This window comes from Peromyscus maniculatus, chromosome 5 (assembly GCF_049852395.1).
Source record: "Peromyscus maniculatus bairdii isolate BWxNUB_F1_BW_parent chromosome 5, HU_Pman_BW_mat_3.1, whole genome shotgun sequence".
In the NCBI taxonomy this organism is placed as follows: Eukaryota; Metazoa; Chordata; class Mammalia; order Rodentia; family Cricetidae; genus Peromyscus; species Peromyscus maniculatus.
The window spans coordinates 135,634,111-135,703,725 of record NC_134856.1 but is presented as its reverse complement, the minus strand read 5'-3'; the positions used below and the strand labels follow the sequence as shown (position 1 = coordinate 135,703,725).

Here is a 69,615-nt window from a genome sequence, read left to right as displayed (position 1 = left end):
ACACGGTACATGCTCAGGAAGCCATAGCTGCTAGGCCTGGGGAGATGGCTCGGCAGTTATGAGCATTGCCTGCTCTTCCGGAGGACCTGGGTTCAGTTCCCAGCAGACACACGGTAGCTCACAGCTGTCTGTAATTCCAGTTCCAGGGAATCTGACACCCTCACACAGACATACATGCATTCGGAACAACAATGTAATAAAAAATAAATGAAATTTTAAAAAAGATAGCTACTCTTGACGCTACCATGATCAGTTACGTTGCTCAGTTGCAGAGTTCTGAGCCGACAGCTACTGAGTTCAGATTCTGCTCACATTAAAGGAAATGGGAAGATTCTGTTTGGAGCCCTCAGGTTCCCAGGAACTGCCGGTCTCTAAGAGAACACTAGGGACTGAAGGCTGGCGTGAAGTTCTCCATTGAGGCCACTCCGCCCTGCAGTCTGAGACAGCTACTCTTGGACTTCTGTCAGGGGAAGCAGGCTCGCTCTTGTCAAGACCACACCCACTGGGGGAGGGGTCTTTCCAGAAGGAAACAGAAGGAGGGATGAGGTGAGGATTCTGCAAAGTCCCCCACTCCCAGATCAAATGTCTTTTGTCTTACAGCTACGACAATAAGCAGTTAACACATTCGCTCAACACCTCAGTCTTTTCAGCTTTAAATTAAGGCCACGAGTGGCCGAGATTGAAGACTTCAGGCAATGATGTAAAGAAAGAAATATAAATATAAATATAAATCAAGCTAGTGCTCGACTATAAAATATATTTATTATCATCATCATCATCATCATCATTATTATTACTACTACACATGGCTGCTCTTTCAGTCCTCACACCCACCCCAGGGTATTATTGACCTTGCTCTCCAGATAGCGAAACTTACAGGGACTCATTGATTTAGCCAAGGACACAACAGGGTCACAGTTCCAGACACAGAGACTACTCCAAAGGTCATTGGCTTCCTCACAAGCCGGTCCCTTTATTAAGGTGTGGAGGGTAGTGAGGGGCCCTACTGTTGGGGGAACAGAAGAGAACAGGCTTGGGGGAAGGGTTTTGTAAAGAGAAAGATATGGGGACCTCCTCCATCTGAGATCCTCCATATGTTGAAGCAAGGTACTGTACACAGAGCGGGTCTCCTTGGGTGTGCAAAGTGTGTCTGCTCTCAGCACACGTGTACCTTGCTGCACTTTTTTTCTCTTCTTTATGAAAAACATCAACCGTTTTTTTTTTGTTTGTTTGTTTGTTTGTTTTTTAAGAATCCTGTTGAAACGCCTAGCCAGCTGTGCCTAGGGCCTAAGATAGGGTTGCGGGATCTGAGATCATGAGGGTTGGAAGGAGAAGGCCGGAGGGAACCAGACCTTGTGGTCCTATCCAGAGGGCACATCTGGGGAATGCCGGGGACCAGAGACACCCAGCACAGTCAGCTGACCAGAGGAGGCGGTGGGCCACACAGGGCCAGGGCGGCTCTCAGGGGACGTGACAACATTCAGACAGCACACAACTTCCCAGTTTCTCCTTTTCTTTTCTTTCTTCCTTTTTTCCCACTTAGGAAAAAGCTGTAATGAAACAAGCCCATGGAACAGCAAGATTGATTGTGTCACTGTGGCCTTTAAGGGAAGAAAGGGAGAAAATCAAATTATTGGACAGGGTCCTTTTAAGGAGTCGCTGCTTTAATTTATTTTCTTATATTTTGTCAATAGCCGTTGTTTTTTCTTAAGCAAGTGCTGCGCTTAATAAATGGATTTTGCTTGGGCAAAACCAACAGTCATTTCGTACACTTCTTTCTTAGCTTACTTGAAACATGCTGAGTGGCTGAGCTCGACCACAGGCCTGACCACCATGGTCATAAGTAACTGTAGAGAGCTGCATAGCCCCGGGGTGGGGGGTGGGGTGGGGGGCTGTGCTGGTGCAGATATGAGCTCCAAAATCCCCTAGGGAACATTTCTTCAGATGTCCAGCCCCCTTTGGAGTCTGGTTCTGGGAGCTGAACGGGGTCCCCAGGCTGGTAGGTGGTTGACTAGCAGCAGCAATCAGGATCCAACCCCGCCTCCTCAGCCCACCCTCCCAGTCACCAGGATGACTTCCAGCACCTCCCAGATGCTGGCCTCTGCTTCCTGGGCCTGCCTGGAGCTCAAGCTCCCTGCAGAAGCAAAGTTCAGTGGGCACTCATTACTACCATCCATTCATTCGGTGATTTGTTGGATGGGTATATATTCACACCTTTGGGTGCCAGGCGCTGGCCCGGCATTCAATAAGCAATGACCAAATGCACAGAGAAAAGGTGGAGAATCCCTCCCCGAAGAACAACTGACCCACAGACTTCACCACCGCTGTGGCACACAGAGCAAGGGTCTCAACCCCACAAATTCCCTAGGATCCAGCCCGCTTAGATGAAAGGGGAAGTAGACAAGGCTGTGGCTTGCATTTTTTAATGCCCAAGTTCGCCTTGTAGAATGCCATCGCATAGATAGGTAGCCTTCAAAAGCCAAAAAGTTCATGTGTCTCTATGACCCCTACGACCACCATCCCCACTGCCCAGCCCACCCCCCATCCCCAGCCACCGCCACCCCCCACCCCTGCCCCCATCCTACTCCCCACTCCCACCCCTACACACACACTTCTCTGTTCCTTTTTTTTAAAATATAATTTATTTATTTTTATGAGCATTGACTGGTGTTTTGCCTGCATGCATGCCTGTGTAAGGATGCTGGGTCCCCTGGAACTGGAGTTACAGAGAGTTGTGAGCTGCCATGTGGATGCTGGGAATTGAACCTGGGTCCTCTGGAAGAGCAGCCAATGTTCTTAACCGCTGACTCTGCTGTTTTTTAAAAAGCATCTCTGTCTTGCAATGTGCTTTAACTGCACCCTCCCAGGAGGCCACACCCATGCCCCTCCCAATCCCATCCTAATCCCCAACCTGGCACCCTCTGCTTCTGGAAAGTCTCAAGCCCTCCAAGAACAAGGAGCTGGAGTCACTCTTTTTTTTTTTATTTTTATTTTTTTTATTTTATTTTATTTTTTTTTTTTTGCCGAATGCTGTTTATTGAAGGAGGGAGGAGGTCTTAAATACAGGCTTACAGCACAATGAGAGAACCCCAGAGAGCAGAAGTTCGCTACTGATGTTTACAATCTTGCATCTAAACTCTTAAGGCCCATAATGCAGGATACACAGGCAAGAAACTTCCCTTAAGCATTCAGGAGGGTGGAACCTGGCAGGGAATTAGCATAGAGAGGATATCAAGGTCAAGGTCAGCAAGCCATACAACAGTTACCCAAAATGGGGGCCAGGACCCTACAGGTCCCCCTTTTACTAGAAAATGAGCTTCTGACTTAGGTTGCGTGGGACGTCAGCAGGTCACCTTACCCGTCATGGAGACGCCTGCCCAGGCCGCTCTTGACGGGAGATGCTGTGACCAGATGCCCTGTCCCTGGAGCCAGCTTGGCACAGCAATCTCCCTTGGACATCCCAGCCTGGGGCTCCAGAGCCAGCAGAATGCCTGAGGGTCCTGCAGGACCCGGTGAGCTGGCTCGTGCCTGTAGGGCTGCCAGAGGCCAAGGCAAACGGGCCTCCCAGGAATACTGTCTCTACCGACTTTAATAAATTGCTGGCGAGCTGGGAGGAAGCAGCGTAGAGCCGGGAAAGCGTGAGTGCCAAGCGTGAGTGCCGAGCAGCAGGTAAATTCACAGAGCTTCAGTGAAGCGAGGCGGCGGGGGCGGGGCGGGGCCAGGTCTGGAACCCAAGCACAAGCTGCCACGCTTGGAGTATGACAGCGACGCTGCCCCCAGGGGTCTAAACCAGGAATCTGTTGGTCCTGTACTTCCATCTTGGGGTAGGGAAGTGAGAGAGTCTCACTCTGGACCCAAGCTGCCCTGGAACCCACTGTTAGAGGCCAGACTAGCCTCCACCTCATGGTGACCTTCCTGGATACCTCAGTCTCCTGGATACCAGAATTACAGGTGTGAACCACTATGTCCAGCTCCTTCCTGACTCTTCTCACGTCGAGATGACGCCCCAAGGCCCCCCACTCTAAGACTCCCTAACATCTGTGCTGGCTGGGCCCTGAGACTGAGGCCCCAGAGTCAGCAGACTGGCCCTTCAACTGCGCTTGGACGTGGACGGAGGAGGAGAGAGAGGGAGACAGGTGACTCGGATGCTTAAAAGTTGTTTCAGATGGTGGTAAGGGCTGTGAAGAACAGCAGGACAGAGGAGCTGGGGGAAAACTCAGTGTTTCTAAGCCGGAGGACCTGAGTTCAACCACCAATGCTTCCCCAAAAATAAATAGGCATGGGGGCTGGAGAGGTGGCTCAGCTGTTAAGAGCACTGGCTGCCAGCACCCCATGGCAGCTCGCAAGGATCTAAAACTGCAGTTCTAGAGGGTCCGGACCCTCCTCTGACTTCATAGGCACCGGGCATGCACATGGCACTCATACATACACGAAATACACATAAACAAATGCATCTAATAAAAATTTTAAATTAATTAATTAATTTAAAGACTAAGTGTGGTGGTGGATCACTTGTAATTGGAGGGATGGCAGAGGCCTTCTGCATGAGCACTAGCACACACACACACAAACACACATACACACACACACATACACACATACACACACACATACACACACACAAACACACACACACATACACACACACACATACACACACACAAACACACACACATACACACACATACACAAACACACACAGACACACACACACACATACAAACACACAGAGGAGGAAGGGAGGGAAGGGAGGGAGGAAAGGAGGGAAAGAGAGAAATAACAGGCAAGAACCAGAGTTGAGATACGGATCTGTAATCCCAGCCATCCTGGACACTAAGGTGGGAGGTCTGACAGTTTTAGGCCTGCTTGAGTTACAGAGAAGTTCAAGGCCAGTCTAAGGCAAGATCCTGTCTCAAAATAAAAAGTGGGAAAAGGTCTGGGGAGTGTTGCTCAGTGAGCGAGCACTTGCTTAGCATGTTTGAGGCCCTGGGAACAACCCTAGAGAAAATAGAGAAAAAGTACCCTGCCGCTCAGGAGAGCATTTGGGATGCTTTGGAAGTGCCAGAAACACCCTCCATGGGGGACCCCTGGGCTGTCTCAAGTGTCTCAAGAAGCTCAGAGAAGAAAGCGTTCTAGAAGAGGGAGGCGTGGGTGAAAAGGGCCTGGGGTGGGCCTTGGTTTGGCTTTAGCAGCAAGGAGGAAGCCCGGAGGGTCCGGCTCACCGTACGGCCACTGCAATGCAGGGCCAGCGAGCTCTCTGGGCCAATGAATCCAACAAAAGAGCAAGAATCAGCTGTTGGCTGGGCCTCGTCACTACAACCAAAGCCCTGAGGTAACACATGTGTAAAGGCTGCGTAGTCCCGACTCTGGAGGTTCCAGCTCAAGACAGGACAACTCTAACCCTGGGAGTCTTGTGTGGTGAACTCAGCTGGACAGGGGTTTGTAGTGTCAAATCACACACGTCGTGAACTAGGAAGCAAAGAGAAGACCAGCTAAGGGCCCCACAGTCTCCTTGGGGGAACACCCCACTTCCCAGGAGGCACTTCCTCTCACAGATCGCTTCCTGAAAGGTTCGTCTTAGGGACCTTACCCTTAACATGGGGACCTTTGTGGACACTCACCTAAACCACAGCGCCAGGCCTGAATCTGGGAGGTAGAGCTGGCTCTTGGCTTTTCCCAGATGAGAACACCAAAGCGCACAGCGGATCCCACCTTGTCTGATGTGAGGATCAGAGGCCCAGGCATTTGACCTGGACCCCCAGAGCCGATTTCCCCTTGGGCCCGCTGTTGTGTGCCTAGTGCCTCCCTTCCCTAGGCTCCCCTCCGTCCTGACAACATGCTCAGCTAGCTTAGGTCCCAGCCTTCCTCGGGCTACTTTGTGACCATTGGGTCACTTGGCTCTCTCTCAGCTCATCAATACCTCCCCTTCCATATCCTCTGCCCCGCCACTCACCAAGTAGGGAAGGCCCAGGACACAGGAAGAGGACAGCTCTGCTCACCAACGAGCTTGCTCTCTATTTCACCAAGTCCTCCACCAGTATGCTGCCAGAGAGAAGGACCCTGAAGCTGGAGCACTGGGCAGGTGTGTCCAGCACTCATCACAGTGCCAGGAGGGGGAGGGGCAAAGAGCCGTGAGGGTGGGGGAGGGCTCCAATCCCCGTCAGGAGTCCAGCTGCGCACGTGGGACTGAGCCCACAGCAGCAGCCTTATCTTCTCTTCTTACCGCCTGCATGCCTGCTGCAGAGAGCAAGTTTAAAGGTCACCAGAACACTTCTGGTCTAGACTGGTTGATCAAGATCCTTTTATCCAATCTCTTTGCCCCTAGGTCCCCAGAGCATATAGGCGGAGTGGCAGATGGGTCAGTCAGTGTTGTCTCCCACTGGCTCCCCAAAGACATGCTCTAGGACAGCTGCCTCTGGACGCCATCTACCATCTCCCTTCTGCATTGGCAGCCAATGGGGAATCTGTGAACCCAGCTGGTTTCCGTAAGGGCCAAGGCAGTTTGGCTGTGGCCTCACCTCAGCAACAACCTAGAGACCCCTGAAGGCCCTCCCTGGGAACTGGGCTGCTCTCCCAAGGGCCTGAGGGGCTGGGAAGCTCACCAGGCTGCCCCCCCATGCCACCAGCTGTCACAGTATACCACAGGATCAGGTCACATGGACCCTCACCTACCCCTAAAGGGAGACTCCCTTCAACCAGATCCACAGCTGTACGTGAGGGGCTTACCCTCCCCAAGCCCAGTTCTGGAGCTCGGGCCTAAAGTGCACAGTGACCTCACACACACACCGTGTCCCTGTAACTTGGGAGAGCTCCAACTCGAGCGATTGGTCACCGGCATGCTTTCTCACTCCTGTCAGAGTTTTGGCCCTGTGTTTTAAGTCTCGGTGACAAGTTTAGAAATGACCAGATCGCACCCAGACCTGCCACCTGTGATGGAATCTGGGCACTGGATGTGGTGGTATTGGTGAACATGATGCTGTTGCTTTTTCTGCTTCTCCACTCAGTACCTCAAACCTCAGCTCTAGTTTCTGGGGGGTGGGGTGGGGAGGGGGCGCGGGGAGCCAGGACTGGCCACTGTGGTAGGGTAGAGTCTGAGTGTGACCCAGCCCCAGACTAAAGGGAGGGGCTGCAGAGGTGGGGGCCGCCTCTGGGGCAGGTCCCTGAAGATGGGTGAGTATGGAATCAGAAGGTCGGACCCCAGGGAACGAAGCGCTGAAGCAGCATCCAGGCTGTCAGTGAGAGCAGGAGTCCCTCACCTCGGAAGAAGGGCTGGCGGAAACCAAACCCTGGGCTCATTATGCCGTCCATCCGTCACCTGGCCCCTGGCAGGCTCCCGTGTCTAAAGCCTCGGGGGTAGCAGTGGCATTGGTCAACCATTGTTTCAGTTCCAAATGACCAAGGCCCCCACAACTGTCTTTTCTCGGAAGAAATATACTGACTCACAGCTGAAGGTCAAGGACCTTGGCCGTTCAGAGCTTTTCAGGAGGGACTAAGACCTAAGGTTATATCAGGAGGTGGCTGGAAGCTGCTGGAATAACCAGAGTCCATCAGAGATAAAGCCAACCCAGGTGAATGGAAAAGGCTGGCCCCTCCTGGGTAGTTCTCAAGGCCATGGAGTTCTGACAACGTTTTGGGGCTTCCTTTTGACCACCCATTTCCTGCTCACGAGGCCCCAGGCATGATGTTCCAGAACTGCTTCCACTGGCCAGTGGGAGATACTTTGATACGTGAGAGCAAGTAGAGCACACTCTGTCTCTCTCTCTCTCACATTCACACACACACACACACACACACACACACTCACACACACACAGACACTCACACACACAGACAGAGACACACTCACACAGATACAAGCACAGACACACACATACAGACATGCCCCCGCACACACACACACAGAGACATGCACACACTCACACACACAGACACTCACACACAGAGACACGCACACACTCACACACACAGACACACACTCACACATACACAGAGACACACACTCACACAGACACACACACACTCACCCACACACAAATCAGCAGGTCTACTACTCATCCCCTCTGGAGAAAATCCTGTCCTTGTATCTGGAAGGAGGACAAAGGATGTTCCTTGAATCACATCTGTAGTTGTGGTTGGAAACGACCCAAGTGTGCGTTGAGGGGACAGGATATCCAGACAGGAACCCTGCATGACAGTTCTGGGAAGAGCCTAGAACCATAGGCACCTACAAAGATCTTGGAAACTAGCCGGGCGGTGGTGGCGCACGCCTTTAATCCCAGCACTCGGGAGGCAGAGCCAGGCGGATCTCTGTGAGTTCGAGGCCAGCCTGGGCTACCAAGTGAGTTCCAGGAAAAGGCGCAAAGCTACACAGAGAAACCCTGTCTCGAAAAACCAAAAAAAAAAAAAAAAAAAAAAAAAAAGATCTTGGAAACATATTGAGTGGCACAGCATAAGAAAGGGGGGGGACCCACAAAACCAGGACTGCCACTTTTAAAGTGTCTGTGTGACTGTAAAATCAAGAGGAAACAGTTGTTGCCCATGGGCTGGGGCAGAGGGGCTGGCACTAGGACAAATGGGCACCGTGAGTTACACCTGTAATGTTGGAACTTTTTCCAAAGGAGCGTGCATCCTTGTATGACGTGTGATTCATCACAATCAAACAAAAGGCAGGATTCCAGCTGCTGACCCTCTCAAGGACCCCTGGCTGCCCCGCACTGCCCTCTCCATTCCCTCCCACCCCCCTCCAGCCCTCCCTCTGTCCTCTGCCTCTCTGCGGACCCAGCGCTGAAGGCTGTTAGGTCTTCCATTTAAAACCCCTCAAGCTTGCCGCACTGGGGAGTTTCTTATTCCCTTTCAGATGTAGCTGTCTGTCAGCAGTAATAGTCTCTTTCGATTTCATTTCCTTCAGCTCCTGCCAGCCACTGCCAGAGCTTCCTTCCCATCCCAGCCTCACCCCTCCCCAGCCCCCAAGTCAAGGGAAAAAAATACATTTTTGCCTTTACTATGATGTATGTGATCCCATAAAATAGTGAAACAGATATGAAAGGTTGAGAGAAGGTAGATAAATGGCTCCTATTATTCTACCAATCAAATGAAATACCGCTCCACATCCTCATTTGAATGATAATAAAACTCGGAGAGGCTGCGGTTCCCTGTTGTCACACTGCTAGCAGCTCCGGTGGCGAGCCACAGGCCAAGGTAACCTTGGGGTGTCCTCCGCAGAGGCCAGCATTCGGGTCCATCCCTCCAGTCTCCCCCCCCCCCACAAGGAATCCCCTCTTCCCACGCACCCCTCCCCTCCCTTTCCTGCCCTGAAACTGCGGCACTGGACTGCCACACACCTATCTGCTCAACCCCCAGCACCCTCCTAGGTCCACAGGGTCAAATCAAAAGCCAGAGTTCACAGAGAACACCCGTCTCTCTGTCACAGCCTGTCACTCAGGGTCTCAGCCATCCCAAAGGCCTCCTCAGAAAGTCCCTGGCTATCTGCCTGTCTAGGCCTATGACCCAACCTAGGCAGTGCCACAAGCCCTATCCATGATAGGGCATAGCCTGTGCTTATTCCGTGTGGGCTACTCAACTCTAAATTCCTGGCGGGCTGGTGCCACGCGGGCTGGTGCCATGCAGCGTGCCCATGCTGTTTCAGTCCGTCCATGTACATTTTTGAGAACAGACATGCAGCCCTCCTACCCACAGACGAACAGGGGCAAAGCTGTCCTCAGGAGGTCCTGGGGGAACGAGACCACCTCCCCTCTGAGCCTGACGTACCCAAGCCTTCCATTGCTTCTGCCTCAGAGGCTACAGCGCAGCTTCCCATTTGCTTCAGGTGCCTCCCGTGAGCTTGCCTGATGCCAACCACCGCCCTCAACCAATGAGGACACACGTAGGGCTTTTGTCTTCCATTAGCTCCCCCCACCTCATCAGGGAGTAACACCTCAGGACCCTTTCCTACCGCAGGCCACCTTGGCTCCATGTTAAACCTGCAGCCTCACCCTCCGCCCTGACGGTACTAACCCTGGCCAGGGAAGTAGGCTGAACCCTCTCTGCTCCTTCCGTCTTCAGCAGAATTTCCCATCCTTGTGGCAACACTCTGAAGAGACTGTCTTTTAACTTGTCACGGCAGATGGTCCTTTATTTCGAAGGTTTAGCTTACAATTTTTCAGTTTTACAATGGCGGAGAGCCTATCCAGACAACCATGCTGTTTCTCACTTTCAGCGCGATGTTCAATAAATTACCTGTGATGTTCAGCACTTTATTTTAAATAGGCTTGTGTTAATGATTTGCCCAATGATGCTAATGAACGCTTCTGAGGACAGCACCCTAGGCTGAGTGAGCCATGATGCTCTGTGGGGCTGGGGAGTTACTATGGGTCTAAGGCAAGTCCCAGACTTAGAGTCCCCATTCTGGCCTAACTTGTGCAGCTTTCTTCCAGGTACTTTGCTTAATTAAGGTGGCCAAATTCCTGGCCAGAGACTGACCGAGGTATGGACAGTACCCAAGCTGGCCCCAAGGCATCCCTTGTCAGCTGCTGAACTGAGACGCTCATTCACAGTCTCTCTCTCTTCTCTCCAGCACTGGGATACACAGCGGCCACTGAGACATGGCAGTGGCCCCCATCTTAGAGGTGAATAAGGTGAACCTCTGAGAGCTAATGGCAAATCAGAGGCCAGCTCCTTACCCTGGCTCCCCATACCTGGGGCTCATCCTGAGCATGGGTACCAGGCTCCCCGTTTCTTCTCCCAGAGTTTCCCGAGGCCAAGAAATAGACAGGAAGCAGAGGTCAGAGGGAATTCCCACGGGACAAGCTATCACTAAAGAAAGACTCCAGTCCATGAGGGAAGTGAATGTAAACTTCAGTGCAGAGGGTAACCGACTACAAGCCACAGAAACTGTTGGATGTGCTGGGAGAGTTAGCTAACTAAGTCACAGAGACTTCCAGATTTATTGACAGAATGTCTGAGAGCCTGCTGGGACTCCAGGCCCGGGAAGACAGCCGGTGTGTGTGGGGTGGGGGTGGGGCGTTCAGAGCCTGCTCCAGCCACTTTTCACTCTCTGTGAGCTCAGAACCCAAGGCTCCCCAGCAGAGATGTGTCAGTTAGCAGAACTGGCATGTGGTCCTTTAAGGGGCCTTGGGAAGCCTTGAGGGACAGTCCCACTACAGTGGATGATGGAGGAGGAGGGGCCCAAAGTAAGCATGAGCATTCATGCTGACCCCTGGCGGGGAGATGAATTGGAAGAGATTCTGCAGCCCGCTTCCAGAGGCTGTGGGTGCAACCTGCCCCTGCTGCTCAGGCGTGCAGCAGGCCTGGAATCACAGACCTGGACAGCTGACTGGTTCTTAAGAGGGACTGAAACGGCACAGTTTGCATCTGGGGAACTTAAAGACAATTGTCCTATCCGTCAGTGAATGCTGTAGACTAGGGGTTTCATAAAGAAGAGCGTTTAGTTCAGTTCTGAGAGCCGGAAGTGCTGGAGCACAGCTCGGGCATCTGGCAGGAGCCTTGTTCCCACATAACGTAGTGGAGGCATCACACAGCAGGACAGAGTTCACTCTGATTAAAACAGCCGCTCTGCGGAGACCCCACCAGTCTCCCACGTGCTGATCCACTCAGAAGGGCAGTCGCCATGTCCTAATCATCTCTCAAAGGCCCCATTTCTCAACACCATGGCGCTGGCAGCCAAGCTCCCAGCACAAGAACTTTTGACACATTCAAACCATAGTACCAGCCTAGGCACACTGACAGCCAAGGCTCTGTCGCTACAGGGCTGACTTAACAAGGACACTTGGGAACAGTTGTGAGCTGTGTGACATCCTGCATGTCCCCACAGCTCTGAGTTCCATCTTGTACATTGTATCAGGCTACTTCACCCGGTTATAAGGATTAAACCAATACCGTATTTACTCATATGAAAATACACAGACTAGAAGTGAAAACATATGTCCACATAACGATTTGTACACAAAGGTTAATAGCAGCTTTTGGTAATTGTTCAAACAACCCAAATGCCGCATCCACAGTGGATGAACAGGCAACCATGCAGCCACAGAGCCATTGCTAAAAGAGAAAACACCTCGGGGGCTCCGAGGAGCATGAGCCGACCTCCAAACATCACGAGAACACAAAAGCTCAAAGGTGGTGGACATGAACAGTCATGTCTCGCTTTTTGTAATAATGGCCTTTGAAGTCCCGGACACCTAAATCACAGGTACAACGGATCCATTGCTTCTACAGAAAATGGGGTTAGGCTCCTGCAGGCCTCTGGTTACATTTTTGTCAATTAATCAGCATGTAACTTGGTGATGTGTGTTTTCTATTGAAAGGTACAACACTTTCATGTTTGTGTATGTGTGTGTGTGTGTGTGTGTGTGTGTGTGTGTGTGTGTGTGAGAGAGAGAGAGAGAGAGAGAGAGAGAGAGAGAGAGAGAGAGAGAGAGAGAGAGAGAGAGAGAACTTGTGTCCCAAAGACCTGTGGTCACATCTGAATGAGGTTTATTTAACATGTATGCTTCTCTGTGAGATACAAAGCAACCTTCTTCTTGTGATTAGGATTTCCTACCAGCATTTCTGCCTTATATTTTGAGCTATTTAAAACAAGGAAAATGCCAAGAAAGAGCACCAAATGGCTACAAAGGTAGCGCTAAGTAAATTGTAAAAGAGCTGCCTTTAATCCCAGCACTCAGGAGTCAGAGCCAGGTGGATCTCTGTGAGTTCAAGGCCAGCCTGGGCTACAGAGCGAGATCCAGGACAGGCACCAAAACTACACAGAGAAATCCTGTCTTGAAAACCAAAACAAAACAAAATTTTTTTTTTAATTGTGAAAGAGCCACTTGTTTAGTGTGAGCATTGGTTTGAATTGTTTTACCATTCATGTTTCATTGGAAAGTCACCATTCACTTGCAAGTTACTCTTTGTTTTTTACAGATTTGTTTATATTTATGTGTCTAGGTCTGCTTGCATGAGTTTGTGTGTCCCACATGCAGTCAAGGTGCCTCAGGAAACCAGAGGCTGTTCTCCCCTGGAACGAGAGTTACAGAAGGTTGTGACCCATCTGATGTGGGTGTAGGGAACTGAACCCAGGTCTTTTGCAAGAACTTTAATTGCTGTTAACCATCTGGAGCCATCTCTCCAGCTCCTAGAGTTGTTTTTTAGGGGTGGAACATTGTGTGGTTCAACCACAGCTGGACACATGCACATGAGGGCAACTGATGTTGTCATCCACTAAGGTCCACAGAGGACCACAGAAGCATTGCAAACACTGATTTGGAGTTACAAATACCTTATTGCTGATAGGCAAATTTGAAAATATGGAACCCCCAAAATTCAGAGGATTAATTGTGCAGTTGACCTTCCACCACCAAGGCAGATTGGTTCCAACCCCTGCCCCACAACAGACACCAACATCGGAGGATGCTCTAGCATCCTATACAGTGGTCTGGATTTGCATAGAACTGACTCACATCCTCCCCTGTGCTTCAGGCACCTCTAGATGACTCACAGTCCCTGATACAATGTACATGTTATGTAAATAGTTGATGTACATGTTATGTAAATAGTTGGATCTTTCCGAGAATAATGGCAATGAAAAATGTGTGTACGTGTTCAAGATAGGTGTAATTTTTTAAACATCTTTGATGAGAAGTTGGATGAATCTGAGGTTGAGAAACTGGCAGATACAGAGAGTCAACTGTATATTAAATTCTAAAGAAAGCAAGATCAACCCACGGTGACAGAAAGCAGCCTGATGGCATGTGGCAAGTGTAGAAGGACAGGGGTTCTGCTGAGGCACCACAGGGCACCTTCTGGGTAACGGGAGCTTCTCTGTCCCGGATGATGGGAGGATCCTGATCCTGATTGCGGTGGTAGCTAACAGAGAGACAAATGCATTTATAAAATGCATCGAGATACACACTTAAAATTGGTACATTTTACCATTTGTGAGTCATGTCTCAAGCTTACTTTACAAAAATTAGCACTTAGTCCAAGCTTTGGCCATGCCTTTATTCCTCTGATATAGAGGAAGAGGCAGGGATTGCCAGCTTGGAATCCGTTTAGAAGCTCTGTTTACACCTGTCTCCATATGGGAGGAAAGGTTCAAGCCAGTCCTCAACATCTCCCATTTTCCTATTTCATCAGTCAAGACTCTTTTTTATTTTTATTACATTTATGTATGTATTTATTGGATGGGAGAGGGTTACTACAGTGTGTATATAAAAGTCGGAGGGTAATGTTCCAGCGTGGGCTAGCTCCTTCCAGCATGCAGATTCTGGGAATCAAACTCTGGTCTTCAGGCTTGGCTGCAAATGCCTTTACCCTCTGAGCCATCTTCTTGGCCCTTAATCAAAACTCCTGATTGCAGGTGGCAGAAAACAAAAACCAGAAAGGAGAACAAAAAGAGAGAGAGAGAAACAGCTCTGCCCTAGACATGGCTAGATCTAAGGCCTCAAGTATGGTCGCCACAGTTGGCTATGCTTTACTGACCTTGTGTTTCTCTATGTCATTCTTACAGAGGACCAGGGGCAGATGAGCAGTCATGGGTAGATCTGGAGCTTCAAGGAGGAGCTTATGTTTCTCAGCAAAGACCCTGGAGCAACAGCCACTTGCCTGCTCTCCATGGCCAGAAAACTGGAACATGCTGCTGCAAGCCTGGCTTCTGTGCATCCTCCCCTGAGAGAACATTGGTGGCATGGCCACAAAGGAACACCCAGATGATGAGGAAGAGGTGGGTACCAGGCAGAAACAGCAGATGCCTGACACTCAGTCGTCCATGAGCCACTGGTACTTTGCTGAGCATATCACAGATATCCTCAGAACCCAAGCCTGGCAGGAAATGGATAGAGACAGGAAACTGACTCTATTTTTGAGCCCTGTAGAAAACAGCCGACTATTCTGACTCCATATGACTCAGGAAAAGGAGTAAGAAGTCTCTTGAACCGAAGCCTCTAACTACTGCGGCTCCTCCTGGCTAGAGTACACCTTCTAGCATGTTCCCAGCTCTGTGCTCCCAGTCTGGAGCCCAGGTGTCATCTCTTCCCTCACAGAGATCACACTGATGGAAACATCTCTTCTGCCTTCTAGACCAACACCGATTCCCTTCTAGTCTTAAGAAAACTGTCACCCATCACTCTGGCAAACCCATTTGAACCTGTCAAATACATGAACTTTCTCAGGCTCTTGGTAGTAAAGGGTTCGTTTTGGGGCTGGAGAGATGGCTCAGTGGTTAAGAGCAGGCTGTTCTCCCAGAGGACCTGGGTTCAATTCCTAGCACCCACAGGGCAGGCAGCTCACAACCACAACTGTCTGTAATTCCAATTCCAGGGGATCCAACACCCTCACACAGAATATATACAGGCAAAACACCAGTGCATATTAAATAAGTAAATAAATAAATCTTTCTTTAAAAAGAATGTTCTTTATGGACTTGCTGAATTTTTACTCAATTTAATAAACGTTGAGTATCTGTTAAGTTGGAAATGAGAGGAAGGATGGTTCCTGCCATTGTCTCTTCCCTTCTAATCTTCATGCTTATTTATTTTCTTGTGTTATTCCATTGGCAATGAAGTACTAAAGTCAATATCCCCATCCCCATCCTCTACTAAAGAACCAATGTTAAGAATAAAGGTTAGCCAGGTGGAGTGGCCCACACCTTTAATCCCAGCACTGGGGAGGCAGAGGCAGGCGGATCTCTGTGAGTTTGAGGCTAGCCTGGCCTACATAGTGAGTTCTCAGACATCCAGAACTACATAGTGAGACCCTGTCTCAAAATAAATAAGTAAATAAAGTTTTGTTCTAGATGTCTATTAGTTGCCTTTTTTCTTAGTGCCAGATTTCTCTTCCACATGTGTCTTAGATGGCTTTCATCAGGTTAAAAGCATCCTTTTTATTTTTGATTACCAAGAAATTATGATTTCTAAAGATCATAACTTGACGAAACTTAACAAATGCTTTTCCTAGATCAAAATCTGCTAAGATCTGTAATCTGAAAGTGCCTCTTATCCCTGAGTGCCTCTAGGGAGTTGGTCCAGAACCTCCATCGTATGACTTTTCCCATCACTGTGACAAAAAAATATACCTTAAGGAGAAGAAGGATTTTTGATGTTGCTATTTTTTTTTTTGAAACGGGGTTTCATGTGGCTCAGGCTGGCCTTGCATTCCCTATGCAGCCAATTCTGGCCTCAAACTCCTGGTCCATCTGCCTCTACTTCCCAAGTGCTACCGTTAAAGGGTAGAAAAGATGTATTCTGGCTCATCATTCCAGCAAGCATCAGTCCACGATGGTTGGAAGGCTCGGCTACAGGAGTGGGTGACCGTGTGACAAGACCAGGAAGCAGGACGCTCGGGCCAGCACAGGAGGAAGATAGCACAGTCAAGGCCGCCCCAGCGACCTATGCCCGTCAGGTAGGTGCTCAAAACTTAATTCAATTCAGCATCACCAGCTGGGGGCCAAGCGTTCGCACACAGGAGCATGTGGGAGACATTTCACATCCCAACGACAACATCCAGAGATGTGTTTTAAATCATCTCCAGATTAGTTATTATACTTAACAAACACTATGTGGATAGTTATTACGCTATATTGTTTGGAGAATAATGACAGGAGGAAATCTGCCCATGCTCAGTGCAGACATAATTTTCAAAATGTTTGAGCCATGACTGGTAGAATTAAGAGCTGCAGAGCCCACCGATACAGAGGGCCAACTGGACTGTCATTTTCTCTAGATGAGAGTTTGGAGGATCCTAAAGGTCAGGAAGGGACAGGAGGGGACATTTGAGTGGGATGGTTACAATCTAGTTGTAAAATGTCCCCACAGGCACCCCCAGCTGGTGGCACTACTTAGAGCTGCTTGGACCAGGAGTGTGATGATCACATCAAAGGATTAACCCATTGGATGAAGGAGGTCACTAGGGGTGTGCCTTCGAAGAGTTTGTCTTGTCTCTGGACTCTTCCTCTCCTTCTCTACTTCCTGGATGCCATGAAGTGAACAGCTTCCTCGATCACTTGTGCCCACTGATCAAGATACTCTGTCTCATCTCAGGCCAGCAATGATGGAACCAGGAGACTTTATCCTGAAATCTCTGAAACCATGGGCCAAATTAGCTTTACTATGTAGTCATTGGCTTTTCTGTGCCCCACCCGGTTCTGAAGATGATTATAAAATAATCACTCGGAGGCTTAATATTACTCATAAATGGAATTACTTATAAATTTGGCCTAGTGTTCAGGCTGATTACTAACTAGCTCTTACAACTTAAATTAACCCATTTCTCTTCATCTATTTTTTTGCCAGTCTGCTGGCATCTTGCTCCTTGGGCAGCTAGATGGGCATCTGCCACGACTCCGTCAGGACTTCTTCTCCCTATATCTCTGCTTGGATCTCCTGCCTGGCTCCATCCTCCCCTGTCATAGGCCAAAGTAGCTTTATTTATTAACCAATGGGAGCAACACATATTTGCCGCATACAGAAAGACGTACCACATTATTTACCCCTCGAGGTCGATGCTCTGCTACAGCAGCAGAGCACTGCAAACACCAGGACCTTCAAGAGTAGGCTGGGCATGGTGACACACACCTGTAATTGTAGCAAGAGGATCACAAGTTCCAGGCCAGCCTGGGCTACATAGTAAGAGTGTCTCAGAGAGAAAACTAGAGGAAGAAAGGAAGCGCAGAAGAGAGGGAGAGAGGGGGGAAGGGAGGAAGGGAGGGAAGCCTGTGCTGTGCATGACTTCCACCTGCAGTGGCAGAGAGGACTCCTTTATACCTCTAAAGCTGTCTGAGGCTAGCCCAAATGACCCTGTGTGTCTCTTTTTCATCATTCTGGCACAGCGGCTATCGCCTAAGCCTGACTTCCCTGGACTTTTCAGGCACAGCAGACCCCACGACATCTTCTGCCTTTGTGATTTGCCAGTATCACATTATAAGTCTAGCTGTGGGCAGCACAGAGGACACAGCCTGGCTGGAGCTGGGTGACAGGACCCAGGAGAAAATGCTGGAAAGAAGGCACATCCTGACACCCCATCCCCCACCCCTGTGTGATTTTGCTCAGGCCCTTCCTCTGCCAATCCCCCTACAAAGAGGGACTGACCAGGTGTCCGTCATGCAGCCTTATGGGGTAAGGGTCAAACTAAGCAAGGATGTGTGGGTGTCAGCAAGTGAGAGTAGGGGAGAAGTCACTATGATCCTTTCACATGAGGCCTCCCCCTGGGTTTCCAACATTTGCTCACAACAGGTCTGCAAAACCTCTTAGCCCCACAAGAACCATGACAACAGCATCCAACTTGGGTATTCAACAGCAAAATCAGTACATATGGCAAAAATCAAGAGAACAGTCAACATTACCCTTGAAAATTGTTTAAATTGCCCATAAAAAGCATACGTGGGTTTAATGTCTGAGATCCTGAAAGAATTCTAGACCGCTCCTGCTTGCCTGCCAGGCTGACTGCACCCTGCTCCACTGTGAGCCTTCAGATGCCTCTCTAACACACATTTACAGCACTCTGGCTGTTGGAAGGATTGCCCGAGTCAGGCTTACACGTCGGCCAGAGGCTGGACAAGGCAGGAAGCCTGTGCTGTGCATGACTTACACCTGCAATGGCAGAGAGGATTCCTTTATACCTCTAAAGCTGTCTGAGGCTAGCCCAAATGACCCTGTGTGTCTTTTTCATCATTACTGGCACAGTGGCTATCGCCTAAGCCTGACTTCCCTGGGCTTTTCAGGCACAGCAGACCCCACGACATCTTCTGCCTTTGTGATTGGCCAGTATCACATCAGAAGGATGTGACTCCTTAGACCTGGCAACTGGGCTTTTGGCCTTGACCATGAATCTCCTTGCTTTATTTCAACCAACTTCTGCCCTTATTTCTTCCTCATGGGCCAAATCTCAGCTGCAGGGCCCCCTTCTGTTTCCTCAAATGTACCCCAGCCCATTACCACCTCAGGCCTGTTGTCTTTGCTCAGAATGTTTTCTTGGTCATCATTCAGGTCTCAGCATATGTACCTCTCAGATCCCTTCCCTTTTTTCTTTTCTTTTCTTTTTCTTTTTTTTTTTTTTTGTTGTTGTTGTTGCTTTTTTTTTTTTTTTTTTTTTTTTTTGGTTTTTCGAGACAGGGTTTCTCTGCGTAGTTTTGCGTCTTTCCTGGAGCTCACTTGGTAGCCCAGGCTGGCCTCGAACTCTAGAGATCTGCCTGGCTCTGCCTCCCGAATGCTGGGATTAAAGGCATGTGCCACCACCGCCCGGCCAGATCCCTTCTTAAATAGTACCCAGCACCAAACCTCATCTACATTCTTCTGAATGTTCCTTATTACCCCTCTCCCCAACCTCCTGTCTACCAGTGCCTGGCACAGTGCCTGGCTCACAGTAAGCACCTGATAAACACATGTTGGCTGACCATGAATCCTTGTTTCAGGTCTGCCTCCATAACTGCCCTATCCTGGAGGATCCCCACAGAGAGTAACTGGAGACATCACCTGCCTAACCTCGAGGCTGCAGCGCTCACCGCCTCCCCAGCGCTTTTCTACAACTGGAGTCTCACTTCCAGGACTGGCCTCCGTCCCTGGGGCCAGGGATTGCTGAATTCCAGGGCCACTCCGTCCACCTGTCAGCTTGTCCTGCTGCAGGGCCAGGGTGAGGGCAGGGTGGGCGGAGGCAGCCATGGACACCAGACTTTCAGACCAACAGCTCAGCATCTCCATCTCCTGCCTGCCTGCCTCTGCGCCCTGTGTGGGCCTCCAAGTGATCATCCCTCATCGCGCCTCCGCCCCATTCATCCCCATTAGCCGACGTCCACACTGGGCCAGAGGGAGATCAATTACCAGGCTGGCCACTGAACCGTGTTAATGAGGATGTACGCTCCTGGCTGGCGGAGCAGGGTGGGCGGGGCAGGAAGGTCAGGGGGGCGGGCAGCCTTCCTCACTGGAGGCTTTGGGGTAGGATCCCTCTACAAGATGCCTTCTCTGAGGTGTGGAGAGCACAGAGGACACAGCCTGGCTGGAGCTGGGTGACAGGGACCCAGGAGCAAATGGTGGAAAGAAGGCACATCCCGACACCCCATCCCCCACCCCTGTGTGCCTTTGCTCAGGCCCTTCCTCTGCCAGTAGTGCCCTCCCTGGTCTATCCCCTCCAACAAGGACCTCAGCACTCTTAAATCTTCCTCCAGGCAGGAACACTACAGCAGGATCGGCCTCCCCTGCCCTGGGGCCGCCCACCGCAGAATGTGTCTGTGCCACATTCCGCAGATCTGAATGAAAAAGACACTCAGCCACAGTCATGGGGGAAAGCTATGAGGAAGGTAGCTTTCTCCCATCACACTGGCAAAGATGGGAAGGACATAAGGCCAGCAGCGACAGGGCAAGTTGTCACCTTGCATTATCTGTGGGACTGTAAATGGCCATGACTTCTCACAGGGCAAGGCAGTGATGTCATGTAAACAAAACTACCCACGTCCTTTAACCCAGCAATTCACTTCCAAGCATTCATTCTATAGGCATATGAGTGTGCAAGGATCATGGCTGCCTGTACATGCAACCTGAAGGAACCCAGCAGGCAACCGGGTTCTGTGGAAGCCTGCATCACTGGGCCAACAGAATGATCTTCTTGAGTTCCGCCAAGTGCGCCAATTAACGTAAAGAAAATGCGGTGAGGAGCAGCCAAAGCACAGTGCAGGCAAGTTCTCTGTCATCGTTTGCTGTTGCTGAAGGGATCAGGAACATCTCCACGTACTGATGGGCAATTATCTCCCAGAGTTGCTGGGTAGTGCACAATCAGCAGTGGTGGTCTGGGTCTGTCTTGCTTCATTTCTTGAGTTTGCTTTTGAGTAAATATGCCATCCTGAGGGGTGGGGGGTGGGGTGGGGTGGGGACAAACAGAGCTGGTGACAGTAGCCCCACCCCCCACAGGAAGATTAGGAGACAGAAGGGAGAGGGGTGCTTTCCATGCAGTTTTGGGGTTTTGGTGACCTGAACGCCATTCGTTTGAACATGTAAACCATAAATCACTTCTAAAGACTGACGATGAGTCTGTGTCCCACCTGACTGTGAGCCCCAAGGTGGGGAGAACCACACCTGAATTCCAGCACATTTCCCTGGGAGGAAGATGGGTGTGTTGACATGGGCTGGGAAGGGCTGGGCTCACTGTCAGATGCCTTCTCCAGACAGCAAGTCAACCAGGGCAGCTAATCCCCACACAGCACAACCCAGCACATCTGTATGCCAGCAAGACCCAGGCATACAGATGTGCCCAAGCCTCCAGAACCTAAGGAGGCCACCAGTGACACTGGGCCACAGCACAGGTCCCTCTGCACACAGGGTAGGGATGTCCCCATCTCTGCATATCTACAAAGGAGACAGGAGACATGTTGTGGCAATGGCCTTTGGGTTAACTGTATGGCTTATGTACATTCTTCAGGATGCAGATCTAGCAATGTGGGGCAGATGTCAGAGAGAAGCAGAAATGAGACCATAGCTGGTCTTCGCCGGAATCACCTCTGCCATCAGCAAAGACTTGGGGCCACCTCTGTCCTCTGTCCCTCATTCTCCTACCCAGTGAGGCAGTACTGCTCCAGGCGTGGGCCCCAGATGAGAATGTTGGCCACACCTCCCTCCAGACTAACCTGTGGAAAGAGCCCAGGCTGGAAGAGGCCAGTGCTGCCATTTGCTGAGAGGCAAAGCCTGCAGAGAAGTCACCGACGACAGCCTGCCACACACCATGTGGTGAGGGCTTGGGACAGAAAGCAGGTGGCAGTGAGTTGGGGACAGTGTCCTGGCGTTCATAACACATGGGGAGTGATATTACACATTCTCTATGGATGCATAAAATGAATGGAAAATTTAAAGTGTGTGGAAGGTCCGGCAAGAGCATCAGCTAGCCCGGTGCGCCTGTACCCTTAGGTTCTGCATTCAAGGATTCAGCCAACCAAGGTGAAAATGCTGAAGGGTGATTACTACCCTGCTGCCAATACATGCTCCAAAATCAGGCCTGTGGTGGCTGGGTCTACCCTAAAGTCACTTTTTCCTCTTTTTAGAGATGTTCATTTATTTGGTGTGGGAGGGGGGAGGGGGCTGTATGCACGTGTGTGGAGGTCAGAGTACAATCTGCAGGAGTCCATTTGCTCCTCTCACCAGTGAGCTCCAGGAACTGAACTCGGGTCATCGGGCTTGATGGCAAGCACCCTTTCTACTGAGCCATTTTGCAGACTTTTTTTCTTCTTTCGATTCCCCAAGCAAAGCAACCATCTGCGTAGCATCTGCATCTATTTTATATCATAAGTAATGTAGAGATGATGGTTTAAAATGTAAGAGAGGAACTGGAGAGATGGCTCAGCTGTTAAGAGCACTTGCTGCTCTTGCAGAGGACCTAGGTTCAATTCCCAGCACCCACAGGGTAATTCCAGTTCCAGGGAATCTGATGCCCTCTTCTGGCCTCTATGGGCACTGCATGCCCACGGTGCACATACATACATACATACATACATACATACATACATACATACATACATACAGGCAAAGCACCAATACATATTTTTAAAAGTAAACTGTTTAAAAGAATGAAATTTAGCCGGGCGGTGGTGGCGCACGCCTTTAAACCCAGCACTCGGGAGGCAGAGCCAGGCGGATCTCTGTGAGTTCGAGGCCAGCCTGGGCTACCAAGTGAGCTCCAGGAAAGGCGCAAAGCTACGCAGAGAAACCCTGTCTCGAAAAACCAAAAAAAAAAAAAAAAAAAAATGAAATTTAGACTATTTACCAATCTAGCAGGGGAAAAGAGGATGAAACCATTTTATTTGCAGCAACATGGGTGTTAAGTGAAATACGTTAGAATCAGAAAGATAAGCACCACACCATCTCACTCCTATGTGAAAATTTGAAAAAGTTCATTTCCTGGGTGTTGAGAGTGGATAGGTGATTCCCAGAGCCTGGAAGAATCAGAAGTGGATGATGGGAAAAGCTGATCAATGGTGCTAAGTTACAGTTATATAGGAGCAGGGAGTTCTCCCCAGCAAGGTCATGAGGCTGATGATGATGTACATTTCAAAAGCCTTCATAGGAGCTGGAGAGACTGCTCAGTGGTTTAGAGTGGTTGCTGTTTATGCTGGTTAGATTTGTTTGTTTGTTTTAAAGATTTATTTATTTATTATGTACAGTGTTCCGGCATGTATGCCTACACGCCAAAAGAGGGCATCAAATCTCATCCTAGATGGTTGTGAGCCACCATGTGGTTGCTGGGTATTGAACTCAGGACCTCTGGAACAGCAGCCAGTGCTCTTAACCTCTGAGCCATCTCTCCAGCCCTACCAGTTAGTTTTTGTCATCTTGACACAACCTGAACATTCTTGGGAAGGAGGGAACCTCAACTGAGAAAATGCCGGTATTAGATTGGCCTATGGGCATATCTGTGGGGCATTTTCCTGATTACTGATTGATCCGGGAGGGCCCAGCTCACTGTGGGCCATGCCACCCCTGGACAGGTGGTCTTGGGCTGTATAAGAAAATAAGCTATTGCCAGCACTTAGGAGGCAGAGCTCAGTGAGTTCAAAGCCAGCCTGGTTTTCAGAGTGAGTTCTAGGACAGCCAGGGCTACACAGAGAAATCCTATCCCTAAAAAAAACCAGAAGTAGAAGAAGGGGGAGGAGGAGGAGGAGGAGGAGGAGGAGGAGGAGGAGGAGGGAGGAGGGGGGAGGAGGAAGAGAAGGAGGGGAAGGGGAGGAGAAGAAGAAAAGAGAAGAGAAGAGAGGAGAGGAGAGGAGAGGAGAGGAGAGGAGAGGAGAGGAGAGGAGAGGAGAAGAGAAGAGAAGAGAAGAGAAGAGAAGAGAAGAGAAGAGAAGAGAAGAGAAGAGAAGAGAAGAGAAGAGAAGAGAAGAGAAGAGAAAAGCTAAGCTTTCCCAGAACTCGGGAGGCAGAAGCCAGTCTGGTCTACAGAGCAAGTCCAGGACAGCCAGGGCTACAGAGAGAAACCCTGTCTTAAAAAAAAGAAAGAAGGAAAGAAAGGGAATAAAGGAAGGAGGGAGGGAAAGGAAAGAGAAGAAAACAGGCTGAGTAGTCCACAGCTATGAAGCCAGGAAGCAGCGCTCCTCCATGGCCTCTGCTTCAGTTCTGCCTCCAGGTTCCTGCCAGGTTCCTGCCCTGACTTCCCTCAGAGATGGACTGTAACCTGTAAGCCAAAGAAGCCTTTTCTTCCCCCAAGATGTTTTTTCATAGTTTCATGTCAACAACAAAAACCTCACTAGGACCTGAGTTCAGTTCCCCGTTTCTACTCTGGGTATAACTCCAACTCCACAGAATCTGCTACTCTCTTCTGGCCCTTGTGCGTACTCAGAGGCATGCGCGCGTGCACACACACATTAAAATAATAAATCTTTTTTTAAACTTAGAAAAAAGGATTTTGAAATTTTTCATCATAAAGAAATGGCAAATATTTGAAGAATAAGTATGCCAATCCTCAAACATTCAATGTAGTGTACACATGAATCAAAGCACTGTGGGCGCTGGGGAGATGGCTGGGTTAAGAGCACTTGCTGCTCTTGCAGAGGACCTGGGTTCGATTCATACACCCACATGATGGCTCACAACATCTGTAACTCCAGTTCCTGGGGATCAAACACTCTCTTCTGACTTCCACAGGCACCAAGCACACACATGGTGCACATACATACACACAGGCAAAATACTCACACATAAAACAAAATTATCAATCTAATAAAAAGTTGAAATATTACATAGTACTCCACTAATGTATGCAGTTTTATGCCTTTACCTGTTAGTTAGAATAAACTAAAAAAATAAACTGTGTTAGAGAGGTGGGTCAGCAGCTAAGAACAACGGGCTGCTCTTGTAGGATACCTGGGTTCAATTCCCAGCACTCATGTGGTGGCTCACAACCACCTGTAACTCCAGTCCCAGGGGAATCTGACACACTCTTCTGGCCTCTGCAGGCACCAGGAGCACACATGGGGCGTATACACACACACACACACACACACACACACACACACACACACACACACACATTTAAAAAGACGAGGAAGCACCAGAGGACACGTGTAGGTTCTGTGCAGATCCTGCCATATACAGGGCCTTGAGCACCGTGGATATCACGCAGACACTGAGGGGTGACTGCACAGCCTGGGGTGGGGGGAGCTGGAGAACAGAGGGGACCTAAAGAGACTTTAGTTCCATCTGTCTGCTTGCTGTAGCTAAAATGAGTCCCTGTTTTACCTGTGCTATCAAAAACACCTTAAAATTTGAAGTCTTTGCTACACCCTGCCTTCACAGCGAGGCCACTCGGACCACTCTGTTTCTTTATCAGTGCTGGGGAGGAAACCCAAGGCCTCATGCATGCTGCACAATTGCTTAATCACCAACCACACTCCCCCAACACCCCAGTCGACACTGAGGCTAGCCCCCACACTCCCCGACACCCCAGTCGACACTGAGGCTAGCCCCCACACTCCCCTGACACCCCAGTCGACACTGAGGCTAGCCCCCATACTCCCCTGACACCCCAGTCGACACTGAGGCTAGCCCCACACTCCCCCTGACACCCCAGTCGACACTGAGGCTAGCCCCCACACTCCTGACACCCCAGTCGACACTGAGGCTAGCCCCTACACTCCCCCTGACACCCCAGTCGACACTGAGGCTAGCCCCACACTCCCCCTGACACCCCAGTCGACACTGAGGCTAGCCCCCACACTCCTGACACTCCAGTCGACACTGAGGCTAGCCCCCACACTCCCCCTGACACCCCAGTCGACACTGAGGCTAGCCCCACACTCCCCCTGACACCCCAGTCGACACTGAGGCTAGCCCCTACACTCCCACCCACCAGTTGCATCTGTAACCCCCACAGTTTGGGTCTGGTGGTGATGCTTTGTCCTCGTCCTCAGACCAGGGGACAGAAAACTCCAGCCTGTGAGGCAAATCCATTCTGTAGCCTGTTTTAACCCAGCTCCAGAGCTAAAGATAAACTTTTCCATGTTTTAATGGCAGAGAAATCAAAAGGAAGCAAAGATTTATGACAGCTGAAAATTAGATCACATCCCAGCTTCTGCATCCGCAGATCATGTCCCTGGAACCCGGCCATGGATACTTGTTTACATCCTGTCTCGGGCTGCGTTCTGCCACAGAGGCAGAACTGAGTGGCTACGTGGCTGTCGCTCTGGCTCAGAATATTTGGTTCCTTGCAGACCAAGTCCGCTGACCCCCGAGGTCTGGACATCTCCATGGGAGTGTAGGGGATCGCTTCCCTTTTGTGTTCTAAGTACTGGGAACACTGGCAGCACACAGTAGGTGCTTAGCAAACCTGCCTGAATGAGTGGAGGTGCATGTGGAGCCTGTTGCTTCAGCCTCCTAAAGAATGTGAACAATGACCCCACCACCATCACATTCTCCAACTCTGTCTGGCATACGGCACTACACAGTCTCCTTGAGCACTAGGAGAGATATCCCTGGGGGTGTCACTTACTCAAAGTCCCTGGAGGAGATAATGAAGAGAGTGGCAAGACCTGAACTTGGCACCAGGAGGGTGGGCCTCTATGTCTCTGGGACAGTGGCCTAGCTGGCTGATTCAAAGGATCGCTGTCACCTGCTGTGGCCAGGGTTGATGGGCTATGCCGTGTGGGTTGCACTTTGCTGCTCTCTGGTGGCCATTTGGGGAGGCTGTCACCAAGAAACATGATTTAGTTTCCTGGGACACCTTCCTTCAAACCCATCTGACCGACTTACCAGAAATGCAGGAACTTGTCAGCCTAGGCTCTCCCTCCCCGCTCCCCACTCAATCCTCCCCTGGGGGAGTAGGGAGTCACAGCAAGTCCTCTGGCTAATCTGAGATCCCAGCTACCTCCCCTAGGGCTCTGGAGGACACCCGGCTTGGCACTACTAGTGTGCGCTCCATCCTGACGGAGTTGGAAGGTGGCCTTGCTCCCTACTGACCAGGGGCCCGTCTAGAGGGATGCACAAGGGGAGCCTTGTCTGTTCCTGTGTTTTCTGCATATCTGGAAAGGCCTCTCTGTGGGTGAGGACCTCTTGGTACAGAGAACTGCTCCATGAACTGGGAATGGGAAGTGGGTCTCTAATCAACCCCAAAGTGTGCTGAGAAGTGACTTATGCTTTGTATCTGAAATATCCTCCCAAAGGCTCATGCATTTGAAGGCTTGGTTCTTACACAGCAGTGTATAGAGGCAAGACCTCTGGGAATGACAGGCTCATGAGAGCTCTGGCTTCATTGATGGATTGACCCACTGATGGCTTCATAACTTGAGGAGAGGGGACAGGAGGGGCTAGCCGGAGGGAGGGGTCCTGGCCCACGTCCTTGGGAGTCATGCCTTGTCCCGGGCCCCTCCCCTTGTGCTTTCTGGCTGCCCTGGGTTGAGCAGCTCTGTTCTACCACGCCCTCCCTAGCACTGTGCTCCACCTCACCACAGGCCCATAGGATGGGACCAAGCCACGATGGACCAGATTCTCTGAACCTGTGAGCCAAAAGAAACCGTTCTTCCTTTGATTTTTCCAAGGCATCTTGTCAGAGCAAGAAGTTGACTCAGTGACAATCACATGCTTCTCAGCACATCCTCGCACCGCCAGCGACTGCTCCCTGCCTGCCTCTGCTGCAGAAGCCCTGGTCTCTGGCTAGGGCCTCCTGTGTGGGTGATGGTGTGTTCAGGATGAGCAGTGGAGGGTGCATGGAAGGATGGGTAGGCAGATGAGTGGAGAACTGGAGATCTTGTAACAGGGTGAGCTCTGGAGAACTCTGGTCTGGCCCAGGTCCCCACTGCTCTACCATCTCGTCGATTTGGTTCTGGATACCCTGGCACCTTCGTTTCCTGTGCCTGTGTCCCCGCTCTTCACCCAGCCCCACCTCCTACCATCCCAGCCCCCCCACACCAAGCCCGCCACGGCCTTACAGAAGCTGTCGCCAAAACCGAGATCACTGTTCCCCAGAGATGGCACCCTTCCCAACCTCCACCCAGGCTCCCCAGCTGTCACTCATCTTCATAGCACACATTACCAACAAAAACGCTGCCTCCTCACCGTCTGTCTCCCTTGAGGAGGCAGCACGGGGCAGGGACTTTGCCCCTCCCCCTCCTGTACCACTATTACCTAAGCAGACGCAGATGTCACCTTTGGGGATAAAGGTAACTTTACATCCTTCACTGGTTGCTAGTTCAGTATGCCAGTCTCACCAGACCCAGCAAGAAGACGCATGCAATGCCAAACTTCGGCACAAGGGGGCGGTAGGATCTGCGTGCCTTGTATGCTCTAGGCAGCCTCCCTCCCCTCTGAGTGTTTTCCTCATCAGAAAAAGAAACTGCAGTTCACAGGGGCGCTGCGAGCTTTGAGGGAGAAATGAAACCATGTGAAATGAGAAACAATGCTTTTTGAGCTGTATTTATTGCCGTGTACACACCACCACAGCCGGTGCCATCAAGAGCTCTGTGCAGCCCATGCCAGGGGACAAGGCAACCAGGGGCACACTGCCTGGTCAGCCTCCCTGGCTGCAGCTCCCAGCACCCTCACAGGGCTTAGTAGTCAGGGCCACTGTGTGCGATGCTGACACAGGAGCTGAGGCTGGGCTCTGGGCTCTGGGCTCTCCGTGACGCCTGCAGGTTTGAGTTAAAGTCTGGCTATCTTACAAGAGCCGCCGATTCCCAGCTTCTCTGAGATCTCTGCTGTCAGCCCTGCATCCCCACACCACAGCAATTTGCTACAACTGAACAGCAGTCAGCACCTGTGGGTGAGGACCTGTCTCGGCACAGTTCCCACTGTATTCCCCTGCACTCCCAAGCGGTCATTATCATCATCCAGACTGCACACAGATACCTCATCATCACAGAACCTCTGTCTCCCTCTGTCTGGTCTCCAGTGCTAATCAAGACCCAGGCAGATCAGGTCCCACTACTCTGTTACACTCATTGTAACTCACCGAGGGAAGAGAGGGCACCAGAGCTGCGTGCGACCTTTGACCCAGGACAGGGAAAGGGGAGAGAAGGGTCATTTCACACATACCAGCCCTCTGGGCAGCCAGATCGCCTAAGCCTGAGCTGGTTTGCTTCTTTACAAGTTTGCAAGCCACTCAGTGTCAGCAGGGTAGGTACTGAGGTGAGGGTGTGAGGAAAGCCAGATGCAGAGACTGTGGTGTTGATGTGCCCTCTGGTGGCCTCAAGGCACCACTGCAGGTCATGGAGAAGGTTTTTAATCCAACAGCTGGTGGACCCCAAAATAGACGCACTTCACCCTCATAGAGGCCAAGCCATGGGCTTCCGGGCACGCCCTTTGCACGATCTTCTTGCCCTCCTCCCACCACTCAGCCCTCTCCTGGACCTCCTGCCACCCACCTCAGTGCCCAGCACAACTAGGATCCACCAGGCGACCCCCTCTCAGGGGTGAACTCCAGGACCCCGCTCTTCAGATCCTTTTGCCTTTCTTGAGGCTGAAACACAGAAGCCCTGAGGTGTTTTCCAGGAGTAATCCACAGGGGTTGGAAAGGTCAACTCCCAGATGCTGGGGGTCAGGCACACAGAACAGGCCGGCTGAGGTGTCTCTATGTCCTGCTGTAGATGATGCTGACACCGAGAAGCTGGTGTGGCCACACAGTCATTCTGCAGGAGAAGCAGGAGCCATGTGGCCTTTAAGGCCATACACCCACGTAAAAGGCTATCTCAGGTGCATAAGTCACCCAGACCTGTGAGACCTCGCTAGGCGGTTGGGTGCAGGCCGGGGCCCTCCCTGGAGAGCTCTGAGGCGGCGCTGCCAACAGAGCCTTCGAAGATGGTGAGTATAAGCCACTGTTTTTCAAAGTGTCGTTTATTGAGTAGTTTGTAGCCATCACCATGGCTGATCCTGAGAGGCAAGGAGAGAGAAAATTCTTGGACTCATTTCAGAGGTTGTGACACTGAGACCAAGGGAGGCTTCCTGGCAGGCTAAGGGGAGGTTGGAAACAGCAGACTCATAAGCCCACCCCACAGTCGCACACAGATGCACCCCACGGTAGACCAGGGGACAGAGGTGCACCCCCTACCCGCCCAGCTACACCTTCCTGTAGAGCCCTGGAAGGGCCATTACCTCACAGCAGCAGGATGGCGACTCCAGGTGCACTTACGAGTATGCACACGCGCGTGTGTGTGTGCACACACACACATACACACACACCCCACACAGAGCTCTGTGGCAAACAGCCCCGTGGCTCCCCAGTGGGCAACGCGCACCCTATCACAAAGCCTCGGGCTCGGGTCATGGCAGATGCCCCACAGGCCTTGCCATTGTGAGCGAAGCAGAGTGTCCTAAGAGGCCCCCCAGAGGCCCTTTAGGCCGGATGTGTGGCCATCACCCCGGCAGCCTCACCAGTTGGCCTTCACTGCCTTGATGTCACTCACGAGGTTCTGGGCCAAGCAGATGCCGAATATCTGTAAGACAGAGAGTGGGTAAGGAAGAGCAGAAGGCTCTGGGCAGGAGGAGGGCAAGCAAGTCATGGCTGTACCTGGAGGAGGGCAATGCCCACCAAGACCCCGGCCACCACAATCAGGTTGTCTTGCAGCCACTTCTCAAACTGGCCCACACAGCCTTTGGTGTAGATGGAGCCCTGCTGTTCAAGCTCCTGAGGACACACAGGACCAAGACTCAGCCTGCCTGCTGCTGTGGGCCTCAGCTCAGATCTATACCTCTTCCCTCTTCCCAAGCCCATCCCCACTGCAGTGTCCTCCCCAACAAAGTGTTCCCTGGAATTCTCCCACAGGGCCTTTGCACAGATGGCCCCTTCTCCTAGGGTCTTAGCCTGGCTCTCTGCTCTGAAGAGGCTTTCCCTGAGCACACAGACCCTGCCTTATCAACCTCCCAAGTTCTCATGACTGTCCATATCAATGTGTCTACTCGTTTACTGTTTCCCCTTCTTTCCTTGAGTTCAGAGACAATCCATTAGCACTGGATCACCAAGACAATCCATTAGCACTGGATCACCAAGACAATCCATTAGCACTGGATCACCAAGACAATCCAATAGCACTGGATCACCAAGACAATCCATTAGCACTGGATCACCAAGACAATCCATTAGCACTGGATCACCAAGACAATCCATTAGCACTGGATCACCAAGACAATCCATTAGCACTGGATCACCAAGACAATCCATTAGCACTGGATCACCAAGACAATCCATTAGCACTGGATCACCAAGACAATCCATTAGCACTGGCTGAGCAATGCCAACCACAGCAGGTGCACAGAGATGGGATGAGCAATCAAGACCTCAGACCCATCGGGGCCAGTTCCACCCCACAGAAGCCCTGAGATCTACCAAAGGAGCTTATGAGAGGCCCTCATGCCACCCCTGTATCCAAGGTACCCTCAACCCTGTCCCCGCCCCTCTTACCAGTTTGAGTCGGATGTCATAGCCACACTGGGTGTTGAGGACATCTTCCTGAGGGGGAGACAGACCATTAGCAATATGCTAAGGGAACACCCATGGTCTCACTGGATCCTAAACTAAAATGCTCTTCTTTCACAGAAAAGCAAATAGAAGCTTGGGTTTTGCCATGCCCACTCATCTGCAGCCAAACTCCAGACTTCTTAGCTCTCTCATGGACACCAGAGCACACCGGCATGCACCTCCTACTGCTTAGGGGTCCTGCCTCCTCCCAGGGCCCCACTTACCGCAGGGTCCCTAACACAGCAGGAAAAGGGCACCCCACAGCGCTCACGGCTCGGGTTCAAGTCAGTGCAGTTGAAGTAGATATTGAGGTTCCAGTCATTGGGCCCTCGGGCGCCACAGCAAGACCACTAGGGAGAGAGGAGAGCCTGGGTTTAGGGGTCCACAGCTGGCAACTGGGCCTAACCCTAGAGCCTCACCCTCCCTGTTTGGGGCAAACCCAAAGGAGAGGGCGGGTTGGCTGGAAGGGGCAACTCCAATCCCCCCAGCAGACGAGCCTGAGCCCCTAGGAATCCGAGTGGTGAAACGCTGCTTGAAGGCTGTGGCCTCCTCGTGGACCTGAGGGGCAGGAGCAAGACCGAACCCTGAGGGGACAGAGGCACCACACATCCTCATATCCGCACTGGGTCTGCACACTTGCCCAGATTTGCAAATCCTTCACCGCAGGGACAGGAGAGGAGCCCAGCCAGCTCTCCCATCCCAATCCACTCCGCAAACGCCTGCTGGCATGATCTGAAGTCACAGCGCCCCTCCCCAGAATAACCCTGCGAACCTTCCCAGATGTCGCCATGGCAAGCCCAAGTCTGCAGTGCAGGGGCCTAACAGTGCAGAGCCCTGGGGGGACTGTCCCAGCCACGGCAAAGATGGCTGTGAGGGCTGGGGAAGCTCCAGGGTGAGCATGAGACGGCTCCGGTGTCAGGCGCAGGCCCTGTGGCAGAGCCAGGGGCAGGACGCCTGGCCGTGCGCTGTGTGCAGGTCTCCGACACCACTGAGCCAGCGTCTGCCCCGTCACCTGCTAAGAGCCTGCTGTCCCTTCTGGGGACAGTCCTGTTCTTCACACCGCCCACTGTTCCTTCCCCTCCTCAGGGAGGCGTCAAGGTCACTGTCCAGGGGCTCCCCCTCACTACGCTCTCCATTTCAGCCCTTGCCACGGTGTGCTCTCTTCTCCCCACTCCCCACCCCCCAATAGCCCCGTTTTGTATGTGCATCACCATCCCCCAGGACACTGCCATCACGAAGAGAACAGGCTGCACATTTTAAAAACACTGAATCTCCCCGCACCTGGCTCAGGGCCTGTCCCAGTTCCATACTGAATAGAGAAAGCAAGCACAGGGAACTTCAGGCTACATGACTGCTTCTGCCCTGGGCAGCTCCAAGGCACTGCAGAGTCCCAGCTCCCAGCGCCAAATCTTGATAAGGTGACTGGGTGTGACAGGGTGTGGCCCTAAGGAATTGTGAGGATTGGAATGCACAGGTGGGAATAGTTTCATGGCTGTAAGTGCAGAGCTTTTAATTACAGACAGTGCACAAGACTTGATGAAAATAAGCAACTATGCTCCAGCTGGAGAGGCAGATCAGTGGTTAAGAACACTGGCTGCTTTTTTTGAGGACCCAGGTTCAATTCCCAGCACCAATATGGTGGCTCACAACTACCTGTAACTCCAGATCCAAGGATCCAATGCCCTCTCCTGGCCTCTTCAGGTACCAGACACACATATGGTGTGCAGGCAAAACACCCGTACACATAAAATAAATAAAATTGAAAAAAGAAACTAAGCAACTATGTTGCTAGATTTTGCTCTGATGTCTGCACAAGGACAAAATCATCCAGCAATACATTTCTCAAAGAGTGTCTGTCACCAAACCTAAGTGGCTGAGCTGGACAAAATTTGAGGCACAGTACTGGGGCATCAGCAACATAGCACACACACACACACCCCAGACACTCTGGGCCCAGACTGAGGAGAAAGAGAAACTTGCACTGTACATGCCATTTCCTCCTCTGGCCACAGCTTCACACACCTGTGTCCCTAAGAAGCCAGGCAGGAGGAAGCCTGGGGAATAGGCAGGAGCTGGCTTCTCCTGGCACAGGGGCTCTCTCTTCCCTGGCATCTGCTGGCCTGGGTGAGTGAGGAAGTGATGCACACACACAGAAAATTTGCTGTTTCTCTCAAGTGCCCATCAGGGATTGCCTGCATGGGGCCCACGATGGCTATCACACTCACGTATTCCTGAGCAAAGTCGATAAGGTTCTGAAGGTCAATGTCATCCCGGTAGGCTTTGACATTGCTGTTGATGAAGAGATTGAGTTGGTCTCGAATCCAGTCCTTGAAGACAAAGGCCAGGATCCCTGTCGCCAGCTCCAGGAAGAAGATGAGGCCGAGGAACACGGAGAACTGGGTTGGGGGCACACAGACGGTAGGCATTGGAGAGGCAGGGATCTGGGGGCTCCACAGGCAGGAGCTTCCCACACCTCTGCCAAGACCCAAGGGGGCGTCAGTCTCCAGTCTCTACCCACTATTATTTGAGTGCTGCCCCCTCCTCCCAGCCCTGCAGTACGGACCCCAGAGCCCTGTGTGTGCTAGGCAAGCGCTCTACCACTGAGCTGGCTCCCTGCTCTTTAAGGCTGTCTTGTGTTGACAAAAGACAGCGTGGTTTTACCTGTTCCCTGTCTGGTCACCAGGCCTAGGCAAAGAACTGAACAGAAAGAGGACAGGGGTCTCCAGTGTATCTGGGGTAGAGACACTTACAAACTTGAGCAGGAAGGTGTTTTCCCGGAGGGCACCAATGCAGCCAGCGAAGCCCAGCACCGACATGACACCACCAACCACCACAAACAGCCACACAGGGTCTAGACCTCCTAGATCTGTCAGCGCCGAGATGTTGGAGAGAACACCCTGCAACAGGGGAGTGGACAGCATGAGGGAGTGATTGTGCTCCCACCCCACCCCTGGGCGCCACTCTCTTACCTTCTCGCCCCAAGCCCAGAAGCCGATGGCCAGGAACAGGGCTCCCAGCACCTGCGAAAGCGGCAAGAGTTTCGAGCTGGACACCAGCACAAGGACTTCCTCACACCCCTTCCTGAAGGCCTTTGGGAAGCTGAGGGAAAGGGCCCAGGCTGTGAATGGGACCTGGTGGAGCACCTGCCTAGGATACCTTTCAGGGAGTCTTTCCCATAGGCTAGCTAGAGGAACTGAGGCCACCTCATGCCTCAGACTGGACATCAGCCCCTTCCTGGACTCTCCAAATAGAGCAGAATCCTGCTGAAAGCCTCCTCCCCGCCCCCCACTCAGAAAGCATCTGGCCTCAGGTATACTTGTGCCTTTGGGGTTTTTTTGTTTGTTTGTTTGTTAAGACAGGGTCTCAATGTAGCCAAGGCTGGCTAGCCTCTAACTCATGATGTAGCTGAAGATGACCATGGGATCTTAGCCTTTTCTGGGTGTTCTACCCAGAACTCTTCTTTCCCTCTCATGCCTCCTTGCCACTCAAAGCCCAGCTGAAGCCACCATCCTCTCCAGCCATCTGGGTATCTGTTCATTTGCTCAGTATTTCCTCTGCGTATGGATAAGCAATATGGGGCCAAGAGCAGGTCTGGCCTGTTCTCTGGTGTGCCTGGGACACTGAGGTGTCTGAAACAGGAGAGGAGATGTGAGGGTCTGGAGCCAGGGAGATGACAGTGTCCCAACAAGCTGAAAATGACTGTGGAAAGAAAGGAGGCCAGGAGGTTAAGGCTGGAACCCAGGATGAAGGGCCAAGATGGGGCAGAGGGGTCCGAGGAGGAGGCTGGGAAAGAGAGGAGAGGAGGAGGAGGAGGAGGAGGAGGAGGAGGAGGAGGAGGAGGAGAGGAGGAGGAGGGGGAGGAGGGGAGGAGGAGGAGGAGAGGAGGAGGAGGAGGAGGAGGAGGAGGGGAGGAGGAGGAGGGGAGGAGGAGGAGAGGAGGAGAGGAGGAGGAGGAGAGGAGGAGGAGGAGAGGAGGAGGAGGAGGGATGGGGTTGGGTTGAACAAGGAGAGGTTTGGGAAAAATAAAACATTAGCCGGTCTCTTGTCCAAAGATGAGATAGATCAGATGGGATGGGGCTGGAGAAGTGATGTTTGGTTGCACGCCCCATCCCCAGCACGGGGAAGGCATTTCCAGGGAGAACCCAGGACCAGGGCAGGAAAGGGTAGGTAGAGGTAAAAGGTGGATGGTGTCTCTCTACTCCAATGGTGTGTCCCTCAAAGACTGCACGTCTAGGGAGCTGCCCGGGGTCAGGAATGAGAGGGTGGTTGGCCTTGACAATCATGGCTCTCCAAGCAAGGAACTGAGGTAAGATAATGAGAAAGATTGAGGTGATTTAGGGAACACAGGCTGCCCAGATGAGGAGTCTGTAGCTGGTGTCCAGATGGCATGGGCAGAGCCAGGAGGAGTGTCACAGACCTATAGTCCCCACACTTGGGGGTGGAACATCAGGAGTTCAAGGTCCCAGACCCCTCCCCACTTCCAGATCCTCGGTCACCCTTCCATATACCTGCAGCCAGCTAGAGCTGACCTAGTTCTGCTCTGAAGCCCTGACTGCTCCATGCTGCCCAAGCTCGGGACCTCAATGTTCCGCCCACCTTCACTCCTCTGCCCAGACCCTGGAACAAAGCCAGGACGACCAGATCTGCCTCCCCTGACCCACCCCCCACACACACACTCAGAATTACTTCAGCTTGCTCCTCTGCCTTACCTCCTGATAAGCATCTGTCACTCTCAGCAAATGACTTAATCTCTTGGTGTCTATTCATTCAGTCCCCTATCTGTAAACTATAGATAATAATAAGGTAGTTGGGGAAATGTGCTTCATTAGAACTCTCCTTTAACAGGAAACGCGGTGTGATGGCTCACACCTGTAATCCCAGCACTCAGGACGCTCAGACAGCAGCTTCCAGCCAGGGGGGGCTACAGAGTAGCCCTGCCTCCACAACAAGAACCATTATTTAATCCAATACCCAGGAAGGACAAACTCTAATACCCCCCACTCCTAGGCTGGAAAGCTGAGGCCCAGAGAGCAAAGGTGGCTGGCCCAACAGCCTCCGGACAAGGCCTGCTACACTCAGGCCCTCTGACTTCCAGGGCAGGGCTCCCTGCAGCTGCCCATACCCTCCAGAGCAGAAGGCTGCGGAGATCCAAGGGCACCCACCACAAGGCAAACCCGGCAGCACGTGGGTGGAGAACAGAGTCCTTGAATCCTGCTGAAAACAAGTTGGAAAGGCCTGGCATGAAAGGGAGCATGCAGAGCCCGCTTCGGCGATAGGATGGGGGAGGAAGAAAAGCAAGATGACTTGGCAGGGCCAGGACACAGACGCCACCCTGGGAGGGAAGCCTCTCTTCTGTCAGCTATGGAATGCTGAATTCTGTCCCGAGGGACAGCTCCCTGCTCTCCACAGCTCTTTCTCCCGCGGCCACAGAGGCCTGGGCTTTTGTCACTTCCTGCCCTCCTGGCTCACAAGCTTCTTGTCGGTGGGGTAGACTAGGGCTAGGACCCAACCGCAAGAACCTCACGCACCATGCCGGGAGCTGGCGTGGCCAGGAGGTGGGGCGGGGCTCATCCCGCAACTACCGCGCCCCTGCAGTCTTCCGACAAACGCCGCCCCCTTTTTCGCCCAAACTTGGGGCTGCAAGGCAAGACTCCCAAACCTACCCTGCTGGGACTGGGTCCCGCCCCCCCCCCCCCCCCCCAGTAATCCCAGTAGCTCCCTCTGAGTAGTTCTTAAGGACTGGGAATCGGGGTGGAAGGAGTCAGGAACAGTCCCCGGTCGCAAGTTCCTGGGGAGGGGCTCGCCCCCGCCAGAAACACAGGCTGCCTCGCCCCACTCCCCAGCGCAGGGCACGGAGCGGACCCCGCGCTCACCCAGAAGACAATGTTGAAGCCAAACAGGAAATATTTCCCGCAGCAGCCGACTTCGGGGTCCTGGAAATGCTGGTGCTTGCCTGGCATGGTGAGTGGGCACCCGCCGCCCCGGGAACCGGAGCCGGGGACCGGCCCAGCCCTCTGCGGGCCGCCCAGGCCTGGAGCCGCCCCGGGCCTAGCCCGGCGGCTGCGGCTTCATGGCCAAGGCCACACAGCGCGCCGGCCGCCCCGCCCGCCGTGGCGCCGCCCCCGGCGCTCGGACCGCCACACCCGGAGTGCGGTGCCCTCACCCGACCCCGCCTCCCCACCGCGTTCCGGGCCCGCCCACGGAGTCCGCCCACGGCCCGCCCCAGCAGGGCTCGGTCCTCCCGGAGCTCCGCCCACGCCCCGCCCCAGCAGGGCTCGGTCCTCCCGGAGCTCCGCCCACGCCCCGCCCCAGCAGGGCTCGGTCCTCCTGGAGCCCCGCCCACGCCCCGCCCCAGCAGGGCTCGGTCCTCCCGGAGCTCCGCCCACGCCCCGCCCCAGCAGGGCTCGGTCTTCACGGAGCTCCGCCCACGCCCCGCCCCAGCCAGGGTCTGTCCTCCCGGAGCCCCGCCCATGCCCCGCCCAAGACTGCCCCTAGCCAGCCGCTGCTCTCCCTGAGCCCCGCCTCTAAACCGGGTCCCGCCTCTGATCCGCCCAGACTCCGCCCCCAATCGACCTCCGTCCTTCTGGAGCTCCACCCTAGTCAGCCTCAGTTCTGAGCCACGCTCCTCCTCCTCCTTAGAGCCACGCCCCAGACTTCGTCCCCTCCCCGCCCCCCTCACTCCTCCCCAAGACCGTTCCTAGGCCATGCTCTGGCTACACCTTCAGCCAGACCAACCCCACCTCTGAGGAGCCCCCACTCTTCATCTCCCTCCCGCCTGCCATTGCAGCCAAACGCCTCCATGCCTCCAGAGGCTCCAGATGAGCCAGCCATCAGCGCTGGTGAGCCCAGTGTGAAGACCCTGGACCTCCAGTCTGAGGCTCAGAACAGTGGAGTCCATCCCCAGGGATGAGCGGCTGGGGATGGTGGGACCAATGGACACTGCCAAGCATCTAAAACTGTGGAGTTGAATATGATCACATCAAGACCTGGGGCTGGAATGCCATGCCTGTTCCATTTTGCCTATTTCTATCATAGTCCCTTCCCATAGCAAGTAGGGCTTTCCCCGGTTTCCTCGGTACCTGGGACTCACTGGAGTCCTTTTGAAGCAGGACAGGACAGATCTAGATTTAGGGAAGCCTAGATCTTAAATATTTAGACTCCACGTTTATTCCAAAGTATTTATGTAGAACAGATACAAAAAGGGCCTAAGCATCATTAGCCTCAAGTAGACCCCTTCTAACAAAACCATGGTGAGATGCAACCATCATCAGTAATTTCTTCACGGTGCTATGGTGTATCCACTGATGTACTTCAGCCCGCCCTAAGGCAGGAGACACAGAACCCACGGGACCCTCATCCTGTCTTGATAGGACTGTGCAGGCTTTCTCGGTCCCCAGAGCTCACCCGTCTTTACAAATCTCCATGTTTTCCCTCTAACCTACTCCAGGACTTGGGGTATGGTGGGTAGGGAGGGCGGTCGATCCTAGGACCAAGTCACAGCTGGTCTAGGGAAGGGACAGGGTTTAGGATGGGCACCCAAACTACAGATCTGGTGAGGGGTAACCCATAAGTTTTTGTGCTTACAAAGAACTGAACTACTCTTAACATCTCCCAAGCAGAAGAGCGTGCCTCGAGCCACCCGGTCCTCTTCCCAGGCAGGCACAGAGAAGTGTTGGCCACGGGATTCTCCTGTCCTCATTTGGCGGGGTTGAGCCAGGACTTGGCTACACCCTGCCTTTGCCAAATGGCCACACACAGAGCTAGGGATCGAGTGTGGTTTATAAGTATTGGCCAGCTGCCACAAGGACTGGGCCAACAAATGTTGAAGAAAACTATCATGAATCCAGACACAATGGTGAGCTCCTGTAATCCCAGTTATTTAGTCTGGAGCAGGAGGATGTCTTAAGGCAAAAAAAAAAAAAATACGAAGTTAACCTGGGCAACATAGTGAGACCTTATCTAAGGGGTGAGGGTGCTTATGTGTGTTCCAAGACAGGTAAAGAGCCAAGCTGTCGGCCCCAGGACCCACAGTTTAGTCTTCCCTGTGCACCAAACAGCAGTAAGAGGGCGTCCCGTGAGTGGTGGCTGAAGTCTACCTCACACCACAAACTTGTTCTTGGCTAAGGAATTGCTCTTAGCAGCAGTGTCTGTGTGGGCCTGGTACCCAATGATAGTCTTCGTAGAGAGGCCCAGACGCTCCTTGTACACGTGCCTGGAGTAGGAGACGGGGAAAGATGGCAGATGTAATCTAGACCCAGCTCTGTCATTCAGGTGCCACAGTCTCCCCTGTTTTACCTGGCTTACTCACAGCCAAGACCAGCACCCACAGAACCCTTCCGTGAAAATGAAAGCTTCTTTAGTTAAAGTGGTTTGAATCTCCATTCCAACTCCTTTGATCCAAGTGGGTAAGGATTAAGGGAGAGCCAGCGCGGAGGGTTCCAGAGGTCTCCCTTGCAGGCCAGGCCACCACCCACCCAGCCCCCAAAACCCATGCAGAGGGGACGCACCCGATGTGCATCACTCCCGCCTGGTTCTCCGCCTCACTCGTCCACACGGCGATCTTGTCTCCCTTGGCGCGGATGTTGACCACAGCCCCACACACCTCCTTGCTGTGCTCTTCAAAACTCTCCCCAAGCAGACACAGCAACTGGACCCAGAAGGGGAACGGCAGGTGTTCCAGCCTGGATGCAGGGTCCACCCCACCAGCTTTGAGGCCACCCCCCTCCTGACGGCCCACACCTGCACCCTTCCCGCCGCCGCCGCCACTCACCGTCTCCAGCCACAGACGGTCCAGTTCAATGTGGCGCTGTTGTTTGGCGAGACTGAGCAGCCAGCGGCCACCCCGCTTGTTCCTGTTGTCCTCCCACATGGGCTGGATGCCATCCTGTGAGGAGTGGCAGGTCGACGGCCTCCCTTGGTTTAAAAGGAAGTGGGCGCCAAGCCCCCTCTGCCCAGCGCCTTGTCTGCTCTGTACCCAGGCCTTAACTGGGCCTGCTTCTTACCTACATGCCCTCTGACAAGCAGAGCCTGCCTCCAGTCTCTCAGCCTCCAACACGGGCCCCTTCCAAAACACCACAAGCCACTGAGCCTCACATTGCCACCTTTTGCAAACTTGTCTGTGGGCTCGTCACCTTTACTGAACAGGGTGCCTCTGGGTCAGAATTTCTGTGGGCTAGGGTAGACATCCCAGGCTTGGCTGTGTGGTCCCCAAACCTTACTGGGCAGAAGACACCCAGAGAAACCTCTAAATGCTGATGGTAGTGCCTCCAAGATGAGACTGGACATGACAAGGAGTGCTCCCAAACCCCGGGACACACAACTTTGATGCTCACGCTAGTTTAGAAGGCAGGCCCAAAGAGCCTTGAGACCCTCTTCCCTCCAGACTCAAGCATCCATAGCTGCCCACAAACCAGCCATCCGTGAGGGGAAAGCCCTGGAATCAGTCCCTTGAGCAGAGCCTACCTTGAACAGAGCGTAGTCACAGCCAGAGGAGAGCTTACTGGCCAACTTGATGTGGCTGTACGTCCTGGAAAGACCCCACCCAGAGTTCAAGGCTTTGCAGCCCTTGGTTCACCTGACCCTGATTTGCCAAATCCTCACCACACCTGCCTTCCCACCACCTGCTTCCTTTCAGGGCCTCCCCACCCCCTCCACGCTCCACCTGGGCCCTGCTGCCTGGAATCCCTTCTCTAGGAACCTGACCCAACTAAGAAAGCCTGATCAAGTCCACTCCAGTAGGGCATTCCAGCTGGGCCTCCTTCTTGGGTTTGTGTGGCCTTTCTTGGCTCTCTTCTCTAGCACATAAATGCTAAAGCAGCAGCCTAATCCTTACTGTGGCTGAGCCAGCTTTCCAGAGAGAAAGGAACCCGGTCAGGGTCACAAAGGTACAGAGTAGTGGGGTTCACTCCTGCCTCTCCCTGGCCTGAGGAGCTTTGCGGGAGAGGGAGGGTTGGGAGGGTGTGGCCAGAAACTACCAACCCCCAGCTCCAGCAAATGTTGACAAACCCCTGAGAAGGTGGCAGGCTATGATGCCTTTGACCCACAGCTCCGAGCCCCTGAGGGCAGACACTCACGCCCAGAAGTCCTCCACAGTGTTCAACTTGGTGACTAGCTGCAGGTTGTCCTGCCAGGCCCGGCTTCGGTCATTCCTGAAGAACCACAGACCCCACCTGGGAATGAGGCGAGAGGAGGGTCAAGACCCACATGACAGACACCTCTGCACACCTGGTTAACATGCTTGTGAAGTAGGAGGTGAGATCTGAGACATAGCCCCCAAAGCATGGAAGCTAGTTATCCCTGCAGGCTGGGTGAGAGGGTATTGAAGTCCAGCGAGAGCTGGAGAGGCGGCTCAGTGGTTAAGAGCACTGGCTGCCCTTCCAGAGGTCCTGAGCTCGAGTCCCAGCACCCACAAGGAGGCTCACAACCATCTGTAATGGGATCTGATGCCCTCTTCTGTCATGCAGACCTACAGGAAGATAGAGCACTCATATACATACATACATACATACATACATACATACATACATACATACATACATACGTTTTTTAAAAGTCCACTGAGTAGGAGGCAGGACCCAAGGGTCTCGGGCAGCTCAAGGGGCACAGACCCTGGCCTTACACAGGGCCGTGTCCCTGTGGCCTCCCTACCTGTACTGCAGGGGATGCTGTTCTCTCAGGACCTCGAGTGGACATTCTCTGTCAGCCTTCCTCCTCAGGGTCTGAAGGGCTCCAGGGAGGTCTCTGGCTTCTCCTCCCGACAGGACCGCCACAGCCGCTTCTGGTGAGTTTTCTTCCTCCACCTCCTTCCTCCTGTACTCTCCACCCTCAGCTTTGACTATCTGACCAGAGAAAAGAATAGGGAGTGAGCCAGAGCTGGGGCGGTGGTGGCGCACCCCTTCAATCCCAGCACTCGGGAGGCAGAGACAGGTGGATCTCGGTGAGTTCCAGGACAGCCAGGGCTACATGGAGAAACCCTGCCTGGAAAATTAAAAAACAAAAACAAAAAACAAACTGTGATCTGTAAGGCTGGTTCTAGCTGACCCCTGTCCCTATTTTCTTCACCCCAGCTAGTCAATGGCTCTGGGATAGGCAGGTAGGTAGACTCACAGCGTCCGCAGTGGCCATGACAAGGCTCCACCAACAACTAAGAGGAGAGGCCCACAGGGCCTTGCTTTTAGCCCACCAGAGAACCCAGTCCCACCTGGGCCGACAGGTGGATGGAGGAGTTTGTGGGGTGGGGGCGGGGTGGGTTGGGATAGGGATTTACCAGACTCCTTCAGTTAGAAGGTAAGTGCTCATCACCCTGCACAGCTGTGACCAGAAAAGCCCACCCTCAGGCAGTGGGGATACTCGGAGAATTGAAAGTAAGAGTCAGCATTTGGGGTTTGCTCTTAGGGTATTTGAGACCTACTGAGGGAAACCTGACTTTGAAGCAGGTTGTTCTACGGATGACAGAGGAAGCAACATTCACACACACACACACACACACACACACACTTACACACACACACATACACACAGATACACACACTCACACAGATACACACACTCACACACGTACACACATACACGCACACACAGATACACACACACACATACACACACACATACACACACACACACACACACACACACACACACACACACACACACACGGTAGCGGGTATTCGCTCCAGTGTGGGTTCTTTTATAAACGTGGAGCTGACTCCATTGTGAAAAGGCTTTTCCACACTGATTACATTCGTTGGGTTTCTCTCCAGTATGGATTCTTTTATGAATGTAGAGATGACTCTGATGTGAAAAGGCTTTACCACATTGACTACATTCATAGGGTTTGCCTTCAGTATGACTTCTTTTATGCCTATAGTAGTAAGGCTACTGTAGGTCTCCAGCGTCACATCTTTGTAGAGACTCTTCTGGGTAGGACCCAGCAAAGCCCACTCTTCACACGTGAAGTTGATATGTACATCTTCATAGGTCACTGCATCCATGACAAGGCTGCTGAGCTTGCCCATGCTCTCTCTACAGTGGAACCCATGGCACCACACAGGGCCAACCACACACACACACACACACACACACACACACACACACACCCCTTCCATGTACACCTTCAGTTTCATCCAGTGTCATTTATCTGGCTCTAGAAGCAGCTGAGTTTTTAAAGCAGTCAGTCACTGAAGGAGGTAGCACATGCCCATAATCTTAGCACCTGGGTGGTAGAAGAGGGGGATCAGGAGATCAAGGCCAGTCTTTCAGGTACTGAGGGAGTTTGAGGCTGTCTGAGTTATAAGAGAGCCCACCTCAACAAAACAAAAGGGTAGCCATTTGCTAATGTTTAAAGACTGGTAGGCTTTTTATTAAAAGCCACACTCATGCCGGGCAATGGTGGCACATGCCTTTAATCCCAGCACTCGGGAGGCAGAGCCAGATGGATCTCTGTGAGTTCGAGGCCAGCCTGGGCTACAGAGTGAGATCCAGGAAAGGCGCAAAGCTACACAGAGACACCCTGTCTCAAAAAAACAAAAAACAAAAAACAAAACAAACAAAAAAAAAAGCCACACTCCTGATTTGTCATGAGAATTTGGAGGGCTTGGCACCTTGAGGCCCTCTACCTTGTCGGGCCCCCATCCACTATGGGGCTGCCCTCCTTGTCTCCTGCCAAGGACACTCATCTGAATGTTCTCCTGGACATCATTGGTAAGCACAGTGCCACAGTCACCCAGCATGTGTCTAAGGCCTTCCCTCCACCCATCCAAGTTACTGAACCCATGGGCCTCATTGCCCCCAGCTTGCAGATCAGGAGGTCAGCATACGACTCAGAACCTGCACGTGAGGTTCAGAGAATAAGGCCTGGCCCACTGCTCGATGGATGCCAGGTGAAAGCTCCGCCTGGGCCGTGGAGGGGAAGATACGAAGCTAAGCTTTGCAGCCTCCACGTTCTCAAAAGGTTGCTCAACCTCCTCTCTCAGAAGGGGCAGGGTGGAATGATCAACCAGAGGCTGACAAGCCACCCTTCTCAACCCACATCTCTAGCCACCCCACAGTACTTGGGGCACAAGGCTTGGCAGTGGCGTGCAATGATGGCACCAAATGGGTGGGTGGAGCCGAACAGCCCTGGGCTCCAACCCCAGCACCATTTTTCTGTTAATGGTGCTGCACCCTCTGTGCCAGGATCTGGTGGGAACAAGACTCATCCGTGACCTTGCGCACAGACCCCAGTCTACACCAGCACAAGCTTCTGCCAGAAAGGAGCAAGGGCTGGGAGGAGAAAGTCCGGGATCTGTCCTGGGCCTTAGAGTGCTGTAGGTCTTGTTTGTATACACAGATCAGAATTGCCTGCTGGGGGCTGACACCTTGGCTCAGCAGGTAAAGGCACTTGCCTCCAATCTCCTGAGGACTGACAGTCCCTGCAGCCTACAAGGTAGAAGGAAAAAAATCAGCCCCCTTAGGCTGTCTTGTGATCTCCACATGATGGACACACATGCACACCCACGTGCACACATACGCACTTTAAAAACTCTTTTATTTCAAGACTATTGGGCTCTGTCCTCAAGTTTCTGGTTGCTTAGGTCTGAGTTCAACCTGAAGATTTGCATTTCTGATCAGTTCATTCAGGCTCACAGGTCGCAGGTTCCGTCTTTGTGTCTGGGAAGGCATGGCCCACATTTTCATGGATCGGAAGCAGAGAACAGGGAACACAGGTTCTCAGCTGGCTCTCTTCTCCCTTTCTCCGGTCTGTGACCCTAGGCTAACCCACACAATGGTGCTACCCACAGTCAGTCAGCCTCTCCCCCTCTCAGCCAGGCCCCTCTGAAAATGACTTCACAGACACACCTGAAGGCATAACTAACTAATGTCCTAGGCCTAAATGCTTTAAATGCTTTTTAATCAAAATTAACCACCACAAAGCTGGGTGTGGTGGCGCATGCCTTTAGTCCCAGCACTGGACAGAGGAAGGAGGAGGTTCTCTGAGTTTGAGGCCCATCTGGACTACAGAGTGAGTTCCAGGACAGCCAGGGCTATACAGAGAGACCCTGCCTGGTGTGTGGGGTGAGGGGTGGGGAGGCATTAACCACCACAGCCAGGTTCTCAGACCACTGCCCGAGACTATAACCATAAAAATAATTGGGAGGACACCCACCAGGATGTTAAAGTGAGCCATTTGGTAGAGGCAGCAGAGAAGATGAAGAGGTGATATGTCTAGAAATATTGGAAGACCAGAGAAGGACAAAGGTCCGCATCCCTATTGCCTGTAACACAGCCGATCTTAGTGACCTGCAACAGTGAGAATCTTTACTATGCTTGCAGATGCTCGGGGTACCTGTGGGGTCAGCTCAACTCTGCTCCAAAGCAAGATAAGCTAGGCTGGCTCACAGCTTGGGGCTGAGGGCATCTGTCACTCCCATGAGGTGGCTAGTGCAGCTGTCAACAGGAACCTCAGCTCTGTGTGGCTTCTCTATGTGTGACTGCTCAGCCTTCACAGTGTGGTGGCTGGTTCCCACGGGTTCCCAGGGCAAACATCCCCAAAGACAGGAAGCAGACTCTGCCAGAGCCTTCAGGTTCAGGTCTGAAGCCTGGCCTGCTGTGTTCCCCTCAACTGCAAGGACGAAAATTCAAGGCAGGGATGAGCTCTTCAAGGGCACTGTGGAACTAGACCCAGGCAGTCCTGGAGGAGGCCCAGGCTGGGACAAGGCTGTGGATCTGTAACTGATGGACTGAAGGATCAGCTCTCTCCAGGGGTGGGCATGGTCTCAGCTGTCTCAGAGCCCTGACCCTTCCCTGGCACGGAGCGGCTTCCAAGCATGACAGCGCCTTCTACAGCTCCTGGAGTCCAGGGCTGTGGTGTCCAAGGCCCTAAAACAAATCCCTGGGCCTGCTGGGAGTCTGGCTCTTTGCCAAGGTCAGCCTGTCTTTAAGGAGCAGCTGAGTGGGGCTGACAACCTGGAGGTCTTGAATCTCAGCACTGCTCTGAAATTTTTCTTTTCTTTGTTTCTCTTTAAAACTTTTACTTTATTTGTATTTACACTTTTGGTCAGCCAGTACCAAACTATGGGGCTTTTTGTTTCTGCTTTTGTTTAGAAAGCTTGAGCCAGATGGGCTGGAAAGATGGCTCAGTGGTTAAGAGCACTGACTGTTCTTCCAGAGGTCCTGAGTTCAATTCCCAGCAACCACATGGTGGCTCACAACCATCTGTAATGAGGTCTGGTGCCCTCTCCTGGCCTGCAGGCATACATGCAGGCAGAGCACTGTATACATAATAAATACATCTTTTTTAAAAAAGAAAGCTTGAGCCATTTGGTAGTTAGTCCCTCTGTGATGGCAGTTCTCAACCTGTGTGGGTCACAACCCCTTTGGGGTTTATGTTAGATATTTACATTACATTCATAACAGCAGCAAAATTACAGTTGTGAAGTAGCAATTAAATAATTTTATGGCTGGAGTCCCCACAACATGAGAAACCATGTCAAAGGGTCACAGAATTAGAAAGGGTGAGGACCACTGCTCTATGGTAACCACCCTCTCTCTTAGAGTTCCTTATCATCTGTCAGTTTGCCTTTGTCATGGTTTGCAAATAAGGACCTTGCGGGGTGGGACAGCATGTCCTAGAATCAAGAGTCTGTATGGCAGTGCACAGGGGTGGGACAGCATGTCCTAGAATCAAGAGTCTGTATGGCAGTGCACAAGTCAGCAGGAAGAGGCAGGTAAAACCCGACCTGGACCAAGATGCAGTTCTGTGTGTCTGGATGGGTGACTGACCCCTCGTCACAAGGAGGGTCATGTACCTTGATGAGGTGAGAAAGGATTGTCTACAGGACTGAGAAGTGTGTCCGGGAGGTGGGCTAGGGGACCAGATCGATGGCTCAACAGTCAGAGCCCTGGCTGCGCTTGCGGAGGACCCAGGTTTGATTCTCAGCACCCACATTGCTAACAACCATCTGTAGCTCCAGTACCAAGGGATCCAGTGCCCTCCTCGGCCTCCACAGGCACCTCTGCATGCATGTGGTGCCCAGACAAACATGCAGACGAAACATTCATACACATAAGATACAAATAAATCTTTTTATGAAGACATGTCGAGTATGTTTCTAAACATGTTTAACTGCCTTTTTTTTTTTTTATTAAAAAATTACATTACACCGGGGTGGGGGGGGGGGACACATGCCTTTAATCCCAGCACTTGGGAGGCAGAGGCAGGCAGATCTCTATGAGTTTGAGGGCAGCCTGGTCTACAGAGGGAGTTCCAGAAAGCCAGGGCTACCCAGAGAAACCCTGTGGTGATATATTGTGTACCCTAATAAAATTTTCCTTAAGATCAGAGGACAGAACAAGCCACTAGATTAAACATAGAGGTCAGGCAGTGGTGGCACACACCTTTAATCCCAGTACCAGGAAGGAAGTGATATGGCTGGGTGGAGAAAGGTATATAAGGCATGAGGAGACAGGAACTAGAGCCTTTTCAGCTGAGGACTCAGAGACATTCAGTCAGAGAATTCATGGAGTTGGTGAGGTGAGACGTGGCAGCAGCTAGTTTCTTTGTCTTGCTGAACTTTTAGCATTTACCCCAATATCTGGCTCCGGGTTTTTTAGTAAAAGACCATTTAGCAATTCCTGTTACAAAACTCTGTCTCAAAAAACAATCAAACAAACAAAAACATTGCATTACACTTATTTAAATTCTTTTACCATTTATTGATTGGTCTTTGTCGTTATTGTTTTGTGTGTGTGTGTGTATGTTTTAGTTACTTTTAAATTGCTGTGAAGAGACACTATGACCAAGGCAAATTATGGAAGGAAGCATTTAATGGGAGCTTATCCTTTCAGAGGGTGAGTCCATGATAATCATGGCAGGGAGCAGGGCAGCAGGGCAGCATGGTTCTGGAGCAGTCGCTGGGAGCTTACACCTAATCCACAAGCATGAAGTGAGAGAGGGCACTGACTGGAATGGCCTGGACTTTTAAAACCTCAAAGGCCACCCTCAGTGACACACCTCCTCCCATAAAGCCACACCCACTCCAACAAGGCCACACCTCCTAATCCTGTCCAAACAATTTCACCAGTTCAAATATATACCCAAGCATTCAATATATGAGCTGATGGAGGCCATTCTCATTCAAACCACCACAGCGTGTGTGTGTGTGTGTGTGTGTGTGTGTGTGTGTGTGTGTGTGTGTGTGTACACATGTGCGTAGGTCAGTCACAGAACAACTTGGTGGAATCAGTTCTCTTTCTACCACGTGGATTGCAGAGACTGAATTCAAGTTGTCAGGCAAGCAGGCACCTTCATCCACTGAGCCATCTTACTGGCCCCACATTTTTATTAATTTATTTTCTTATGGTGGGGAGTAGTGTAAGTGGATGAGCACACCACACACATGTGGAGGTCGGAGGACAGCTTGCGGCCGCCAGCTCTCTTTCTACCATGTGGGTGCAAAGGATCAAACTCCAGTCATCAGGCTTGGCAGCAAGCACCTTCACCTGCTGAACCAATGGTCCCTTTTCAAGTTTTGAAGTATAAATAAGTTTTAAAATATCTGGTAAAGTCCACAAACTCCACAAAAATCAGCAAAGATGACTCTGAAGAACTCTCAAATACATTTTGACATCAAGGTCAGACTAGTCACTTGGAAGAGCTTTGCAATGAGCACGGACGGGATGTCTGTCGTGATGGCCGAGTTGCCTCTGCGCTATGGGACAATTTCACCCTCACACAGAGGAGGACCTGGAGCCTGGAAACTTAAGAAAATCACTAGAACTGTTAAGACAGAGGGAAGAGTTTGCAAGCCTCCCACAGTTCCAAAGATGTCTGTGCTCCTGACGATACTGAATGCAGTTTCCGCCTGGTTGCTCTTCAGATTCATCAGGAGGGGTTCCAAGGTGTCTCTGTTCCCAACACCAGGAGGCCAAGGAGGCCAGAAGGCCTTTTTTGGGTGTGGATACGTGCACCATGCTGAAGTAAGAAGGACTCCTCTTTGCTTCCTTCCTCGCACACCCTGCGGGGCGGTACTGCAGGAGCCCCAGCCCCCTTCTCCCAGTCCAGCTCACAGATTGTGTCCGCTTTGGTTGCTCCCTGAAGAGGCCAGTGCTCATCTTCACCCTAGCGTTCATGTGAGTGGTCTTCTCAGAAGGTAGCCGCTGTCTTGCAGCCAGATAGTTTTTCCCAGTGGACCATAGAAGTGACTTGCGGATCTTTCTCTGTGTTTTTTCCCCTGCAACTGATGCCAGTTCATTTTCTTCATCTTGTGCCTCATCCTCATCAGAAAAGGCTGAAGAAGTCTCTGCATCTGGGTTTCCATCACCACTTATTTTACACTTTTCTGTTTTTACTGCTATTCTAAACAAAAAGCATTCCAGTTCTGGAATATAGTCTTTCTGGAGATGGGTCGTCCACATTATTTTATTCATCCTGGTCTCACAGAGAGATGCTCTTCTGTGAATCCCACTTCCTGTTCTGAAGCTTTCCTGTCTGCTTCTCCCTCTCCTGCTTGCTGTCCCCACCAGCTCCGGCCTTGGTCACTGCCTGAGTTTTTCCAAACACTCTTCCTCACTTGCAATCCTGCCTCCTTACAGAACATTCTTTGTGTGTCTCAGAGAGGTCATCTGAAACTTTGACCTAATGGTTTAACTTCTTTGTTTAACGCCTTCCTGGACAACCAGAACATGATCCAAAGTTTAGCCTGGAGGCTGGCATGATCCACCTTTGTAGGGTGCACACTGCTCCTCCAGCAGGCCAAGGTCCCTCCTGCCTCAGCCTTTGAATTTGCAGTTACTAACCTCCTTCCCTCCCTTCCTGTCTCATAGCCCATGCTGGCCTCAGATTCAAACTTGATATGCAGCTGAGGCTATCCCAAATTCTGATCTTCCTGCTTCCACCTGAGTGCTGGGAAGTTGGGTGTGTACCCCTAGTTTATAAGGTGCTGGAGACAAACCCCGGGACCCCATGTATGCTAAGCCAGCCCTCTATCCACTGACTGACACCTCCAACTCCCAATCTCTTTAGATAATTGATTTTCTCTTTTTGTCCTTCAGAGCTGGGTTCAAATGTCACTTCCCACCCACCCTATCTAAAGAGGCTTGCTGTCCCCAGGTACTTTTAAACTCACCCCTCTTTTTATATCATTCTTAGTATTGAGAACCACTCATTGAACTCTTTTTTTTTTTTTTTTTTAAGATTTATTTATTATGTATACAGCATGTATAACTGCAGGCCAGAAGAGGGCACCAGATCTCATTACAGATGGTTGTGAGCCACCATGTGGTTGTTGGGAATTGAACTCAGGACCTCTGGAAGAGCAGCCAGTGCACTTAACCTCTGAGCCATCTCTCCAGCTCCCACTCATTGAACTCTTAATTCAACAAATAGAATACACACTTGTTCATCCAAATAGAGCCTGACAGACAGAGCACCCAGGACAGACCAGAAACAATTGCGCCCAGCCCAGCTCATGAACTAATGGTTTTATCAGGCTAGCTTAATAGGAGTGTGGGAGCCCCCAGACAGCTACATTACGGAAGAGTCCTACCCTAGCATGGGTGACGCCCCTCCCCTCCACCTTCCACCCACTGTCACCCTGGGACTCCAGAGACTACGAGACCACCTGCAGCAGGGAGGTGGCGGGAGAGTGACTGTGTCTGATGACCTGCCCACCTGCCCTTGTATCAGGAGATGTTAGCAGGCCCAGGCTGTGAGGGCCTTCTGAGCACTGCTCTGATTTTGAGATGGCAATGGCTGGGTCTTGCCAACAGAACTGAGCCCCACACCACAATGTGACAGTTCTTCTGTGCTAACTGCTGTGCAGACTCTCTGGAAAGCACAGCCTCAAACCTCTCTTTGCTCTGGAAGGTTCCTTAGGCAGGCATCCTTTCCATGCTGATCTCCATTTATCCCTTCACAGCCTCCCCCAGGCCTGGGCACCAGTGTCACACAAACGGTGACTTCTCTCACCCTGACCTAAAATCCATATCCAACCATCTGTAGGACGAAGTCTTGGGTGTCTGCTGGTGACTGAACCAGACCCAGCTGTCACCTATGCCCAAGAGCCATGTTCTCCCAATACAACAACAATTATAAGATGAACGCAAAGATGGACATAGCAGTACAGACCTGTGAGCCCAGAATTTGGAACAGATAGGAGGGAGGATTATTAGATTCAAGAAGGCACGGGCTATAGAAGATCCCATCTCAACAGGAGGAGGAGAAAAGGGGCTCCTGTCTCCTGTGTTCATCACAGTGGTCCCAGCACCTTTCTGGTCTCCCTCTTCTAGTCGGTTCTCTCTGGTGATGTGCCAGCCATGCTGGCCTGCAGCTGGGCTGCCCACAGTCTGCCAGTCTCTCTATTGCCCAGGCTTCTCCATCGCAGCCTCATCCCATTGCTTCCCGGGCTTGATCAGCCATGCCTCCCTGGGTGATGCAAACTCCTCAGCCACCACAGTGTCCTGTCTTTTTCTCTACACACACACACACACACACACACACACACACACACACACACACACACATTTGTACCCACAATACACTATCAATTTTGTTAATTTAATTTTCTTAGTGCCTGCAATCTTCCAGTGGAAGAGTGCTTGGTTTCTAGGAAAATCTCCGAGATGGGAGCAGTTGACAGGAGACTTGGCAAGGTGGCTGTCTTGATGTTGACAAGAACAATACAGTCACGGTCCCATGTGCAGCCCTGCTCACTTGCTGTGTTCTCTTCTAGCATGCTAGGATGGAGGGTCTCCACTGATCTTGTTCTCAGCTGAAGCTCCCATACCTAGCTGATGGACACCCAGGACACACTGGGTAAAGGAAGAGAAGCCAGCAACATCTTTGTGGGCAATATTATCAACTAATAGAGTCTGGAATGACCTAGGAGACAAACCTCCATGCGTGCCTGTGAGAAAGTTTCTAGATTTGGTTCATTGAGGTAGAAAGACATACCTTAAATGTAGGCAGCACCATTTGATGGGCTCATGTCCAGGACTGGATAAAAAAAAGAGAGCTGAGCACCAAGATTCATCTCCTTGCTGTGGACACAGTGTGACTGGCCGCCTCAAGCTCCCATCACCATGCCTTCCCACCATGATGGACTGTACCCTTAAACTAACTTAAAAAGTAGAATTTCAATCAGGCATGGTAGTGCATCCCTTTAATCCCAGCACTCATGAGGCAGAGGCAGGTGGATCTCTGCAAGTCTGATTTAGCCTAGCTATAAACAAAATCGTTCCACGTCTTCCTGTTTCCTGCAGTATAAGGTATAAACTGATCATCTGTCTCCCTTCTTCTTCCTCTCTTCTCCCTCTTGGCCCACCCTTTCTTACTCTTCATCTTACTGACATTCAGAATTCTGAGTGCAGGCCACAGAAATCCTGCAGCTCATCTGAGTAAGCATCTAAGGCACCTATGACCAAACACCGGGCAGCTCCATCACTGGGAAGGTGACCGTGCAGCCTGGAGTGATGCTGAGCCCATTACTGAGCAGACTATAAGGGCTTTCCAGACACCAGAGTTCTGGACAAAGTCTCCCAAGCTAGGGAAAATAATCAAACAGCACATACACACACACAACAAAAGCCCTTGTCCCTGAGCCTGCTCCCTTTGTACCCCCACCTCCCAGGGGCAATTCAGTTAGTGGTTTTGTGGCTGTCATCACAGAGTCCTATGTTTCTCTGGCTACAAATGTACACAAACAACCATTGGTATCAGAGATTGATTCCAGGGCCCACTACAGGCACCGAAGTCAGTGGATGCTCAAGACCTCATGTGCAATGGTGTGGTGCTGCATCCAGGCTTCATCTCACCTTCCGCAGGCTTATCATCCTGGAGGACTCCTAAGACCTGATATAGTGCAGTGCTAGGTAACTACTGCTTAAAAAATAATGGGAAGTGTAGCTGGAGAGCTTCTCTCCAGGTCCCGCTGAGCCCTGGCAGTCCGACAACCCACTTATAAAATAAACACACAGACGTTTATATTATTTACAAACTATATGGCCATGGCAGGCTTCTTGCTAACTGTTCTTATAGCTTAAATTAATCCATAAATCTATACCTTGCCATGTGGCTTGTGGCTTACCGGTGTCTTCACATGCTGCTTGTCATGGCGGCAGCTGGCAGTGTTTCCTCCCACCTTCCTGCTCTTTCTTTTCTCCTCTCTGTTAGTCCCGCCTATAATTCCTGCCTAGCCACTGGCCAATCAGTGTTTTATTTATTGACCAATCAGAGTAATTTGACACAGCACTTCCCCTTTTCTTTTTTCTTTTTTTTTTTTCAAGAGGAAGGTTTTAACTTTTACACATCTCCAAAGCCAGCTTGGTATATTTGGGAATTTGGGCGTAGCTTCTCTTACTACTTCCTGCTGGAGGGGGGTGCTGTATCTTATGGGGACACAAAGAAAATTTTAGGATTATGGAGTAGTCCGTGAGAGTGTATCGTCTGAGCCAGTTGCCTTGAAACGGTTCTGGATGTTGGATCATCTGTGCCATGGTGTCTTCGGAGACCTTTCAGGGGGTCTTGGCTGGTCAAACCTGATGTATCTTAATCTGGAACAAATCCATAGCCTCTGGCTTTCTGTGGAAACAAAAGCAGAGCCTCTTTCCAAAGCAACATATCCTTATATCCAAATTTTGAAGTCAAGGTACCTTTAAAATATACATTTTGGCTTAACTCAACAGCTTTTGCAATCAAATGTTTTTCTTCAGTTAAGAATATCAAAGAGAACATAATCCAGATTCTCTGTGTGGTAGCCATCTTTACATGGCTTATTTTTTATATTACCTTGCGCCTATTGCTTTTTTTTAATGTTATATACTTTCTTTTTTTAAATATTTATTTATTTATTTATTATGTATATAGCATGTATGACTGCAGGCCAGAAGAGGGCACCAGATCTCATTATAGATGGTTGTGAGCCACCATGTGGTTGCTGGGAATTGAACTCAGGACCTCTGGAAAAGCAGTCAGTGCTCTTAACCTCTGAGCCATCTCTCTAGCCTGAGCCTATTGCTTTAAACTGCAGCCTTCTAAGCCTGAAACAGTGTTGGTGCTGTGGCTGCTGGCTCCACCCACTTCAGCTTCCCAACATGGCAGTGGTACGTTTTCCGCCAGCTCTGGGAGCCATCAACTCTCAGAAATAGTGGGTCTATGCTTGTATCAAAGCAGCGTGTAGCCCAGAAACCTCTTTTTGTTTTGTACTAGCAAAGGCTAAATCCACCACGCAGCTTTATGTGCCACTTGCAGAGGACTCATTCCCGCCATATTGCAGGTCGAGTGCACATGCCAGGAACGTGCCATAGTAGCTCAAACACGCAGGTTGCCACTAACTTGAGAGAAACAACTAGGAACTGTTTTTAGCTCTGTTTTAGAATCTTTTTTCTTAGGTTTTAGGTGGAAACTCTTGCCAACACGTTGGGCACCATTTGTAGATGTAACCAACCATCTTATTAAATAAGAAACACAGAACCAATGTAAAGAAGAAAGCCAAGAGATCAGAGCTAAGAGCCTTACCTGTCTGCTGCAGTTAGCCTCTTCAGCCAAGAGAGACCTACTTCTTGTGTGTTTGTCTTTATATAGACTTTCTGTTCTGCCTTCTCATTGGTTGTAAACCCAACCACATGACCGCCTCGTCACTGCCTGTCTGTACAGACCTCCAGGTCTTCTATGGTTGGTATTGAGGTTAAAGGCGTGTGTCTCCAATGCTGGCTGTATCCTTGAATACACAGAGACTTACCTAGCTCTGCCTACCAAGTGCTGGGATTAAAGGCGTGCACCACTGCCGCCCAGCTTTTGCTATGGCTCTAATAGCTCTGACCCCCGGGGAACTTTATTTATTAACATACGAATAAAATCACATTTCAGTACAAATAAAATATCACCATAGGGAAGAAATTTGTATATGTTCAGCATAGATATCATTTGTTTTCACAAATTTTCTTCTTATTTAACAATTGATTTTAAAAAATTATTATGCATATATGTGTGGGTTGCACACATAAGCACACTGCCTGTAGAGACCAGAAGATCCCTTGAAGCTGGAATTATAAATGAGGGTGAGTGGCCTTATGTGGGTGCTGGGAATTGAACTCTGGTCTTCTGGAAGATCAATATACTCAATCACTGAGCCATCTCTCCAGCTGGTCTTCTTGATCAGTTGTTGGTCGACACTATGGATACAGAACCCTTTGTAGGGAAGGTCAACTGTATGTGTATTTGTATGGAACATGTCTGTATTTAATGCATATAGTATGTGATAAATACCTATAATATGTACATATATACTTATATATTGATATATACTAATATTTATATATAATAAATACATGCTGAAATATAGAAAACTGCTCTTACATATAACTTATTAAATATGTAAGTGTGTAATATAGTTTTCTATGTATCAAAATAAGCTTGTTCAACACCCACGAGTTTTGCACCCTGATTCTCACTAACACCATGTCTTGTTTCATTAGTGTGTGGTCCATGGGGGTCTGGCTCCTGGCTCCTGGCTCCTAGCCACATCACAGTGTGCCACTGGGCAGATGTGCTGTAAGGAAGAAGCCAGACCTCTAAGAGGACTTTAGAACGTTGTCAGTTGTGTTACACAATGACCACCCCTGCACACGTGTCAATGAGAACACACGTGAGTAGGGATCCATGGAGTGAGTTCCTGAAAGGGGAGCTGTCGATCCAAAAGAAGTGTGCGTTCATACGGCTGAGAAACGCTGCCAAACTGGCCTCCGAACAGCTTTGCCAACTTACAGCCCTGCCACGGCCGCGAGCGTTTCTTGCCCATGCCTTGCTGTCTGCGGCTGGCACACCTTACCACACCATTCTTGCCCCACACCCCCTGCTTCTGCCCCGCTGCCTTTGCCCGTGTTATATCCACAGCTTACAACATCCTTCCGAGCTTGTTCCCAAGGGAAAAGCTCACCCACATTAAGTGCCACCTCCTCGTTACTTCTTCCCCCGACTCCCTGAAGTGGCAGGGTCCCTTTCATCTGCGGCTGCACACCATGGGTATAATTCTGTCATAGAACTGACGGAGGTCCCGTGTGCATCTGGAATCTCCACCTGTATTCAAAGGTCTCTGCCCTCTTCTCCTCAGTTCCCTCATGTCGCATGCCGTCTAACTGCCCCTCGGTGTGGTAGAGCCAACGGCCTCCGGCCTTTGCACTTGAAGGTCCGGCTCTGCGGCTCTTCCCTCACCTGTCTCGGTCTACCTGGCTGCTTCCCCTGCATCTCTATCGCACGGAGGCCTTCGCTGTCCACTGACCCTGCCTCAAGCTCTGTCTCTTACATCAGCATTTCACTGAAATAACCCTGCTTGGTTAAGCGTGGATACATTGATTTTGTTTCCTACCTCTCATCTCTGCGTGGGCATGAGCGCGTACACACAGCATCTCCCTGAGGTCAGGACCGCGCTTTTCTTTCCCAGTCTCCACCCTCGAACCTGCACCACACACCTAAGCTCTGCCTAGAGGCACTGACTCCCTCCTTGGTTCTACAGAAGAGGGAACCGGCATTTCAAAGGGAGAGCCAAGCAGTTCAAGATCCCACAGTTATTAACCAACGACTCTATCTGAACTCCCAAGCCAACCGCATCATTTCTTTCCCACTCCTCTCGCCGCATAGCCCCCTCCCACACTCCCCAAAGACTACGAGTCTCCAGCACCAGGGTCCCCGGCTGCACGTCAGAGGCCCTCCCCTGGAGGCTCGCCTGCTCTGGGGAGATGTCACCCTCCCCGCCCCCTGTCAGTCAGGCGGAAGGGGCGGCGCGGCCACCAGGGGGGGTGCTGAGCTCAGAGCTGCCGCAGCGCCTGAGCTGGAGCCGGAGCAGAGCCGGAGCGCGGGAGTAGCATCCTCCGTGGCAGAGCACCTAAGGCCGAAGCTTTGCTGTACTTCCTGCTCAGGACCGGTGACCCGAGCGCCTGACCACAGCCGGACCTCATTGGCACCAAGCCTAACCCTGCCCGGCATAGCCCAGCCCCGGCATCCGCTCGCCGCTGCCGCCACCACAGCTCCATCCCCAGCCCGGCCCCCGAAACCCAGGTGAGGCTCAGGAAGGGGATCGAACTGGGGTCCAGAAGGACCAAGGGTGAGGTGAGGAAGGTAATGGAGACTGCACTGGGGAGAAACATGGGCTCAGAGATGGAAAGCGCTGGGCAGGCGCGGGCAGGTGCACTGCAGGATGCGCGCCTGTCCCCTCTGGTTGCTACAGTCTGGATGGATGTGCGGACGTGCGGCTGTGCCCGTGTGTCAGTGTCCGTGCGCTTCTGAACGCCCCATGTCATGTATGTGCACGTGAGCATGTCCATGGTGTGTGTTTGTATGCTGATCGTGTGACTGTCGTGTATACAGACAGGCCCGGGTGTTCGCGCCGAGCCCAGCTTCCGGTTCTGCGGGCCTGCAGGTTGCAGATCTCCGGATAACCGAGGTGGTGGCCCCTCCCGCGTCCCGGGGTTTCAAGGACGCTAGGACTCACCGCAGCATGGCCCTGAGGCCTAGAGCTGGGGAGTGGAGTGGGTAGGAGGGGGCTCTGGGCCCAGAAGCGCGCCAATTCTCAGGGAGGGAGGGAGGGGGCACCAGGTCCCCCGGGAGGGCCGGAGTGAAGGTGTGGAGCCAGCGCCTGGCACTTGTGTGTTTGCCCTCCCCAGGCCGCCAGGATGGACGTGTTCATGAAGGGCCTGTCCATGGCCAAGGAGGGCGTTGTGGCTGCAGCTGAGAAAACCAAGCAGGGGGTCACCGAGGCAGCAGAGAAGACCAAAGAGGGCGTCCTCTATGTCGGTGGGCAAGGGGCTGCCGGGCTGGGTGTCTTCCGGGGGCACCAGGAAGGGTCCTCAGAGAGACTGAGGGGTCTGGGCATGAGAATATGAGTCAGCAGATGGGCGAGGTCAGTAGGGGTCACTGGGGACACAGCCAGCTCATGGAATTGTCCAGAGGAAGGTGGGAACAGGGTGGGAGCTATTGAAGGTGGTGTTCAAAGCAGAGACCAGGGACCAATGTCGTGAGCTCATCAAAGCTCCCCTTTCTTACCCTGTCATCACTATTAATAGTGACCTGATGGGGAACCTTCACTTGAGGCCAAGCGCTGGGAAATGCCACAGCATCTAATGCTCCTGGCCCTTTTTCTGCAGATCAGGGACACTGGGGCCCTCTGTTAACCACTCTGCCCAAGGTCACACAGCTGGGAAAGCCTGAAGCTGGGGTATGAATCCAGCTGGGAAGCCCCACCTTCTCTGGGTATTGGGGAGCTCTCTCCAGCTATCACCCCCCCCCCACACACACACACACACACTCCTGTGGGTTTACCAGGCTGTCCCTCCAGTTCACCCTCCTCTCAGCTGCCAGCTGGTGTCAGGACAAAGGCCAGGGGGTTAATGTCTCTCACCCAGAGTGTGAAAGGACTTTGTAGGGTTATTTGCATAATAAGAGAAAAGGCTGGAAACGGAAGCTAGCCGACTTGTTGTGGAGCTCACTTGGTGGGCCAGGACTGCTCTTGTAGAAAAGATACGAAAGCGCTGCATGGTTTGCCCAAGGTCATAGCGAATTCGGTGTGTTCATTGAAAACATACTGTGTGCCAAGCATTGTGTGGCTGCTGAGCTGTGACGATGAAAGGGACAGAACTGAGTTCCTTGGGGCGAGGCACAGCATTTCAGTGATGGATCTGACGTCAAGTAGCAAGTGTGGGACTCATTTGGAGGAAGAGAGCTAAAGGGGAGCCACCTGCAGAGGTGATCAGTCCTGACTACCTGGGGAGGCAGGAAGGCGGGATACAAGGACCATAGAATGGTCTGAAAAGCAGAGGCCAGGAGTCAAGGATGAGCTTGGTTGGGAGGCAAGAGCCAGTTCACAAGACCTTGTATGCCAGGCTGGAGCGTCCTTGTAATTACTATTAGAGGCTGTGAGTGAGAGATTGGCATGATCTGACCATTGCAGAATGGTCCCTCCAACCCTCAGAAGCATAGCAAATTGCAGGGAGGCCAGGAGCCTTGCCACCTGGGAGGAGAGCAGCGGTAACTGAGCCGGCCTTGAGCCCACATCTGCCCAGCGACGACGAGGCTCTGGCCTTCCTTCTCCTCTCTTCCACTTCTTAAACCCCTGGCACCCCAGTGTGTCTCTCTTGCTGATAGGCTCTGCCTCTCCAAGCCATGGCGCCTTTTTCCTTGGCAGGCACTTCCTAGCTCAGGAACCTTTGTGCTAAGGCCTCTGCTCCTGTAGCCTAGCATGCAGTACCCATGATGGCCCCACCGCGGCCTACATTTCCCAGCATTGTTTTTCCCCATACCCAATGCTCCTGGCACTCAGGTGGTGTTTCACCTGCCAGGTTCCACGCTTTAAGTTCCTCCTCCCTGTCTCCTTTTAGAATATCCGTGTGTTCCCCGTTTCTCATGTCCAGGCAGTGACCCCACCTCTTGCGGTCCCTCGAGTCTACATATTCTTTCCTGACAGTGAGCACACGAAGTGTGCAAACGATTTGCTGATGAGTGAACAAATAGCACCCAACGTGACTCCTGTCCCCTGGGCCTCCAAGTTCTGGCTGGCCTTGGTGTTGGGCACACTTCATCCCAGCCTGGCCTCACCCTTGACTCTAGCTAACCTAGCCTCATCCCCTCTGTATTGGCCTTAGCCTAGATTTACCAGCCTTTGCCTGGTGGCTCGGTCTGCACATGACAGATTCCCCAGGCCCAGGAGGATACACACCCTATGGTCAGGGCTTCTCGCCTCTGCCACTGCTGCTCTACGACCCTGACGAAGACCCAGCCAGTGCCACGAGTGCCCTCTACAATCCAAACATCACCTTCAGACTCGCCTGCACCTAACACTCTCCACTTTGCTCAAAAGGAGGAGGAGGCACTCATGCATGGGGCACCAAGAGCATCTTCCAAATGCATGGCTCTGTTCCTCCCAGCACCACTGCCTCCCATGTTGGGCTGCACATCCATGCAGTGTCTGGGAGCAGGACTTTCAAGTCGGCCTTGAATGCTCACTCAGCTACTAACTGACTGCAAGGTCCTTACAGAGCTTCTGCCTTCCAGCTATGAAGAAAGAACTACCCGGCCCCCCCCCCCCCGCCCCCCCACACACACACACTGCCCAAGCTGTAGACCAGGGGAAGCTAAGAGCTTTGCAATGGTACTCAGCCAGCCTCCACTGGGGGTGTGGGTGTTGAGGCAGGGGGGCAGAGGCCTGGGGAAGTACGTGTAGGGACTGAGTGCCATTAGCATGGGGGTAAGAACTGTGGAATGAGGGGGTCCAGGGAGGCAGTTCAGGGGACCCGTTGCTGACTGGGTCCTCTGCTCACCGCACGAGCCCTGCATTGGGCTGGAGTCTCTGGTCACGGTGCTCAGACTCCTTCAATATGCTCCTCTTTCTTCCCATAGGGAGCAAGACCAAAGAAGGAGTGGTACAAGGTGTGGCCTCAGGTACCAGCCCAGCCCTAGTGCTCTAGGGGGGTGAGGGGCATGGGGACTCCTGAGGCTTCTGTGTGGGGTTGCCCCTGGGGAAGGAAGGCTCTGGGACACTGTGTGGGGACCCCTGGACTGAACCCTTCACCCACTCCCGCTCCAGTGGCTGAGAAAACCAAGGAGCAGGCATCACATCTGGGAGGAGCTGTGTTCTCCGGCGCCGGAAACATTGCAGCAGCAACAGGCCTGGTGAAGAAGGAGGAGTTCCCCACAGACCTGAAGGCAAGTGACCCCCGCCCGCCACATGCCACGCATGCCGGGCACACGTGCCTGCCGCCATCCACTCCACCGTGACTCCCCTCGCCTGGGGTGCAGGCTTGCTTGCCTCCTGTCCTACAAGTCTGTGCTACACTCGGCTCAGAAGGAAGCTGAGGGAGGTGTGTATAGATGCTCCCTGTGAAGGGACCCAGAAGGGGCTGTCAGTGCATAGTTCACTTAGCAGCATGATTCTAGGGATTCCTGCGCACGTCTGCACATGCCGTGGCTGGTTCATTCGTTTCCTCTCGCTGAGCGGATGTCCGCACCAGTGGAGACACAGTGGTTCCACAGTGGGTGGGCCCCTGCATTCATGCTACGGAGGTAGTGAGAGAACACGGTGCAGAGCCAGCCAGTGTGCGTGATGGTGTCGGACAGGGTGGTGCGCATGTGCGGTGAAGAAGGGAACACTGTGACAGGACTCCCTGAGCCAGGAGGGCTTCCGTGGGGAGGTGCCGTTGGAGCTGACATCCAAAGGATCAAGGAGAGGCAGCCCTGAGAAGATGTGCGGGAACTGTAATTCAAGCAGTTTTGAACAGGAAATACAAAGGTCCTGAGGCAGAAGTGAGGAGCTGAAAGTACACAGGCAGCTTTAATGCTGCGGTTCTAGAGACCACACCTTGAGAGCTACCAAGATAGAAAGCCTGGCCCGCAAACAGAGAATGCTCCATGACCAGGTCAGCGGGGAACATGCGGCCTGTCAGGGCTATATAAGACTCTTGCTTATGGGACTGGAGAGGTGGCCCAGCAGTTAAAAGCACGTGTTGCTCTTGCAGAGGACCTGAGTTAGGTCCCCAGCATCCACAGAGTAGCCTACAGCCATCTGTAACTCTAGTTCCAAAGGATCCAGTGTCCTCTTCTGGCCTCTTTAGGGCCTGCTGCCTAAGGTCCCTTACCTAGCCAGGCCTGCAGGAGGCCGTGGAATATGCCTGGTTCGTGGAGGGAGAACCTCCCAAACACCTGCATCCCATGTACCCACTCAGCTCCCGTTAGTGCAGGCCCTGCCTACTCTCCTTCAAGGGCACCCGCTTCCTGACTTCCATCACGGCAACCGGCCAGGTGCTTTTGATCTCATGAGCATCTCATCCTGAAGAGTGCGTGCTCTTCTGTAGTCTGCTTTTCCTAACCCACAGTGCGACTGCGAAGCCTGCCACTGTCTGTGCCAACTCCATCCCCAGTGGTCCATGTTCCACTGCGGTTAGACCACATGCCCAGAGCCATTCTGCTGTCCTGTTGTATTCGTTTCCAAACAAAGGGCTCAAGCTGGGATTTATTTGGGATGGGGTTGCTGCAGATTGAGCCAAGGCCTTTAGCACACTAGACACATGGTCTAGCATGAAGCTATACCCTGAAGGCCTCAAGCTCGGGCTTTGAACCATGTCTTTCCTGGGTTCTGGTCATAGGTGGGTAACTTGGGCAAATAACATTTCTCATTTCTTTGGTCTTCTCCACAAAGACAGGAATGAGCCACCATCCTCATTTACAGGAGATGTAAAACCTTGTACCCAAAGGGGTGCAGGTAGACAATGCTCCAAGGAGCAGAAGCTACCCGTGGGGCTAAGGCAACTGGAAGCACCAACCTCTCAGTACCACAGCTCCAGGGTCCTAGGCATGTGCCAGCCCACTGTGGTCTTCTACAGCCATGCATACACCCCAAGTTATGTGTTTACATATATGTGCTCATTTGCAGGTGGCCAGCCATGTGTCTAGCAGACCTCTACATGCATGCTCATTGGTCTGTGCCCATCTGGGCAGCAGATGCAGGGGGGAGGGGAGAGTCTTAGCTCACACATCCAAGCAACACCATGAGCTGTTGCTTCCAGCTTATCTTAAAATAGCTACAGTGAAGAAATCAGGCCAAGCTCAGCCCTGGGGGAGGGAGGGATGGGTGGAAGGCAGTGGAGGGAATGGTACGAGCCCCTCTCCAGCCCCATACCTGAGCCTGCAGCTCTTCTGCCTGGGAGGGGAGCTTCCAGAGTCAGTCCTGCAGTTTGACTGTGCCTGAACAGAAGACCCATTTGCTCTCTCCCAGTCTATTCTGTCTCCGTGATGGCGGTAGAGGCCGCCAGGTTCTGAGCTGTGCGGCACAGAGCGCTGGGCACCCTCTCCTCTCCACGCCCCTCGCTTTCCCTGACGATTGGGTGGGAATTCACCACTCACACCTTTATCTCATTTCTCACTTTTAAGACCTCACATCAACAACTTACCTAAACATCTCTTGCACTGCCAAGCCATGCTAGTCTACCTCACTCTTCCAAGCAACCCATAGCACACCAGCGTGGGATTTTAAGGAGTGTCCGTCCAGTCGCCCACACAGCCCTGCTCTTCTCTGTTCACAGCCAGAGGAGGTGGCCCAAGAAGCCGCTGAGGAGCCACTGATTGAACCCCTGATGGAACCTGAAGGGGAAAGTTATGAGGAAACACCCCAGGTGAGGGGGGGAAACAGAGATGGGGGAGGGGCATCCCTGAAGAGTGAGGTCACCCCTAGCTGGGTGGGAGGTCCCCAGCATGATAGAGCTGGGCTGGGGGTCTTCAATAACTCAGGCTCCGGGGCATGGAAGTCGGGAGGGCAGGACAGATGGCAGATGGTGCCTAATGCTAGGCCCCAGGCACAACTGCCTTGGACTCTCTCAGCTGAACTCAAGCCCAGATTTCTCCCCACCCAGGGGGTGGGGCAAACATTATTCCTCCTTGATGGGGAGGGATCTGGCAGGCTGCGTTTGACCACTCACTCTCCAACACTTCCTTTATGCTCTTCTCTATTCCACCCCCTCCCTCTGATGCAGGAGGAATATCAGGAATACGAGCCAGAGGCGTAAGGGTCCAGGAGGGCCCCGCACCAGCAGCACAATTCCTTTCCTGTCCCTGCCCCGCCCGTCACCCCCAGAGCCAGGGCTGTCCTTCCACCTTCTCCCCCAAACACGAGATCTTCCTTCGGCTCCGAGGCACCTCCTCCGGGCCTGTGTTAGTGTCTGCCCTGTCCTTCTGTCTGTCTTACCTGCCCGCGTTCATCCCTGAGGCGTGGACTGGAGTCGGCAGAGGCCCGGCTGGGAGCTCCGCCCCGCCAGTGTTACCCTCACCCTCCATCTGGTCCAGTGTCTGCTCGGATGTAGCATGTTCTATGTATTTTTAAACCAAGATGGGAAAGCTATGGCTCCTTCCCCATCCCAACAGAGGTTCTCCGAGGGGCCCCCCGGGCAGCCCCACTTTGACTCCTAAAATGTTTTTTTCTTTTTAACCCAAACCAGGAGCCAGGTCGTGCCATGCCCCCTCCCTCAGCCCGCTCGGTCCGAGCGTGGGCGTCGTGTGTTGTGATTGTGGCATGGAGAGTCCCCCACCCACTGTGTGAGCGTGTCCCGGGTGGGCCGGCCCAGCCGCCCCCCAGAGTGTCCATGAATAAAGCCAATCTGTCTGTAGCTGGCGCCACCTGGGCAGGGCGGGGCTTCCGGGCCCCGGACCGCCCCTCCGCTCTTTGGGCCCTGGCACACTCAACATAGGTACACCGCTGGCTATCTGAGACCTCAGCGTATCCATCTCCTACTCCAAGTGGGCCCACGCCCCGGAGGGTGATGGCCTCCACCTCCACCCGCGCTGGGACTGAAGTTCACTGGGAGGCGGGAAGTTAGCATCGGGCGCCACCTCCTGGCAGGAAAAGGGGTGCAGGGCCAAGAGCGCAAAAGGACCGCACCGGCATCGTGAATACGCATGCACACGCGTGCACGCGCGCCAGTCTCTACGCGCAAGCCCCGCGTGTCAGCACCAGAGCCAGGGCGCACGTGCAGACCTGCGCCCTCTGTCGCGGTTGCAGCTGCGCCGCGGAAAGACGTCGCTAACCGTTAGCAGACCCCTCCCACTCCAGTCCTGTACATACACATCTATGCACACCTGCCCAACGCAAACAAACAAAACCATTGGAGACATTGGCCCAGGGAGGGCACAGCGCCCAGCAGGCGGTACTCTGCCCTCCCAGAAGCTCCACTGAAAGTTTGAGATTTCAGCTGGAGTGGGAGAGGGTCTGCAGGAAACTGGGAAGCCGGACCAGAAACCTGGAGCAAACCAGGATCAGCACTAGGGGGCCCCCGCCGACTCAGAGTAAGAAGGGAACCTCGAAAAGACCCGCATTGGAGGCTCCGCCTCTGCAACCACGCAGCCTTTAAAGGCACAGAGTGCCCTGCTCGAGGCTCCGCCCCATCTGTGCGGCGTTCCCATTTGCAGTAAAAACCTGGTCCTGTCTCCATACGCCCGGCAGACTCCTGATTTACTGCCGAGAAACCCCCTCAGCCTCGCCTTGACCTCCCGCTTCACAGCTGGAAGCAGCTTGCTGTATTCAGTCAGCTCCTTTTCCCTTTCCCAGAGTCGATGGAGAGAAGAGGACGCAAGTCTGGGGAGAACATTAACCCTGTGGGAGACCTGTGTGTTCCGCTCACCTGGGCCTTCCTGTCTGGAAGCAGGAAGCCGCTACCAGATGACCCTATGAAACAAACTGGTGGGCTTGGATGAGTGAGAGTGATAGGAGTTGGAAACCCCTTGCGGCTCAGTTACACTTCTGAGAACCCGCAAGCTTCTTGAGCAGTGGTTCTCAGCCTTCCTGATGCTGTGACCCTTTAATACAGTTCAGATTGTGGTGACCCTCAACCATAAAGTCACCTTCGTTGCTCCCTTTTAACTGTAATTTTGCTACTGTTGTGAATCAGTAATGTAAATACTTTTGGAGATAGACGGTTGTCAATGGGTCGAGACCCGCAGATTGAGAATCACTGTTCTGGACACTACAAATGCATGGCCCTCTGGCTGAATTTTGACCTCTAGATAGGGTTAATTTACCAGCACACTATATTTTTTCTAAGTCTGGATACCTTTGGTTTGTGTACACCTTTTCCAGCCCTGCCTGTCCTGATTTTATTACACCCAGTCTGCAGGCAGTGTGTGTGTGTGTGTGTGTGTGTGTGTGTGAGAGAGAGAGAGAGAGAGAGAGAGAGAGAGAGAGAGAGAGAGAGAGATCTGTTATCTGTAACCCAGCACCTGAACTCCTTATTTATTTATTGGCTCAACCTGTTATCTTCAGTCCCTGATCCCCATTTTTAGACGGCAAAACCAGGTTTACCATCTGGCCTGTGAAGAGATTTATTTCCTCCTTCCCAAGTGCCAAATCCTACACCTGGCCCCACTGAGAATGATTCTGCTCAGAGACCAACATTCTCACCTGCCAGGGTCACTTTAAATGCATTCCAGGCACAAATCCAGAAGCAGAAGATGCCAACCCATGTCTGATGACTCTGTGTGTGTATGTATGTCCATGTGAGTGTGAGTGTGTGCGCATGTGTGTGTGTGTGTGTCCGTCCAGCTCATGGGGTCTGAGCCATTTCCCAAGCTCCCAGTATATTCCAAGCATGTGGTACTTACCTTCATTAATTTCACTTGAAATCTCTCTCTGTACTTCATTGCTACAACCTCAACCTACAAAGGAGGGAATAGGAGTTAGAGAGGCAATGTTACCTGCCTAGGGCTGATTGCAGAAAAATGTCAAAAGCCAGATTGAGCCCTATTTCTGACTCCAAAGGCCAAGACTTGGAATTTCCAAAACCTGTATTCTCTGGCTTTGAAGAGAGACAAATGAAAAACTGTGGATAACAGGCAAATGTGGCAGACACTTGTGCAGTGTCACAGAGACCGTAGTGACACTACGTGCATGTGGATCTGTGTGTGATGATTGCACCAGTGGTGTGGATGCACATATGTGCTATGCTTGCATCTGTGCTCATGTGTGCTCGTGGTGTTGACAGTATGTGTTGTGTGCACCATGCTCCAGTCTCACATGTGAGGGCTTTCAGGAAACCCTGTTGTCCTGACAGCTCAAAGTCCAGGAATCACAAAGTGATCAACAATGCCAGGTGTGGGGTTGAACCAGGAGGATCATGAGTTTGAGGCCAGACTGTTCTACCTAGCAAGACCCCGACCTTCTCAAAAGGAAAAGAAAGAGATAAGGATAATTTCAAGCTTCAAGAGAAACATAAAAAAGATGTGACAGGGAGTCTGAAAGGAACGGGTGGTGAGCAACATTAAAAGGCGGCCAGAGAGCAGTGAGATAGCTCAGCAGAAAAGACTGCTGACCCAAGTTTGACCCCTGGAGCTCACATGGTAGAAGGAGAAAACTAACTTTAGGAAACGGTTCTCTAGCTGGGCGGCGGTGGCACACGCCTTTAATCCCAGCACTCGGGAGGCAGAGGCAGGCAGATCTCTGTGAGTTCGAGGCCAGCCCGGTCTCCAAAGCGAGTTCCAGGAAAGGTGCAAAGCTGCATAGAGAAACCCTGTCTTGAAAAACCAAAAAAAAAAAAAAAAAAAGAGAAGAAAAGAAAAAAAAAGTAAGCAAGCAAAGAAAAGGGTTCTCTGGCCTTCAGGAATGTGCTTCCCTACCCCCCAAAATGAATAAATTAAAAAAAAAAGTCATAGAATTTAACAATAAGTTGGTGAGGTCAAGCTCCTCTGAGGTGAGGCGGAGTTGACACTTGAAGAGGATGCCAGGAGGTGTTCTGGAAAGCGTGAATGTTAGAGGCTGAGACCTGCCAGGCCTCCCAAATCCCCGGGAATGTCCAGCCTCACCCCAGCCGGCGATCTTGGCTTTCTCTCTCTCTCTCTCTCTCTCTCTCTGCCTGCATTTCTTCCTCCTAAGCATCTGCTTCCAACTCCACTTTGTTGAAATGAAGCCCTTTCTTTTCTGAGATTTCCTATAGCTCTGGAGCCGTTTCTTCCCACTGCCTCACCATGCTCGTCCACATCAGCACTCTGGAGACTCCTGCTGAGCAGCTAGCTGCAAAACTGCCTAATTCCCCTAATGAAGGGTTAGGGGCTGTCCCCATATCCTTATCATGTCATTTGTCTGTCTCCCCACCCCCAGCCCCAGTAACGTGGCTTCAGGGATTTCTCTGGAACTTTATTTTTGTTTTCTCTCTTCCCTATTTATAGCTCTCTCCCATCCGAACCATCTCTGCATCCATCTGGTTGCCTAGAAACAGGCTCCTGGGCTGAGGGTGGGGGAAGGCCAGAGAGAGCCCAGGCAGGGGGGAAGGAAGAGATGTTACCCACTTCCTGTTCAGCACCACCCCCAAGCTTCCAGAAGCCCACTCTGCCCTCTGCCCAGCACCCATAGATGTTAAATGTTAAGTGTGAAAAGCAGCTGCGGGCCTTTGTGGAGTCCTTCACAGCTTTGAAAGGGCAGAGTGGTGATTTCACTGGAGTCTCTTAATAGCTTACCTTAACAGAAGCCTGGACTCTTTTTTTTTTTTTTTTTTTTTTCATATAAGAAAACTGAAGTTTCCAGAAGCAGTCTCCAAAACCAAGGCATTTTCCAGGGAAACTCCATGTCTGGGTTTGTCAGCCTTTGAATATTGATCTGTGACAACAAAAGATTTGAAGGCACAGACAATTCCATAATCCATTAATTACAGGGAAGTAAGAGACTTTAATAATCCTCCATATACCATTCTCTACTAGACGTCCCCCTCACTACCCTAGCCCTGCCCAACTGTGCCATGCCACAGTACTCTTTTGATGCCCCACCATGCCCCCCTGGTATCCCACACACATACTTCCCATGGCTACACATCACCTGACATGCGGCCCCCCTGCCCCATGTTTCCACCAGGTCCTCTGCTCAGGGCTCACCTCCACAGGCTGGACTAAGGAGGCCTGAGCTTTGGTCCTGGGTCCATCATCTCACTGTGTGATACTGGCCAGCTCGTAGGAGCTCTCAGAGCTTTGGTTCTCTCAGCTCCAAAGTGAGGGTGTTCATTTCCACCCCCAGATGAAAAGGCGCTTTATAAACTGCAGAGTGAGAGCAGTTAATTGGGAGTGATCAACTAGAACACTTTATGTTGTCAGCGTTATTCTATTAGGGCTATCAGGTCGGGCAAGGGAGCCAAGAGGAGCTTAGGGATTAAATGGGGAGCTCCTGGCCCGTTTCCAAACAAAAGGGTCTCCATTCCTGGTGGAATAAGGAGTATGGCTTGCTGAGAAGCCCTTTTGCATTGTGTCTGCTTCTTAAGTACTCTATCCCTTACTGCCCTCCCTCCCTGTCCCCCCCACCCCCCCACCCCCGCACCCCAAAACACCAAGGCCCACCCCTGCCCTCCAAATAGGCTCTCTGGGCAGAAGGGGGAGGGGCTGTCAAGAAACAGCTGGGCCATGATTCAGCCTGAGTCACCCATCCAAATCCTGGGCCACCCCAGTCTTCAGTTGCTAGGGGTGGAGAGCTGCAGGAGGGTAGGGAAGGGGTCTGTGTGGGCATCAGACTGTGAGATCTCCTCACTTTTTTTTTTTTTCCAGTACTGGGGATTGAACCCAGAGCCTTGCATGTGCTAGGCAAGTATTCTGCTGCACTCAACCACAGCCCACTTTTATGTTTACTAGACAGCCAGGTTCTTGCTCAATTGCCCAGACTAGTTTAGAACTATTATAGTCCAGGCTAGCCTGGAGCTCTCAATCCTCCTGCCTCCTGAATAGCTGGG

The 69,615-nt window shown here is 52.0% G+C and overlaps 3 protein-coding genes across 7 annotated transcripts; 1 reads left to right on the top strand and 2 right to left on the bottom strand.

Moving 5' to 3' along the window:
• Positions 1-28,342: 28,342 nt before the first annotated feature.
• On the bottom strand, positions 28,343-37,537 carry Tspan17 (tetraspanin 17). 4 transcript variants are annotated; one of them, XM_042278513.2, is made up of 10 exons: positions 37,284-37,535; positions 34,380-34,430; positions 34,161-34,307; positions 33,636-33,806; positions 31,635-31,760; positions 31,354-31,401; positions 30,463-30,579; positions 30,327-30,388; positions 29,668-29,825; positions 28,343-29,584 (listed from the first exon to the last, which is right to left on the bottom strand). In XM_042278513.2, exons 1-9 carry the CDS (start codon positions 37,368-37,370, stop codon positions 29,681-29,683), a joined length of 954 nt encoding a protein of 317 aa, XP_042134447.1. In that variant the 5' UTR covers positions 37,371-37,535; the 3' UTR covers positions 28,343-29,584; positions 29,668-29,680. The 4 variants fall into 4 exon arrangements, with proteins under 4 accessions (XP_042134447.1, XP_015851213.1, XP_076429499.1 ...); XM_015995727.3 differs by having other exon boundaries at positions 28,343-29,825; positions 37,284-37,534; XM_076573384.1 differs by lacking the exon at positions 29,668-29,825 and having other exon boundaries at positions 37,284-37,532.
• Positions 37,538-38,559: 1,022 nt separating this feature from the next.
• On the bottom strand, positions 38,560-66,550 carry Eif4e1b (eukaryotic translation initiation factor 4E family member 1B). Its single transcript, XM_042278510.2, has 7 exons — positions 66,515-66,550; positions 42,058-42,248; positions 41,484-41,579; positions 40,873-40,936; positions 40,181-40,294; positions 39,918-40,057; positions 38,560-39,622 (listed from the first exon to the last, which is right to left on the bottom strand). Exons 1-7 carry the CDS (start codon positions 66,518-66,520, stop codon positions 39,508-39,510), a joined length of 726 nt encoding a protein of 241 aa, XP_042134444.2. The 5' UTR covers positions 66,521-66,550; the 3' UTR covers positions 38,560-39,507.
• On the top strand, positions 57,168-64,527 carry Sncb (synuclein beta). Of its 2 annotated transcripts, none has more exons than XM_006976816.4 (6): positions 57,168-57,439; positions 58,045-58,174; positions 60,773-60,814; positions 60,960-61,078; positions 63,451-63,540; positions 63,898-64,527. In XM_006976816.4, exons 2-6 carry the CDS (start codon positions 58,054-58,056, stop codon positions 63,928-63,930), a joined length of 405 nt encoding a protein of 134 aa, XP_006976878.1. In that variant the 5' UTR covers positions 57,168-57,439; positions 58,045-58,053; the 3' UTR covers positions 63,931-64,527. The 2 variants fall into 2 exon arrangements, with proteins under 2 accessions (XP_006976878.1, XP_042134445.1); XM_042278511.2 differs by lacking the exon at positions 57,168-57,439 and adding an exon at positions 57,714-57,824.
• Positions 66,551-69,615: the final 3,065 nt, after the last annotated feature.

Coding starts and splice junctions, on each gene's coding strand:
- Tspan17 (XM_042278513.2), bottom strand. CDS start 37,370: ATGCCAGGCAAGCACCAGCATTTCCAGGACCCCGAAGTCGGCTGCTGC. Junction 34,431..37,283: donor GCTTCAACATTGTCTTCTGG/GTGAGCGCGGGG, acceptor CCGCTTTCGCAG/GTGCTGGGAGCCCTGTTCCT. Junction 31,402..31,634: donor GCTGTGTTAGGGACCCTGCG/GTAAGTGGGGCC, acceptor TCTCCCCCTCAG/GAAGATGTCCTCAACACCCA.
- Eif4e1b (XM_042278510.2), bottom strand. Junction 41,580..42,057: donor CAGCATCCCCTGCAGTACAG/GTAGGGAGGCCA, acceptor CCTCATTCCCAG/GTGGGGTCTGTGGTTCTTCA. Junction 40,937..41,483: donor ACTGTGGAGGACTTCTGGGC/GTGAGTGTCTGC, acceptor GGGTCTTTCCAG/GACGTACAGCCACATCAAGT.
- Sncb (XM_006976816.4), top strand. CDS start 58,054: ATGGACGTGTTCATGAAGGGCCTGTCCATGGCCAAGGAGGGCGTTGTG. Junction 58,175..60,772: donor AGAGGGCGTCCTCTATGTCG/GTGGGCAAGGGG, acceptor TTCTTCCCATAG/GGAGCAAGACCAAAGAAGGA. Junction 63,541..63,897: donor GTTATGAGGAAACACCCCAG/GTGAGGGGGGGA, acceptor CCTCTGATGCAG/GAGGAATATCAGGAATACGA.